This window comes from Macaca fascicularis, chromosome 14 (assembly GCF_037993035.2).
Source record: "Macaca fascicularis isolate 582-1 chromosome 14, T2T-MFA8v1.1".
In the NCBI taxonomy this organism is placed as follows: domain Eukaryota; kingdom Metazoa; phylum Chordata; class Mammalia; order Primates; family Cercopithecidae; genus Macaca; species Macaca fascicularis.
The window spans coordinates 50,333,331-50,405,419 of record NC_088388.1 but is presented as its reverse complement, the minus strand read 5'-3'; the positions used below and the strand labels follow the sequence as shown (position 1 = coordinate 50,405,419).

Sequence of the window (72,089 nt, the reverse complement as noted above, 5' to 3'; positions counted from 1 at the left end):
CTTCCTGCGTCTTCTAATTTGGAATGGCAGTGATTGACTGTGAGGATGATGTTCACGACAGCTGGGGAGCACTCATCTACAATCATGTTTGCTGCTATAGATCACCCCCAAATGAATAAGTCACATGAATCTCACCCAAACAGAAAGGTCCTAGGTACCAGGGCCTCTTCTGATTCCAGGGGTCAGGGGCCAGTGGGCATCTGAGATATCGATTACCCCAAACAGAAAACCTGAAATGGACTGGTGGCCCTTCAGCATCTTCCAACATCAGAATATGCAAAACCACTTCCTCTTGCTGGGAGTGCTGGGCCATCACTCTAAGCCTTTCGGGCTGCCGTATCCCTGTACAAACCCTGAAAAACTGCATCTACCAGACCTAAGTCTTATAATCCAAATGGAAAATTCTATGCACATCAGGTGGACAGTGACACATGCCAAAGGGAACATCTCCAGCCACTCTCTCTGTTGAGAAACATCTGGTTTAAAAGAGCTTTTATCATTCAAAACTGAGAATGTAGAAAACAAGAATAACAGAAAATCCCTATTCAAAATTATATACACCATAAAGAAGAATAGCATCATTCTGGGTGGGCAGAGGGAAAGCAGAAACAGAAGTAAATGGTTTACTCTTTCTGCTTTAGGTTCTTAATAAAATTAAATATGATAAAACACAAGACTGAGAAACTAATGAAGCTGATCAAGACAATGGCAAAACAGAGAGGAAACTGAATTAGATAAACAATGCCAAAAATTCCATGGCAAAATGTAAATTGTATTAGAAGCCTTCAAGAACAAAATAGGCACTGTAGAACATTTAATCAGTAATACAGAGGACAAATTTGAGAATCTCCACTGAAATGTGAAGCAGTATGATAAAGAGATTAAAACAATAAACTGTAAGTTGATAGATGTGGAGGGCAGAGAATTAAAGTCTAATGTATAGATGTCTGAACTTCTAAAAAAGGGACCAGAAAAAAATGAGTCTGATGCAATTATATAAGACACAAAACTTAAAAAATAATTCTCAATTTTCAAATAGAAAATAACTCAACAAAAGTGGATTTGTTCTATTGAAAATTTGAATTTTAAGCACAAATAAAATATCCTGCATGTATTCATGTAGAAGACAAATAAGATTAGACTTTCTATTAATAAAATGGCCTGGCCACATTCTTCTCCACCACAGAACTAAGCATCAGGTGGTTGTGATGTTATGAAGGACAACATGTCATGAGCCAGAAATTCTATATCCAGCTAAATTGTCATTCACTACAGGTGAAACAGAAATATATTCTTAGACATTCATTTTTTATTAAACCTAATGGTCTTCCATTTTCGTTTGCTTACTGTCTAAAATGAATACTGTGTAAAATGTCTTCACGCATTTTAACTTGTCATTAAAATTTTTGATCATAAATGATAGTAGTTGTAAAGAATGAAGAAAGTAAATATTGACTTTTTTAAAAAAGTCAACTTTAAAAACTTTCAAAAGTCAACTTTATTAAATTATAACGTATATAGAGTAAAATTCCCTTTTTTAGATATAGTCTAATGGGTTTTGAGAAACGTGCAGACATGTAATCAACACCTCAATCAAAATATAGAATACTTGTATTATCCTAAAAAGTTCCATCATGTACTTTGTAATCAACTTTGCTTTCCACTTCAGTCCCTGACAACCAATGATCTAATTTCTGTTTTTATAGTTTGCCTTTTCCACATTGGCATATAGATGGAACGACATAATATATGTTTTCTTTAGTGGCTGGTTTCTTCCACTCAGCATAACACATTTGAGATTCATTTATAGTTGTTACGTGTATCAGGAGTTTGTTCTTTTTTATTGCTGAATAATATTCATTGTATGAATACATCACCATTTGTTTATTCACCAGTTGAGAACACTGGGATTGTTTCTAGTCTTTGATGATTACAGATAAAGTTGTTATGAACTTTCATATAAAGGTCTTTGGATGAACATATGTTTTCATTTCTCTTGGGTAAATATTAAGGAGAGGAATGGTAGGCCATATGAATATTTTTTAAATGAACTTTTTTCTAACTTTTTAAAATGCACTTAATGAAATGTAAAACACATAGAGATTTGCTACTTACTGTAGTCTAAAATGAAGTAATAAACAAGCTTTTCTTTAACTATTAGAACTTCATTGTTTACTTTATATAGTCAATGTCCTCCCAGAATGATATTCTAGTGAAATATATTTGTATATTTGGGAATCTTCTATTGATTCACCTTTCATCCTTCTCTGTAACCAAAATATGTGCATAAGTATAAATTTATTTATTTTTATTTCCTGAAAGCATATTACTTTAAGGGCTAAATGATTTATTCTGATTGACTTATTATTACAATTATTATTAGTGTGCATGTGATCCAAACAACATACATATATTTAAATATTTGAAAAATTATTGAACATAAAAAGTACTTGTATTGGAAAAATATCTTAACAAGATGGGCAGAAGGTGGTGAGTCTTATTTAAATGAGCTTCTCTGATACCAGATAGTTAAAATCATCTATATGTTTCATGCCTAGGAAGCTTTTATATTATGAAGCAATGTATCCTAAAAAGACATTGAATGTGTGAGAAGTATGGCTAAAGATAATTGTGAAAGGGTCAATGGCAAGGAAGTTCCACAAAGAGGTGAATCCTCAAGCAAGTAAGTTATATTTAAAAGCGCATATGGAATTTGAAGATGTGGAAAATAAGTATGTGCAAACTACCTATCCCCACAGGCCCCTTGAAAAGTCGATGTTTCTTGAAGTACACATAATCTACTCTGAAGATCTCTGCTTTAGACAACTGTGTAAAATGTGTAAAAGGTTACTCAAAACAAAGTATTACAAATGAAAAATATTTTCTGTAAATTTATTTTACAGAAACAAATTTAAACCTAGAATCAAGCCTATGGTATTGCTATAAAACCAAATTTATATGTCATTAGCCCTGATAAATTTAGACACATAATATAGAAATGAGGTAATAATGAACTAAGTTTGAAACATAGCTCTTAACCAAACACTGTAATAGGAAGAGAGAAGGACAAGAAGAAATAGAAATGTGAAATGTTGTTGTCTTTATAAAGGAAACTAACAAACATGAGTTTATTATTAATGTTGATAATTGGTGAAACGGTTTTTTCTTAACATTAAGGTAACCATTATCTCTATGTTTTAAATCAATAAAATAACTGTTAGCCCAAATACTACAACATAAAAGCAAGCACAAGAAAACCTCAGGAAATATATATATATTTTTAAATTTATAATATTTATTAAAAATAAAAAATTCAAAAAATATAAAAGCCTTTTATTTCTCATATTTGCATTTCACATGTAAAATTAGGACATCTATAATCTCTTTAATTTTTATTTGATATGTACTTTCCCTGTAATAATTGATACTCTCATGCAATAATTCATACGTGTCCAATTTCTTTTTCATTTTCTTTCAAATTCAGGAGGTATATTCATATCTCTTGATAAAATTTTATGCGCATCACACTTTCAGAGTTAACGTTGTTCATTTATTAGAATTCAGAACTCTCAACTGAAAATGAGATAAGCAAAGAGTAAATTTTGAAAATATTATTGATGAATTTGGTTCCATTTTAGGCCAGGAAAGTAACATTACAATAAATTCTGGTTTCACTATAAATAAAACATTTAAACGTAAAACAATGTTGTGAGTTTAATATAGCTATTTTCCTGTTTTTCAATATTTTTCAGACATTTTAATATTCTGGAAAAATTAACCCTTCAAAATACATACAAACATATACTATTGGGGACATATATTTCCTTTTGTCTCAGTCTCTAATATAGCTCAACATGGCATTATAAGAAACTTGTTTTTACTTGAAAGTTGTAAATTTAGTTCATTGTGAATTTTTTTTATTATTGTTATACTTTAAGTCCTATGGCACATGTGCACAATGTGCAGGTTTGTTACATAGGTATACATGTGCCATGTTGGTTTGTTGCACCCATCAACTGATCCTTTACATTAGGTATTTCTCCTAATACTATCTCTGCCCCAGCCTCCCGCCCCACAACAGGCCCCAGTGTCTGATGTTCCCCTCCCTTTGTCCATGTGTTCTCATTGTTCAACTCCTACTTATGAGTGAGAACATGTGATGTTTGGTTTTCTGTCCTTGTGGTATTTTGCTGAGAATGATGGTTTCCAGCTTCATCCCCGTCCCTGCAAAGGACATATTTTTAAATGATAGAAACACATCAGTTATTTTTAGAAATGCAAATTGCTCAAATATTATACTGAGTGACAATCTCAAATTGTTAAAATATGGGTTCACAGTTTTTTTAGGTTCACAGATATTTTATATTATTTGTAGATATTGTAAATGGGATTGCTTTCTTTTTTTCTTTTTCTTTTTCTTTTTTTTTTTTTTTTTGAGACAGAGTCTTACTCTATCTCCAGGCTGGAGTGCAGTGGCACGATTTCAACCTCTGCCTCCTGGGTTCAAGAGATTCTCCTGCCTCAGCCTCCCAAGTAGCTGGGATTACAGGCATGCGCCACCATGCCCAGTTGTATTTTTAGTAGAGAAGGGGTTTCACCATGTTGGCCAGGATGGTCTCGATCTCTTGACCTTGTAATCCGCCCACCTCAGCCTCCCAAAGTGCTGGGATTACCGGCGTGAGCCACCATGCCTGGCCTGCTTTCTTGAGTTCTGTTTCAGATTATTCACTGTTGGCATGTACAAGTGTTACTGATTTTTGTTTGTTGGTTTTGTATCCTAAAACTTTACTGAATTCATTTGTCAGTTCAAATAGTTTTGTGGTGGGGTCTTTAGGTGTTTCTAAATATAAGATTATGCCATCTGAGAATAAGGCTAATTTGACTTCTACTTTTCCAATTGTGATGCCCTTTATTTCTTTCTCTTGTCTAATTGTTGTGGCCAAGACTTCCAGTATTGGGTTGAATGGAAGTGGTAAAAGTGGGAAGTGGGTATTCTTGTCTTGTTCCAGACGTTAGAGAAAAGGTCTTCAACTTTTTCCTGTTCAGTGCAATGTTAGCTATGGGTTTGTCATATATAGCCTTTATTATTTTGAAGCATGCTCCTTTTATACACAGTTTGATAAGGACTTTTGTCATAAAGCGATATTGAATTTTATTGAATGCTTTGTTTGGCATCTATTAAAATAATTTGAAATAATTGACTCAAAGTAAATCAAAACATTGGTCAAATGAAATACAAGTTAAGCAAAAGCAAGTAAAAGAAAATCAGAGATTATTTTTAAGAATGAAAATAACTCAAGAAAAATGAGAATGATATAAAAAAGGTATATTTTTATTTATATAGATTTTAAGATATAACAGAGTTATAACCATTAACCAAGTTTAAAGTTATACAAAAAAAATTTAAGATATAAGGAGAATTGAATATTTACCAAAATTGATGTAAACTGGATAACACATTAAGATTTAAACTACCATTTTGATAGTTACAATAAAACTTCTGCTATTTTTGGAAAAATATAAATCAACTTGTAATTTATTCAATAGTCAAAGATATGAACAAAAAATAACTGAGGACAAAAATTTTAAATGTTGTCAAAGTTTTAGCTTCAAAAAAACCACTGGACCAATATGATTCTTATAGTTGTCTTTCTAATTGACAAATAAATTATTGCAATACATTATTGTAGAATGCAGAAAATAGTGACAAGTTTCAAATTGATTTTATTATCAGTTTCAAAGTCAAAAACTTCAAATATAAAGAAATACAGCATGGGTGGGTGCAGTGACTCATACATGTAATCCAAGTACTTTAGAAGGCTGAAGTGGGTGGATCATTTGAGGTCAGGAGTTCAAAACCAGCCTGGCTTTAGTAGAGGCAAAACCCTGCCTCCACTAAAAATACAAAAATTACCTGGGCATGGTGACAGGCACCTGTAGTCTCAGCTACTCAGGAGGCTGAGGCAGGAGAATTGCTTGAACCCAGGAGGTGGAGGTTGCAGTGCGCTGAGGTCGTGCTACTGCATGCCATCCTGGGTGATAGAATGAGACTCTGTCTCAGGAAGGAAGGAAGGAAGGAAGGAAGAAAGGAAGGAAGGAAGGAGAGAGAAAGAAAGAAAGGAAGGAAAAGAAAAACATATGGCAGAAAGGAAGTAAAATTAATATTGTTGAACTTACCCTAGTCAGGCACTGTTTGAAGCCCTTTAAATGTAAGAAAGATAGGAAGAAAAAAGTATGTAGGCTGGGTGTGGTGGCACATGCCTGTAATTTCAGCACTTTGGGAGGCTGAGGCAGGAGGATCATGATATTGGGAGTTCGAGACCAGCCTGACACAACATGATGAAACTTCGTCTCTACTACAAAAAAAAAAAAAAGAAAAAACACAAAAATTAGCTAGGCATGGTGGTGTATGCCTGTAATCCCAACTACTCAGGAGCCTGAGTCAGGAGAATCACTTGAACCTGGGAGGTGAAGGTTACAGTGAGCCAAGATTGCACCACTGTACTCCAGCCTTGGTAACAGAGTGAGACTCTGTCTCAAAAAAAAAAAAAAATTGTAGACAGGCAGATTTCAAGAAAAGAAAGAGAAGAGGATAACAGCAAATATCTGATCATATCAAATATCGAATAACTGATATCATAATAAATATCATAAATTTGATCATAAATAAATGATCAAATAAAATATATGCCAATCTAATCCAGCAACATATTTTAAGGCACATTGCATTAAGACTAAGAAAAATCTATTATAAAAATGCAAGGATGGTTCAATAGCCATTCTCAACTTTTAAATTCTCTATACTAGAGATAGAAGAATTTATCCTTAAAATGACAAAAGATATTTTCTCAAACAGGTACATAGAAAACTTTGATAATGCAGAAGCAATTATGCTCAAAATGAAGACAAGAATCCCCATTATTTTTATTATTTTTGAATATATTTATTCAGGCTCCCACCAAACAGTGCACAATTCAAAAAAAATCACTGTGTAATGATTGAGAAAAAAAGATATACTTAAAAAATTGTTTTATATTAAATATATTCATCTTCTTGGTAATCACTTGCTAATCTATTTGAGCTAGTTATTTAGTATTGTTAAAGGTTTAAAACATAAAAATCAATACTTTCCCTCCATATCAACAATAAATAATAACAAAAAATAAAAGATTCCATTCTCTAAAGCAAGAATATACCAATAATACAAGAAAACATATATACATTGAGCAAGAAATGCATAAATCTTTTATTAAGAAGATAATATGGATTTCTACTTACAGCAAGTTAGCAAGCCAAGATTCTTAAAATCCTTTCTGTTACATTCAAAAATGCTGGGTAAAATATATGGGGAAATGTAAATTTTTAGTTAACCTAGCAAAAAAGAAAATTCCCAGGAGCCAAATAAGGCAAAGAAACTGAAAATCAGAGCAGTAAGTCAGTGAGATGATGCTGTTGCTGCACTGCATTAATTCATGTTATGGATCCTCTAAGCCATGGATTTGGCTTCTAATATCCTTCCAATCCCAGACAATGAAGAATTTATACCTGGGTGAGGGGATATTGAGAGAGTGAGAATCCTACATAAAGCAGAGACTGTTGAAGGGATATCTCCCTCAGTATAAGAGGCAGATTAGGAAAAAATAAAACAAAGGAGCCCATTGAGAGGCCAAGAAAACCCGTTCCTGAAAGATCTCTAGACGAAGAAAAAAGTTCCCTTGAGATACCTAAATACTGACTTTGCTCCACGAGCAGGCTTGGGGTTGAAATACCCATGAAGCCTGTAACCAAAATAATGAGAAATTATTCCCCATCCAAGATATCTCTGTGACGTTTGGGAAAAGTAAATTCAAAACCTCTCTGAAAAAACACTACCACAATCAGACTGCATGGCATTATTACCAAGACCATTGAAGATGAACTCACAATTCAAAACACCCCCCCCCCCACACACACACACATACACACAGAGTTCACTGTGAGTTGTGGTCGGCAGAAACAACAGAAAGATTAAAGCCCCGAGACATTCAAATAAAACAGTCTGAAAAAGAAATATGCCTAAAAGGGATAGAGATATAAGTGCTGATCCCCCCAATAATAATAAGATATTAAGAAGAAAAACTAGGTTTTCTTTTAAAAAAGTATCCATTATAACTAAAAGACATGCAAAATATAATCTGACATTTATAGACACTCCTGGTGAAAAGATGAAGAAGAAACTTCTGGAAGATGGAAACTAAATGTAGAAGAAAGGAGTGGGCTGCCTAAAGAAATAATTTCTCTTGCTTAAATGAAAATTTACCAAGTGGAGGTGAAAAAAAATCTGAATAGAGAATTCCATCAAGTCGTTAAATGAGAAGAATCACTGTAAAAGTGTCAGTTTCCTCAAATCAATGTTTAACTACATTCCAATTTTTCAAAACTTAGCTGTATTTAAAAATGTGAATGCCTATCTCTTTTACATTTTCAAGTATATGATTGTTTTCCACTAGTATACCTATGGCATTCATGAGGTTTTCAGGAAGATGATTACATGGTGTCATCAGTATTCTTACATTAAGCATCCAAAGAGTGAATATTTGGCTTTAGACATGGAACAAGAAAGTAGAGTACAGAACTTATAAAGACAAAAAGATTTATAACTTCCTTGATCTCTTCCATTAGTATATACAGTTGGTACTCCATAGCCATGAGTTCTGCATCCATGGATTCAACCAACCATAAATTGAAAATATTCAATTCCACAAAAATTTTAAAAAGCAAAATTTGAATTTGTCACATGCTGAGTACTAAGTTGAATCCATGCAAATGGAGTGATCTGTGTACTTTATTAGTACGCAGTAGTCTAGAGATGATTTAAATATATGGAAGGATGTGAGTAGGTTATATGGAAATACTATGCTGTTTTCTATAAGGGACTTGAGCATCTGCAGATTTGGGTATCATAGACATTCTAGATCACAGAATTTTATCCAGAAAAGATCTAGACCTGACAGAGAGAAAGAAAGAAAGACTTCCTCTTCCATTCTGGATGCTTTGTAATAAAGAAGAAAGAGGAAAAAAGTGCATGTTTCTTATTTCCCTGTGCACCTCCTGCAGTGCTCGACCTCAGAGTGGAAAAAGGGGATATAGAAGCAGAAGCATCCAGATTTGTTCCTGAGAGCATCATCACATGCAGTACTTTTCTCTAGGTGTCCTTAGAAGGTGCACCTTCTAGGATACTTTTGGAAAAGACCTTCATGAGACAACTTCCAACGTCGTGTAGGATGACAGTGCAGCAGCATCAATGGAGGTAGGTGGTAGATAATTACAGGCAGTGCTGCTGCTCCCTATGTCCCGCTTGTGGAATGCAGGGGGCTTGGAAATTCTCACACACCCTGGTGAGGGGGTTCAGAAGGGAGAAGAGCAACCATGGATTGGCAGAAGAGTATGCCTATCTAAAGATGCAAATAGGAATTTCAAGGAAAAGGCTGGATAATTTTGACTTCTTTTTTTCCCCTGTAGCTAGCTAGTTTTCCCATTTCATTTGAGATTTATTTGTCTAATGTTCTACTTTTATTTCCTGACTGGTTTTGTCAGAAAAAGTTATCTTTTAGAAAAAAAATTATTATTTGATTTTCTTTGTCTTCTCAGTATTTTTTTTGTTTCTATAATTATTATTTCCAACCTTCTTATTTTTTTTAATTTATACTGTTATTATTTTCCCCAATTTTTTATTTTAATGCTTATCTCATTTATTTTTATTCACTTTTGCTTTTTCATAAGTGGATTTAAAACTACAAAGTTTCCTCTAATGACTGCTTTATCTGTGTTTCACAAATGCCATTCTGTTCTAACCACACTGTTAAATTTCCTTAATTTTGGGGGTATGTGAGATTATATATGTGTATGTTCATTACATAAATATAAATTATACTTTCTTGGTTTTTTTAAAAAATATATTTATTATTGGTCTGTTCAGGATTTCTACTTCTTCCTGGTTCAATATTGGGAGGTTGTATGTTTTCAGGAATTTAACCGTTTCTCTATCTCTAGGTTTTCTAGTTTGTGAGTGTATAGTTGTTCATAGCAGTCTCTGATGATCTTTTGTGCTTCTGTGGTATTTGTTATAATGTCTCCTTTTAAATTTTGATTATGTTTATTTGAGTCAACTGCCTTCTTTAATTTTTGATTATATTTATTTGGGTCTTCTCTCTTCTTAGTCTAGCAAGTGGATTATCAATTTTGTTTATCTTTTCAAAGAATAAGCTTTTAGTTTCTTGATCCTTTGAATTTTTGGTCTCAATTTCATTTAGTTCTAACTTGATCTTTGTTTATTTTTGTCTGTGAGCTTTGGGTTTGGTTTATTCTTTTTTGCTAGTTCCTTGAGATGCAGTGTTAAGTTGTTAATCTGTGATTTTTAAAGAACATTTGATGTAGATATTCAGTGTTGTAAACTTTCCTCTTAGCACTGCTCTTGTAGTATTCCAGAGGTTTCAGTTTGTTGTGTTTCCATTTTCATTCGTTTAAAAAATTTTAAAAATTTCCATCTCGATTTCATTCATAAGATAACTTAGAATCATGTTGTTTCATTTTTACATATTTGTATAGTTTTATGAGTTCCTTTTGGTATTGACTTCTAGTTTTATTCCATTGTGGCTTGAGAAGATATTTGATATCATTTTGACTTTTTAAAATTCATTGAAACTTATTTTATGACCTAACATATCATATATATTGGAGCATGAGGAGAAGATTGTATATTCTGTGGTTGTTGCATAGAATGTTCTGCAAATGTCTGTTAGTGCTTCTTTGTTGATATTCTGTCTAGTGATGTGAGTGGGGTGTTGAAGTCCTCCACTATTATTTTATTGCTCTTTGTTTCTTTAGGTCTAGAAATATTTATTTTATGAATCTGGGTACTCCTGGGTTGGATGCATTTATATTTAGAATTGTTGTATCCTCTTGTCGAATTGATCCTTTATCATTATATAAAGTCATTCTTTTCCTTTTTTTTACTGCTTTTGATTTAAAACCGGTTTTATATAAGTATAGTTACTCCTGTTCACTTCTGGTTTCCATTTGCATGGAATATCTTTTTCACGCCTTTACCTCCAGTCTGTGTGTCTTCACCAGCAAGGTGAGTTTCTTGTAAGTAGGACATAGTTGGATCCAATCTGCCAACCTATATCTTTTAAGTGGAGCATTTAATCCATTTATGTTCAAAGTTAATATTGATATGTGAAGTTTTGTTCTTGTCATAATATTAATGGTTTTCTAGTTGCTTTGTAAATTATTTGGAGGGTGTGTGTGTGTGTGTGTCTGTCTGTCTGTCTTTGTAGTTTGGTGGAGTTCTGTCATGTTGCCAGTTGATTTCTTTCTCTTTTTGTGTAACTGTTTCATAAGGCTTATGAGTTTTGTACTTTCATGTATATTTATAACGGAGAATATTGACCTTTTGTTTCCATGTTTAGAATTCCTTTGAGCATTTCTTTTAGAACTGGTCTACTGGTGCTGAATTCCCTGAGCATTTGCTTGTCTGGGAAATATTTAATTTCTCCTTCATTTATGAATCTTATTTTAGCAGGTATAAAATTTATAGTTGACAGTTTTTGTCTTTAAGCACTCTTAAAATTGATTTCAATCTTTCTGGCTTGAAGTTTTCTGCTGAGAAGTTCACTGTTAGTCAGATAGGTGACTAGACACCTTTGCTGATTTTAGCATTTTTTCTTTCATTTTGACTTTAGACAGTCTGACAACTGCAGGTCGTGGTGAAGTTGGTCTGGCAATATATGTTTCTGGTCTTTGTTGGGCCTCTTATATCCAGATATCTAAATATCTTGCTAGACTAGTGAAACTGTTTTGTCAATTATTTCCTTAAATAGGTTTTCTATTAAATAGATTTTCTAAACATTTTGCTTTTTATTCTCCTTTTGGAATACTAATAATGTATAAGTTCGGTCACTTTATGTAGTCCCATACTTCTAGAAGGCTTTGTTCATTTTTAAAATTCTCTTAAAAATTTTTTCTGGGAATGGATTAATTCAAAAACCCTGTTTCAACTTCTGAGAGTCTCTCTTCTGCTTAATGTAGTCTATTGTTGAAATTTCCTTCCTTCCTTCCTTCCTTCCTTCCTTCCTTCCTTTTTTTTTTTTTTCCTAGACAAGGTCTCATTCTGTCACCCAGGCTGAGTGCATGATCACAGCCCACTGCAGCCTCAGTCTCCGAGGCACAAACACTCCTCCTGCCTCAGACTCCTGAATAGCTGAGACTACAGGCAGGCACCACCACGCTCAGCTAATTTTTGATATTTTTTTGTAGAGATGGCATCTCACTATGTTGCCCAGACTGGTCTTGAACTCCTGGCCACAAACAGTTCCCCCACCTTGGCCTCCCAAAGTCCTGGCATTATAGATGTGAGCCACCATGCCCAGCCAAAACTTTCAACTGTGTTTTGTAATTTTTTTCAATGAATTTTTTATTTCCAGACGTTCTATATTTAAAAGATATCCATCTCTGTTACAATTTTCTCTTCTATCTTGAATTTGTATTCTGTTTTGTTTTATTTTATCGGTTTTCAGATTTCTTTTAGATCTCAATGAACATCTTTAAAATCAATATTTTGAATTCTTTATCTGTCATTTCAAAAATTTCTTTTTGGTTAGCATCTATTGCTATGGAATTAATATGATGCTTTGGAAATGTCATAACACCCTGCTTTCTCATACTTTCAGTATTATTACACCGATTTCTTAGCATCTGTAGAAACAGTCACTTCTTGTTTTTCAATGTACTTTCATTGGGGTGAAACTTTTTCTTTTCTCTTGAGGATATGACTATGATGTATATTGAGTAGGGCCATTTGGCTTTGCTTTCGAGTGTGTTCAGTAGTGAAGACTTTACGATTTTCTTGGTTATAAATAGCCTTAGTATGGTGGCTTTCTCAAATGTCAGTTGTAGTAGCAGTGTACTGGGTGAATGAGTGGGCTTACAGCCAGCTGAGTATGCAGGGTGGCATGGGCAACATTGGTAGCAGAGGTTACGAGAAGCTCGTCTCCTTCTCCAGTGCTGTGCACTCGTGTCAGCAAATGTTGTGATGGGCTGTATGGATTGACTTCAGGACTAGTAGGTGGCACTTGCAGGTGAGAGTCAGGTGCAGTGGGTGGTGGTAGAATTTATGCATAACCTTTGTTAACCAGGAGAAGTACTTGGTGTCCCAGGTGATGGGTTGGGCCATGGAATTCTCTGTGGTCTGGGTCCCACACTCTGCCTCTAAGTTTGGTGGGGCAAAGCCAGGTGGGGCTGGGCTGGGTAAGACTGCACTCAGGCTCCCCAAGGGTGGCTGTTAAGTGCTGGCCCCAGCAGTGGTCAGTTGGTATTCCTCAGGCCCCCAGAGAAATGCTCCAGAAAGCAGTAGAGCAACTGCTGCTGTGCCAAAGATGCAAGATGGGGAAAGAGGGGTAGCTTCAGTTCCACAGACCAGCATGCCATAATGAGATCCACTTCATCCTTATGTTCTGGACCTGGCAGGGCTCTCTCCCATGGCATGACCTCGGTAGCAAGTCAGGACAGTTAGTTATGTCACAAGCAGTTTGCCTTCAGTCTCTGAAACTGTTTTAGCCCATAAAACTTGCTATCCAGGCCAAAACCATGCCTCTCAGGCAGATCTTCCCCTGTTCTGGTCCCACGGAGTGGGGGTACTCAATTCCAGTGCCTGTGGCTGTGGCCAATGTCATACTTGTCTCTCAGTTCTGACTGAGGGGGTCCCTTTCTTCACTCTAGATCAGCTCGCCAATTCCTGGCCCAAGTCTGTCCAAACCAGTGACTGCAGCCCCTGCTAGCTGGAAAGTTCTTGCATAGCTCTCTATGAGCTAGAATCAGGAGTGGTCTCCTGCTATTGGTATCCAGGTCTGGAAGCATGCATAGGACACTTCCAGTGGTATTTCTTCACGGTCTCCTGACTACTTCTCAAGTTACATCCACAGCTTGGTGGGATCAAGGAACTCCCCTGTGGCCAGGATTGCCTGGCTCCCCAGTGGGAATGTGAATTGTAGAGACACTGACTCCCCCTCCCATGCACTGGAGATTCACTCACGGTTTTCTGCCAAACCCCGCCACATGGGCTGCTGCCTGCTTTCTTTTTCCTGGTATGTGAAGTTTTCTTTTGCTTTTATGGTGAACTCTCATGTTCCTTCTTGCATAGAAGTTCACAGTGTGACTCTCTGTACACTTTTGCTAATTCCGAGTGGGTGAGGCATGCTGGCAAAGCCTCTATTCTGCCATCTGGTAGTTGTGATATTTAATATTATAGTTTCTTGATCTGTTATTTCCTTTACTGTCTATAAGATTCTTCTTTATCCATTCAGATGTTTTAAAAATTAATTTCTAATTTTTCCTAATAGACATTAATATTAATATTGCTATCCTGTATTTCTTTTGGTTTATTTTTGAATATTCTGACCTGTAGTCAGGTGCATTATTAATTGTGCTACTGGTCTGTCCTCATCTTTTGGTTTATTTTTGTGTGGCGTATCTTTTCCCAATCTTTCTGTGTCTTTTTATTTTAAATACTTGTCTTCTTTTCTCAGTTCAATCTGAGGCCCTGTTCTTATTTTAAAAATAGATTCTATTTCTGTTAACATCCTTTATTTCTTTATCTATCTTGCTGATCTTTGCTCTATTATCTTTAAAATACTTATAATAGGTATTTCAAGTTATTGTTTGCTAACTTCAACATCTAAATACACTCTGTGTCTTTTCTCTTATTTATTAAGCTATTAAACTTATTTTCACAATTTTTATTTGTCTCATAATCTTTGCCTGTTTCATATTTTTTTATATGCTGGACTTCTGTATAAAATATCCTAGTGATTAGTATGGATGTTATTTTGCACTAGTGGGGATTTATACCTTTTTCTCTCTGGCAGACAAGATAAGGGGAAGTTCACATCAATGTAATTAGTTATTGTGCTGCGTTGATCTGAGTTTTGGCTTATGTGAGTCATTCTACCTTTGGTTTCTTGTAGATAAACTGGTGGCAAGTTTTAGGCTTCTCTAATTACCAATCTGTCATGTCAGCTATAAAGCTATCAGAAAGCTCTCCGGTTCCTCTATTCCCTGGTACCACCTCTCTATGAAGCAGCAATCAACCCTCAGCCTGTGCCTAGGCTCAGAAAATGCCCTTGGGGAAAGAACAGGTAGTAACCTCAGCTCATCCTAGGAAGGGTTCTTTCCTCTTTGAAATTTTGGTTCATCTAATCATCTAATTCTACAGCTATAAATATGATTTAAAAATATATATATATACATTTTTTTCTAGCTGTTGCAGCATGAGGGATGGCTTGTTAAAAACTAATGTATCCTTCCAGGAAATAGAAACCATGTATCTGATTTATGATTAGTGGTTTTAATTATGTATGTTTATTGTAACCACTGACTATTTCTGCCACTGTATATTTTCTATTTACCACATTATGTTTCTTTGTATTTTTTCCGCTTTCCTTTTCTTCCATTCACTGCATTTAATTTTCTTCTCCTGCCTAAAGATTATATTTTATTTATTCTGTCTCTCTCTCTACACACATGCACACACACGCACACACACACACACACACACACAGTGGTGTGCTCTCACCTCAATTGTGGCTATCTTTGTTTGCATACCTGCCATATTAATATTATCACCAAGATTGGGCTTTAAGACAAGGAGCTAGTAGCTCCTCATTAATCGAAGGAAACTTCAATTAATCTCTGTAAGCCACTATTTCTGTAACTGAACATTGGAAGTATTTACATATTTTATTTATGTATTAATTATATATATAATGTATTTATATATTATTTATATTTAAAGTACTGGAATATAGAAATGAATAAAGAAATCAGAATTCCTCTCATCATAAAGCTTATCTACGTGAGTTAAACCTGAAATTAAATTCTGCCTTAATTACAAAAATTATTTCATATATTTAGATGAAAAATATGATTAGTATTTCATATAGGCTATAGTGCAGGTCATGTTGTATGGATTAGACCATCACCCCTTCACCTTGATCTACCAGAGAATCACCTTTTCAGTTCCTTTCCAAAGGTGCTTCGTGGCTCTTTGTAGCATGGAGCCTCTGGTTGATTTGACAAACTGGTGGGAGGAAAGCACTGTCTGGACCTTTTCTATCATCTCCCTTATGAGGTAGATATTATTATCATCTGTTGCTATAGATGAGAAAAATATGTTTCATTGACATTAGGTAACTTGCCCAAGGTCACAGCAAATAAATACAAACCTAGAATCTGAAAGTCTTGGCTTTTGTCGTTATATCTTAAAAGCAAAAGCTTCGTGTGACTTGGAATTTGAACGGTTTTTGTTCCTCTTGACTTACCTTGTGATTTATGATCTTCTTTCTACCAATATTCAGTCTTCAAACTGGCTAGATTTCATATAGGACAAGATAAAAAATGGTCACAACCTTTTCTTGCCCTGTCTCCATGCTTCTAAGTCAATAATACCTTTATGTATCTGTAAACGAAGCAATTCCTTCATCCCCCAAATAACATTGATGTTTTCTACCTCAGCATCCTATTCCAGATGGAGAGCCGTGTTGGCATTTGAAACAGAGAGACTCAGAGAAAGGACTCATAGATATTTTTATAATTCTGACAGGTCTTCCACGCCTTTCCTTTTGCTTTATCATTTCCCCCTAATGGAACTGATTTTAAGATTCAGAGCTGTTACTCCCACAGATACCCTTTAGATCTCCGCAAGCCTTAACACACAGTTAGTGCTTGATAAATGTTTATTGGGTACAGTCTAGTTGAAGTACTTCAGTCTAGTTGAAGTACCAGAATTATCTTGTGATCTATCTTGGATCTATCTCTTTGTTCAGCTCTGTGTAATTCAATTATTCTTTGATGAGCACCTAATATTGAAGTCTAAGTACTGCACACAACATACGTATATAAAGATGAGTAAGACTTGGTCTCTGGTCCCAGATCTATAGTCCTGTGAGAGAAGGATGGGGAATTTGAAGGAATGGACATAGGAAAGGCTTAATGAGGTGTAGTGGCTTTGTAAAGTGCCAACTTAGCTAGGCTGTTACACTCCCTAGAATTTCTTTTCCTTTATATTTCCAGTTAGGGTGGGCTGTGGAGAGATTCTTGTGGGCAGCAGCCATCTTGTAGCTCTCACACATTACCACTCATCTCCTGGCTTCCCTGCTTAGTGTGAGCGACAGACTGGCCTGCCATTGCTCCACCTTCCCCTGGATCCTTCATCAGCTTCTCTGACTCCCGGTCCAGTGTGCATATTTAGCTCCTTGATGAGGGACCCTGGCTTCTGCAGGATACCCACCCTAACAAGGTAAGAGATTGCAAAACTGCTACAGGTTTTGGTCTGTCCTCAGCACCAGCTCATGCTGTGGGTTCTGGTTTATTCTTTCTCTCCCTGATTTTGCATCATCTTCCCTCCCTAATCCTGTCTGCCCTGCAGTTTTCACACTCCAGGATCAGAGTAAAGACAACAGCCTTACAGAGACTGATTAGTGACCTCCAGGAGGTTCTGCTTCTCTGAGTGAACTCTGACTTAGGCAAACAGTTGGAGGAAGAGTTGTCAGAGGGGCACAGAGGACAAACAGGAACCTCCTGGCCAATTTTCTGCCCGAAGAAAATTTCTGCCACAGAAAATTCTGTATCCCTATCTCAATGAAGATTCTGAAGTAATAAGATTTCAATAGGATCCCTCTAATATTTTACCACCTTGATTTCTAACTTTATTTAGTTGTGGAATGCTTTCTTTAAATAAAATTTTCTGTAGGTACTCAATACAAAAGGCCAGTTGCAGGTGGTTGAATTGTGTCTTCCAAAAAGATATGTTTATGTTCTAACTTTCAGTACCTGTAAATGCAGCCTTATTTGGAAATAGGGTCCTTGCAGATGTAATCAACAGAAGGTAAGGTCATTTTGGATTAGGGTGGGCCCTAAATCCAACAACTCATATCTGCATAAGAGAAAAACGAAGGAGATTTGGACACAGAGACAGAGACATACGGGATAAGAAGCCAGGTGAAGAGAGAGGCAGGCACTGGAGGGATGGATCTGTAAGCCAAGGAAAGCCAAAGGTTGCCAGCAACCACCAGAAGCTGGAAGAGAGGCCTGGAACAGATTCTCCCTCAGAGCCTCTGGAACTAACCCAGTTGACACCTTATTTCAAACATCCGGCCTCCAGAACTGTGAGAGTACATTTCTATAGTTTTAAACCATCCAGACTGTGGTACTTTTTGTTAGAGCAGGCCTAGGAAATTAAAACACAGGTCAAAGCTGAGCTGAATTGGAGTAGAGCCCCATCAGCTCACTCTCATCTCCTCCCCAAACCCAGACAGCTACTGAGATGCTGCTGGGAACTCAGGGGCTTCTCAGGAAAAACTGGAAAAATCCTTGTCAGAGTTTTCTGTTTCAACAGTCCCCAAGGGCCCATCATGGTGGCAGAACCTTATAGCCCTGATCTTCCAATCCCTACAACATTCTGCAAGTTGAGTCTTTATTTCTATAGAGTGGGATGGTATCTGGGCAGCCACATGTCAAGGGCAGGTCTGACAATCCCAGAGTTAATCAACCCTCTGAGGACCCCAGCCTGGCTGCTCCCCAAGCCTGGTGAGCACCCCAAAGGTGTGATTATCTGATGGTTCTTGCACAACCAGCACCAGAGCCTTTTGCTTAATTAATCACAGAAATTCTCCTGTCTAACTTCAGACAACAAAATAATGAGCAGGCCTGTGAGAGGTTCAAAGACTGTCGGAAAAACAAGCGCTCCCTGAGGAAAGGGCCCATTGGAACAGGGAGGTCAGAAAAATCACTGGGATCTACTAGAACTGCTGCTTGCATTTTTTTGCATGCCCCTTTTAATATAAATATAATGATAGTGTAAATGTGTGTATATAGGAGATTAACAGATATACCATTTGGATTTTAGAACCAGAAAATGTTGAGTTTTGAGAAGGACCTTAGAGATCCTCTGGGCTAACTAGCTCTTTTTGCAGATGAAGAAAAATGATGCCCATGGAGGTTAAGTGACTTGCACAGGGCCATGTGGCTGGAGCATGACAGCGCCATCCTAGTACCCAGATCCCTTATGTCTAAATCTGTAAATGTGAGGATAGAGCACACTGGAAATAGAGGCTGCTTAGAAGTTACAGAGAAAAACAAAAGCAAAATCAGAGGATAGAGTTTAGATAACAGCTAACAGGAGTTACATGTCAAATTATAGCACAGAGCATGTCAGAGGGGGGAGGTAATGAGAACGCATCAGCAAAGTCAGGGGGTGGAGGTCAGGTGAGAGCTTGTAGAATAGTCAGAGAGTGGAGGCCAAATTAGTCCTCTTGACAGTTTATGGTTTTAGCATTAGACTTTGGGTGTTATAAGTTTAGATGAGAAAAGATCTGTTTTTAAGGAGCCTGAGACAGTTCAGGAGTTAAGAAGAATACACCTTGAACACCAGAAAGAGCTGGATCAGTACTGGAGGTGTAAATGCTAAGGGGGTACAGAGGGCCAAGCGGGGGCTTCCAAGCTGCAGTTTAAAGGATCAGAGTCTGATAAGGCAGGAGTTGTTGGGGCATGTGAAATCTGGGGCATGGATGTATCAGGGACAGGGAGCAATCTGAGCAAGGTGTGATGGAGCAAAATCTTGATGAGGTAGAAAGACTGGGGAATTCAGATTGACTGGAGCAGGAGGGATGTAAAGGGAGGACCAAGTAGGTAGTGCCAATTGAGGAGGTCCTTACTGGGGGTTCAGACTCCAGGAGTTCAGAAGGAAGCAGGAAGCCACAGAGCGGGACCACCATGCATCATTTTCAGGTTGTGTCTTGCACATGGATACCGTGTCTATGATGCCATCATTCACATCATACCCATAATTTTGATGAGTACCTGGGGAGGAAACAGAAATACCAGACCTCTCTGCTGAATCCTGGAGCAGCAATGAGGAACTCCTTCCCATGTAAACCCACACTGGCTCTCAAAGCCATGAGCACATTTACTTAGCACTCACCTGTGTCCAAGGCTGCACTCATCCTAGCCATTTTCTGGACACCCCTTGAGGTTGTTTCTCAATCCTTCTCATGTTGGAGGCCTGATCTGTTCCCCCCACTCTGCCATGTAGGACTGCCTGGAGAGTTAAAGGTGCACATGAACCACTATTTTGTTTTTCTAACTTGAGGAAGAATGCCTTTGCCAATAACATTGTTGTGCATAGTTCTACTTTTGGAGCAGTAGCCTGGCAGCCGTATGCAGGATGAGTTAGAGGCGGCAAGACTCAAGGTAGTGAGCTGAGTGGGATGGTGGTAGCAATTTCAGGAGGCTGCTGGTAAGGCCAGAGCATCTGAGGTGCTAAAGTGTAAGGGGAACGCCATCTTAAGGTACAACCACAGACTTCCTACCAGGCAAGATTCTGTCACCCAGACTCCCTGCGTGATCTCAGCTTATACATCCCATTGCACACTGCACCAACAGAATAACTCCCTGGACATACACCTCATCTCTGTGAGGTTTTAAGGTTTTGGGGGAAAATGGCTTTTCAAAAAGCTTAGGCATAGTGTCCAATCCACATACTATTTTAATTGTTAATCATAAAATATTCAGAAGAAGGGTGATCGACCCCTTCAGAAATGTGTAGCATGCGAAGTCAAGATGTGAAGTAAGACCTATCTTTTCTTCCCTGAGGAGGAACTGGGGGCTATGGATGACAGTCACTGGGCACAGACGGTCACAGGCAGAGTCTGCATTTGGAGAGACAGGTGTTCCCAGCAGCCAGCTAGTTGGTAGGCCAGCAGAAACCTCATTGAAGCATATGAGAAGCAGTTGCCAGCAAATGTGTTTATAGGTAAGAAACCCATGCTCTTCCAAAAGCTGGCAAGGACATACCGATCCACCGAAAGATAGCACCCATGCTGTGGGATGCACCACAAAGATGGGAAGGACCAGGGAACAACTAGTTTAGGCTGAGGGCTGTTGGTCAGCAGTGCTGGGACCTCCAAATTTTGTCACTGGCCCAAAAGACCAGAGGACTCCGTTTTCTCTTGGTTCAGCCTCTGGTTAGCTGTATATCTTCCATTCTCTTTGGATTTTCAGCTCCCACCAAAGGAGGGCCTGAAATGGCATTAGGTGACAGCTCTGAAAAGCTGTGATGTTTCATTTCTAAATATAAGGTAATCCCTAAACGCTATGAATACTATGCTTTTTCTTAGTATGTCTGTATTTAAACAGTCTTTGTAGGTAGATTTTGTCTTGCATCTTTATCACTCTTTGTTACTCCAACTGCTGTGCTCTTGTGACCTAGATCCAGCAGTTAGCAATGGAATTGGATGGCCAGGGCCTTTGGGAGGATGAGTCACTTCATTTAAACTGTGTTGGTGATGCAAATAACCTTCTGAAGTTCTCACTCTGGCTGCCTATTAGAATCACCTGGGAAATTTGAAAACACCATGATGGCAGGGTCCCAGCCCACTCTTGCTTTAATTGACCAGGCTGGGGCTCAGGATTTTTTGTTTTGTTTTGTTTTCCCAGACTTCTCAGGTGACTAGAATGTGCAGCCAAAGATTGAAGCTGATGTCACAGATCACTGGATGGCCGGTCATCACATCTGATATGTCCATTCCACTTCGCTGGTGCCAGCCATTTATGCCCTCTTTTGAGTCATCTATCGTGCTCAGTAGGCGAGGCTGTGGTGATCACCTGGCAATCTCTCCTGTGCATCTAGGCAGGAGGATTGATGGCCCACACAACTGGTGATTGCCATCCCTGAGTGGAGAAAGGATCTGGGGAAGGGGTCTTATATTTTGGATCAGACAAGGTAGTAAAATTATTGCAATATACCAACTGCAGGTCCTTTCACAAATTTGTGGGGCCCTCATGGCCTCAATGCCAGATATTTTTATACTTTCATAGCACAACCTCATGACACTTAGCACAGTGATGAAATTTTAAAATTTACTTGTAGGATTATTTGATTATTATTGACTACAAGATCCATGAAAGGAATGATGCTTTGCTCACCATGGCATGTCCAGTGCCTAGGGACTCAAGAAACAGACAAATAAGTGAACACAAGGAAGGCATCGGGGCAGGCCCTGACTTATTGGCATTTGAGGGTCCCTTGGAGGGTCAGCTGTAGATCGGGGATAGGCCTTGTGCCTCCTGTGTCTGAGGCCCTGTGGGGACGTAATAGAGGGAAGCTGGGCCTCCACTCTCTTCTGGCTTGTCGAGGCTCCACTGAGAGCATGTTATAGTGGCTGCTCTCCCAGATATATCAGAGATGAGATAGATGATGGGAAGAGGAGGTTATTGGCTGTGTATCTGAGTTTGCACTGGTCTCAGGAAACCTTGATATCTGCCAACACTTTAAGGTAGCCTTTTCTGAAGGCAAAATTGGGCTGAGGCACAAACCTAGGAGATGCCTTGTCCCTGCGGCCTGTCTCCATACACTTCATCAGGAGCCATCTTTCCCAGAAAAGAATAATAGGGGCCACTGTTCTTCCCACTCCCAGGCCCCAAAGTAGCCTTCAGTGGAAAGAAAGCCCTGGGTCATGAGGTTGCAGCACTGTGGGCCAGGGAAGAAAGAAAATGGTTTCCAAAGCAGAAATCAGTTACCAGACTCTCAGAAAGTTTTTAGTGGCTTCTTTCTCATTTCTACCCAGGAACATGGGAGGAAGGGGGCTGAGTTTACATGGGCAAAGTAATACATACAGAAATGGTTCCAAGGGAGGCACAGAGAGAAGGCCTATGAAGTGATAATGGCTGTTTCATCACAGGGTGGCAAAGCCTGGCTCTGGGCCTGTGTCTCTGTCAGGGTCTTGGAGGTTATATTATTCATATGGCTGTCCTTTTGGTACCTAGAAGGCATCCCATACTTGTCTGGGAGAGTCCTGGACACCTCACTTCTCTGTGGACCTCTGCAAAATAACTGATTTTATTGAAGATTCTTTTAAAAAATATTTATTATGAATTGTATTCATATAAAAAACGCATAGGGGCACAAAATTTATAAATAATAAAATATACACTGAATATTTTTGTTGATTTTTATCAAAACCTATAAACAACATAGTATTTTTACGCTGCTAAAACAAGTTACTTGTCAAAAGTCCAGATGAGTTTTAGTTGTGTGACAAAGGCAGGCAGTGAGGTCATGTAATTTGATGTCTTATAATAGGGGTTCCCAAATTACAGGCCACAGATCAATCGTGAGAAAAGGATACCACAATGAGTTAGGGAAATGAATTAACTAGCACTGGGCAATGTTTTACACCCAACTAAGGGCAAGCACTACTTTGCAGTGGGAGAGCTAGCAGCACAGTTCCTGCTGGGCCTTTCCACAGCAATGTTTACTTGCATGGAGCTGGGGAAACCAATGGTGGGGACAGGGTGCATGTAAGAGCAGCATTAATGAGCAAGTCAGCCAAGCAGCTAAGTCCAGGCAGGAGGGAAGATGGAGCATGGGGATAAGAGGCATTGCCATAGGGAACTAGTAGAAGGTATGTTTAGTGGGCAGATGGCAGGGTGTGAGCAGAGAGGGGAATTTCCGTTTCAGGATTTTACATGGAGTTGTTTTAAAAGATAAGAAGGTACTACTCAATTAGCAAATAACAGTGAGTGGTTCTTCCTTTTTTCCAGAAAAGTGAGTCTTCTTAGAGAAGAGGAGCTTGGAACATATACTGTTTTATGGACAAAAACAAAGCAGTAAAGGTGTATCAGGAATCTGGGAGTAGAATGGGGTAGGGGCAGGGCTGAAAATGGGAGCAAGTAGCCGGGTCAGCAGGTGGGAACATGATGGACAACACAAAATAAAAAAGAAAGAAGCAGTCCAGACCCTGGCAAGTAGTTCAGAACTAAGGTGGACAGTGCAGTGCTGGAATGTAGGTGGTGGTTCAAAGTAATGCATAGGACCAGGCAGAGGTAAGAGAAGAGGTTGCTTCTTGAGGAACCTGCACATCTACTAGTTCAGTCTTTTGGGGAGCTTAGCATGTCCAAGATAGCAGGACCCCTTCTTCCCATCCACTCTGGCTTGGTAGAGTTTGGAAAGGCAGAGATGGAATCACATTTGCTGTATGGAAACCACTGGAGCAAGCAGAAGAGATGGAGAATCCTGATGTGACTATGGTACAACTGGGTAACAATCTCTCCATTTCCTGTGACGCTCAGTCCTCAGCTTGGGCACATGCCTTTTGTCTCACTTGGATCTATCTCACCCCACTGTTAGTCTGTCTGTCTGTATTTCTGCCTGTCAGATTCCCTTCCTTCCATTTTTGCCCTCTTTGCCAAACATAAAACACCAATGACCAAGGTCAGACGCCTCTCCTCTCCAACAGAGCTCCAAGTGGACACCTTGCATCCATGATTAAACACTAATGCATCTAGAGAAATGAGAAAGAAACTGTCATTTATTGATCTAGGTCCTTCAAACATATCCTTGTCTAGCTGAATACTCATCAAAGTCCTAAATAATGGACATTATTATTTCATGATTAGTGGTAGACCCTATGGTAAGGGATTTACGTGCCTTACATTTATTCGCCATAACATCACCAGGAGATAGGCACAATTATTACATCAATTCTACAGAGGAAACTTAAGCTTAGAAATGTTAAGCAACTTGCTTAAAGTTACACAACACTAAATTAAAGCACAGCCTTTCAGACTCCATAGTTAATCTTCCATAGTTCAGACAGTTTACATGTTGATCTGTGATTACATAGCTAATAACTGAGATTCAAACCTAGATCTGAACCCAAGGGCCTTACTCTTCCAAGAGACAAGGGGATGCCCCTTCTCTCGTATCGGCATCTTCCAGTGGGAGAAGAAGGGACGAGGGTGAAGAGGAGTCATTATCATTAGGGACCTCATCCCTGTCTCAGGAATGGGCTGCTGAGGAGTCTCACGTTGGCAGGCTCTGAGTCTGTGAGTCCTCAGGGATCAGATCCTAACTGCTCTGAGCAACCACTTCTTAGGTTCTCCCCTACACTATCATGCCTGTTCCTGCGTCTGACCAAGCCTGCATGTTCTGCATTTAGTCCTGCTAGTCCTCATTCTCTCCCCATGACCCATTTGCTTGCCATTGTGTTTTTGTGATCTTTGTTTTCTACATCCCCCTGCCCTCTTGCCACAATTGGTACCACCTCACTACAATCTACTTTTGCCTGCCTTCTACAGAGGCTCTCTTTGTTTTGACCTTACCATATGTGTCTCCTGCTGTGCGTTTCTTTAGGAAAAAGAAAAAAACGCTTAATTGATATTTAAAAATTGAAACTTGGAGAGGAGGGTGGAGATAGATAATTTACCTAGTGCTGCATATTCAAAAATGAGCACATAATTACTGTTTTAAAGTAAGGTGTCAGGAAGCAAGATTGATTTAAACCTGACATCTGTTTACACACAGTGAGTGTCATCACATGCATATGTAAGGTCAGAAGATCAATGTTCTGTCACCATGACAGCTTATCTTAGTTATGGAAATGTGGCTCCATGTGCTTCTGCAAGGGGCCAGCAAGACACCTTCCAAATGGCTGACAGCTCATATGCTCTGTCTCTTAACCAACCACCATTGTCCATACTATCCTAAGCACAAGCAATAAAACAGACAGTTTGAGGTTGCGGGATAGAGTATGGCAGGGAGGTTAAAAGCATGGGCTTTGTAATAAGAAATCTGATTCTGGGCCGGGCACGGTGGCTCATGCCGGTAATCCCAGGGCTTTGGGAGGCTGAGGCAGGAGTATCACGAGGTCAAGAGATTGAGACCATCCTGGCCAACATGGTGGAACCCTGTCTCTACTGAAAATACAAAAACTAGCTGGGTGTGGTGGTGTGTAGCTGTAGTCCCAGCTACTCAGGAGGCTGAGGCAGGAGAATCACTTGAACCTAGGAGGTGGAGGTTGCAGTGAGCCGAGATCACGCCACTACACTCCAGTCTGGTGACAGAACAAGACTCCATCTCAAAAAAAAAAAAAAAAAAAAAAAGAAGAAAGAAATGTGATTCTGATCCTATCTCTTATCTCTGCTACTTCCTAGCCAGCAAGTCATATAGACGTTCTAAGCCTCAAATTCCTTACCCATAGAGCAGAGATGATAACAATTCATTACAGGGAACTGTCAGATTAAAGTGATGTGTATTCAGAGCACTAGTCTTGGGCCAGACTGGAATAGATGCTCAATAAATGATGGTTATTTTTATTATTAATATCACACAGGATCCTGATTTCAACACACTTGGGATCTTTTCAAGGAAGGAAGATTCACTTAATAAACAATCCAGGTGGATTTCAGGTGAACTTCATAGGCTGTTGAGTTCAGAGGAAGAAAGATCAACTTTCTGGTAGGATGTAGAAAGATGTTATGAATGAGGGGGGACTTGAACAGGCCCCCCAGTATGTTTCTGTGTAGGAAAAGTTAAAACTCATGGGAAGTGGCCCTCCATGTAAGACATTTGCCTAGAATGCCTTTACCAAATGTGTTCTCCATGCAAATTCTCACCCTTGTAAGCGAGTACTCCTTTAAGGAGTCTTCCTTGTATCCCTCAATCAGTCCTCATTGAGTCTCTTTATTCTCATAACATGACCGTTACTCCATTTAAGCACTCATTGGTTTCTACTGTTTTGCAATTGATTTGTTCTTTTTCCTGTGGATGTTTTGTTTTTGTCTTTTCCTTTCTTAAAGAGTTATGTTTTAACATCAAAGTCATTCATGCACATATTTTAGAAAGCCAAATATATCTGCATGGAATGTTATAGAAAACAGCATTTTCATATACCCTCATATCCTTTTGCCCTCTTCAGAGGCAAACCTTTTACCTCTTTTAGCTGATCATGTGGGCATTGACTTCCCTTTCTCTATAAACATGGCTGTATTGCTTCCTCTTGATTTGTTGGCTTTGTCATCATCCTTTGATTTCTTCCTGTGCTATGTGAACAATGAGGTTTAGATTTATTTTATCTCCAGCACCCCCACTAAACACACATGCATACTTCCTGCCCTCCCCATCTTTCCAATATAATTTGTCATAACGTTGGTTTTATCAATATTTGATATTTAAATTATTATGACTGTGTGTGATGGTTGATTTTATATGCCAACTTATCTAGGCAATGGCATCCAGATATTTGGTCAAACATCAGGCTAGATGTCACCATAAAGGTATATTTTAGATGAGATTAGCATTCAAATCAGCAGACTTTGAGTAATTCAGATAACCCCCCATAATATGGGTAGGCCCCATCCAATAAGTTAAAGGTCTTTACAGAAAAAGACTGACCTCGCCTTAAGAGGAAATTCTTCCTCCAGATTGCCTTCAGACTTGAGTTGCAACCTTAATTTTCCTTGGGTCTTCAGTCTGCTGGCCTGTCCTGCAGATTTTGGACTTGCTACTCCCCACACTTGTGTGAGCCTATTCCTTAGAATACATCTTCCTCTCTATGCATCTTATTGGCTCACTTTCTCTGGAGAACCCTGACTCATGTACTATGCAAATAGTATCCACAGCTGAGCTATGAAAATGAACAATTACTTTTTCTTTTTCTGCCCATTCTTCTTTTTCCTAGAGGTAATAGTTGTCTTATTTTGTTGTTGATATTTGCTCAGTTTTCTATTTACTCATCACTAATTCAATCCCAATCTCGACTGATTGTCTAAATCTCCTTTCGAGACTGGCAGATGCATGAAGTATTCTCTCGATTGCATCCTCCTAAAGTAGTTTCCAATAATGAGGCTGGCTTCAATGGCAACTTGTGCAATCTCACAGGACCCTGTCCTTGGTTTAATGCTCAATTGTTGCCATCTTTAAATTCTTCATTTTTTTTTTAACAAGGAACCCCTCATTTTCATTTGGCATTGTGCCCTGCAAATTACGTGGTTGCTTCGGTCTACCAGAGCTTTCTGATTAGCTCTAATCTAGAAAGATGCGTAAGAGTCATCTTGGTATTATTTAGGTATCTCCCTTTACCAGTCATAGAGATTACCTTTTTACCCCTCTGCTATGTTGCTTCTCCTGTCCCCCCGTCAATATAAGGTTTCCTAAAAGTAAGTCCATGTTTTATTCATTTTTATTTCTCAAACACACCTAGCACAGTGCCTCAGGCATAGTGGTATATGTGTGTGTGTGTGTGTGTGTGTGTGTGTGTGTGTGTGTGTGTATATATATATATAAAATATATATATAAAATCAAGGTGAACTATTTAAATAGACAGAACAGGAGGAGGGATGTGGCCATACTTTCTGGGAAAAAGAAACAGCATGAAGAAATCGAGGTGGAAATGCATTTTTGTTGGGTTGGAAGCGGTGAGAGAAGCTACATGACTATGTCAGAAAAAGACGTATTGAAACCAATGGGAAATGATGTTAAAATTATGTGGGAGTCAAATCGTAGAGAGGCTTGAATGCCAGACTAGGAGTTTTCTACAGACTTGTAGGCCTCCAAGGGCTTATTTCCCCATCTAATGACATCTGATATGTATAGTTAGAGCAACACCAGCTGGGTAGAATTTCACACTTCCCTTTTCTTGGCACTGAAATACGTGAATGGAGTTGGATGGGCTAGGGAGAGAGCCTAGCAACTGAAAAAAATGGAGCTTATAAGAGAGTGTTTCCTGTGAATTAAAAAACCCAGCCTATACAGAAGCAGAAGTAAAACCACTAGAACCCTGGAAGATAGCCAGGGAGGTATGGAGAATGCTAAACATAGGCAGAACAACCCCAAACTGGCAGCCCAGTTATCACTAAATTCACACGATTAAAGGCCAGCAATCATTAGCACCTCATATGTATCTATGATACTTATGGCATCAGCACTAATAAAATTGAGCTTGCCTTCTGGAAGTTTTCACACTGCAATGAATGTTTCTGGTAAATATGAAGATTAGTGGGTAATGGGGACCTCTTGCTGTTTGAACCTCAGTCACAGCTTGTGTGATACGGAATCCTTGAGCTCTATTGACATGCATGAAGAAACAAAAGCACCTTTCCAAATCACTGGTAATATTGTTCCAAAGTGCATATTAGCATTCTAAAAGAAAAATGTTTACGAGGTCTTGAAAAAACTTAAATGATACCCAACAGAAATGCATATATTTTCCATACCAAAAGATATATGGAAATATGTTCATTATGCTACTCTTCATAATAGCCAAAAGCTGGAAACAACCCAAAAGCATATCAACAGTAGAAATTGTAAATAAATGTGTGACATTATTTATACAATGGGATAGGTGCAGCTGTGTAAATGAATAAACAATAACAACATGCAATAACATGAGTGAATTTCATAAACATAATGTTGGGCAACAGAGACTGAAGTGTGCATACTATATGGTTTCCCTTATATAAAGTTCAAAAACAGGCAGAACTATTTTATGGTCTTACAAGGTTAGAAGCATAGCTGCAAAGGACCAGAGAGAAGCCTTCTAGAATGCTGCTAACGTTCTATTTCTTCATCTGGGTACTTGTTACTTTTGTATGTCCATTGTGCAATAATGCCCTTTATTTTATTTATTTATTTATTTATTTAGAGATGGATTCTTGGTCTGTCACCCAGGCTGGAGTGCAATTGCTCAATCTCGGCTCACTGCAACCTCCACATCCTGGGTTCAAGTGATCCTCGTGCCTCAGCCTCCCAAGTAGCTGGGACTACAGGTGCATGCCACCATGCCCGGCTAATTTTTGTATTTTTTAGTAGAGACAAGGTTTCACCATGTTAGCCAGGTTGGTCTCGAACTCCTGACTGCATGTGATCTGCCCTCCTTGGCCTCCCAAAGTGCTGGGATTATAGGCATGAGCCACCACACCTGGCCAATAATGCACTTTAGATAAAGAGACACAAATCAACTGAAAGTTAAAGAATGGGAAAAGATATACTTTGCAAAGAATAAGCATGGCAAGGCCAATTTTAATGTCAGCTGTATTAGTATCAAATAAGGTAGACTTTAAGATAGATATAATATCAGAGATAAAGGGATATTTCATTATGATAAAATAATTCATCAAGAAAGAGTAACAGTCTTACATGGATATGTACTGGATGACATTGCTTCGAAATACATGAAGACTAATAGAACTAAAGGAAAAAGTAGTCAAACACACATCTTTGGAGATTTTTTAAAATACCCTTCTTTCAGTAATTGATGTAACAAGTGGAAAAAATGTAAGTAAAGATATCTTATCCAACCTGATCTAATTGATTTGTAAAGGGACCACACTCAACAAGTGCAGAATATAGTTTTTTTTGAATGTCTGTGGAACCTTTACCAAGATAGACATGCTAGGCCATAAAACAAAATTTTTTAATTTCAAAAGAATGTAATCTTGTGGGATATGTTTTATAACCATACAATAACAATTTAGAATTCAATAACAATAAGATATCTAGAAAATCCACAAATATTTGGAAATTAAGCCACTTCTAAATAAACTATGAGTCAAGCAAGACATCACAAGGGAAATTGAAAAATACTTTAAAACAAATGATTACAAAACCACAACGGGTTAAAATTTGTGAAGTGCAGATAAAGCAGTGCTTAGGTAAATTTATAGCTTTAAGTGCTTACATTAGGAATATAGAAAGCTTTAAAATCAATGATAAAGAATGAAATAAATTAAATTCAAAATTATGGATGAATATTATACAAATAAAAACATAAATCAATGACAAAAATGCAAAGAAAGAATAGTAAAACATGAAAGCCAAAAGTTAGTCTGATAAAAATATTAATAAAAATGATAAACCCTAAAAAGACTGATCAACAAATAATACAAATTACAAATATTGATAATAAAAGAGGACATATTGCTATCATGTTACAGACCTTAGTAGTAAAACAAAGTCTATATCATAAACAATTTTATGCTGATAAATTCAATAACGTGGAGTTCTCAAGGAACTCAAATTACTGAAAAACACTACTTATGTAAACTGACACAAGAAGAACATTTGAATAGCATTTTATTTATTTAAAAAGTAGAATTTGTAATTAAACAGCAATAACAACAAAACCTTCCTACAAAGAAAACTCTAGGACAGATCAGATCATACAGACTCTCCTTCTTTTCCCATCTGGCCCCACAACTGGAAATGCCTGAAATGGCTATTCCATAAGCCCAGCTCCCTAAGTGAACGTAATGGGCAGAGCATCCTCCCCGTTATCACCCACCCCAATGACTTTCTTGAAATGAACATGCAGCACTGTGATTTGGGGTTGATTACATAGCATACCTAGCCCATCCTGACTGATACAACATCCGTGCTTAATTTGGTGAGATTATCTTGATTGGTCAAAATAAGTCAGGGGCTAAGAGAAACTAGATTGACCCTGCTCTAGTTAAACCAAAACAAAAGTCACAGCTGAAAGGTCAATTGTGTTGTCTTCATGGCTTAAGTATAGTTCCTAGTTGGCTTTAAGTTTTCCATGATTGGTTTAATTGTGAAAATGGAATGTTAGAGCCCAAACCCTTAGAAATAGGTCACTTCAAATCAGGAGATGGATAGGTGTGAATCAGAGAAAGGACTATGACTACAGTAATTTCTTTATTTCTCATATGGTGGGCTAATACATAAGGTTTCATTTTTAAGTTTGCTAGATCAAGCAATATGATTTAAAAGGCAATATAAAATTATGAAGTTAACCACTAGCAGAATAAGGAAGACTTCATAGAATCATCAAATTGAAGGTCGTGGAGGAGGAAAGAACAGAAGTATAACCATAAAACAAAACAATATAGAAAAAGATTAAAAGAAGGAAAAGTAGAAGCAGCAGAAAAGAAAGGAGGAATTGGCCAGAAAGCATTAAACACAAAAATTAAAATGACTCAGAAAAGTAAGATGAAATATATTCATTGTGATAAATATAAAAATGAAAACATAATCTATTGAACTGTAAGGCTCTCAGATGGAGTAATTAAATTCAAGCATGTACTTCCCTCAAAATAATTCATAAAACAATGGTTCAGAAAATTTAGAAACATTTTCATTGTATTCTAGCATGTTGGGGAAGCCACTGGGGGACTTTAAAAAGGAAAATAGTATCAAATAGTTATATTTCAAAAGATCATGCAAAAGCAAACAATCTAATAAGAAGATCACGTGGACTGCTGTGTAGAAAGGGGATTGAAGTGGATGAGGAGCCAGTTAAAAGGCTGCTTCAGTAGCTTGAGGAAAGCATGATGTTGGCTTGGACTACGATGGTACTGATGGAGATAAAGTAAAGTGAATAGATTGGGAGATATTCTGGAGGTAAAGCTAACAGGATTTTTAAATGGATTGCCTAAAGTGTAGACTGGGAAAGGAATGGGTCTGAGGAAAGAGTATAGGGAGAGCAAAATAAAAAGGAAGAAAAAAATAACAAAATCAAAACTGTTGACTTTGCTATTTTATTTTAGTAAAATTAAGTTTTCTATTGGTTACCCAAGTAAAGACGTCAAGTAAGCAATTGGAAATTGTTCTTTTTAATTCTGCACCTGACTCTCATAATCATGAATTAAATCACGTGTCCACTTCTAAATCAATTACAGTGGCTGAAATGTTGGAATACACCATGTGATTCTTTTAGGTCATAGGTTCTTGCCTGCTCAATTCCATCCAAACTCCATGGATGGAGCTTGAGTATGGAGTTGTTTCTTCTAAGGAATTTGAAAGTATTATTAGTAGAAGATGAGTAGATATTGAGCAGAAAAAATAATGGATATTCCCTGCAGAAGATTATTTTTTTAAAATGAAGAGGGGCGGGTATGGTGGCTCACGTCTGTAATCCCAGCACTTTGGGAGGTCCGGGTGGGTAGCAAATTTGAGGCCAGGAGTTCGAGAACAGCCTGGCCAATATGGTGAAACCCTATCTCTATTAAAAATACAAAAATTTCCCGGCCTGGTGACTCACGCCTGCAATCGCAGCTACTTGGGAGGCTGAGACACAAGACTCACTTGAGCCCAGGAGGCGGAGGTTGCAGTGAGCTGAGATCATGCCATTCCACTCTAGCCTGGGTGACAGAGCGAGACTCCGTCTCAAAAAAAAAAAAAAAATAAAATAAATAAATAAATAAAAATAAAAAAAATAAAAAGTATAATCTACAACAAAAATGTACACTACTATGAATTTTCATATACTTAATAACAGAATCATCAACATATATAAAGCAAATAATCAGTCAGAAAATACAATAAGAATATAGAAACAACACAAGTAAAACATTTTAACAAACCTCTGTTAAATATTCAATTTAATTTAATTTAAACTTAACTTTAAATATTTCATACGATTTTTGTTAGTGACAGAGTAGATGCCCAGACATAGATAGCTAAAAATGTACAAAAGCAGGCATCTTTGGGGTTATGCATGATTGCACTCAGGAGAATAGGGGCAGGCAAAAGAATCTTGGAGTCTCAAAAGCTGATTTGTAGGAAATTTCTAAACACTGGGAAATGATCAGAGGTTGGGATAAAAGCCTTTGAATCTGAAATATTTTCTCAATTTCTGGGTGTTAACATATTAGCACTTCTCTTAAAGGCAACTTAGATGATGTATGCATTTGTAGGTAGTGCCACAATTTCAGCTAAGCAGACAAGTCTATAATCAGATGGACTTGGAATAAATCACAGAACATGTCTCAGCTGTCATTTTCTTATCTGGAAGTGAAATTAAAGTCATCTACTTCACAGGGTCATTGTGAAGAATTAATAAAACATATAGAGCATTAATTCAGTGAGTAGCATATACTAAACTCAACCAATGCCACTTACCCAACCACTGGAAGCTAGGTTTAGTTTTAACTTTAGCTCGAGCTTGTAAAAAAAAAAAAGACTTTTGAAGCTCAACCACCTACATTCAAATCCTGGCTTTGCTGTGTGACCTTAGAGAAGTCACTTTCTCTCTCTCTTATTCAGTTTCGCCACTGGCAAAAGGAGATAAAATAGTATCTGCCTTATGTGTTTGACTTGAGGCTTAACATCTAAACTTTTTAGAATAGTTTCAGGCATGTGAAGCTCCAAATAAGGGTCAGCAATTGTTTTTGTGGCTGTTATTTACTACTTTCCAGAGTTCTGTTACGAAGGGCCTCAGAAGCAAAAGGCAGAATTGCAGTGTGAAGCCAGGAATTAATTACTGGGCTTTCCAGTGAGCACAAGTGCCAAGTGAGGCCAGAATTAGAAAGAAGTGAGAGCTGAGGATTTGGAAGGAGAGCAGGAGGTGAGTTAATAGGACTCAAAACTGGACAGGAGAACAGTAATTACATAAGATCCTGGTGTGCAGTTAGTGCCTATATAATAATGTGTGTAAGAAACTATCTGTCATAGGTCGTACACTGTGCATTTTCTATCCATTATATAATTCAATCCTCCCAATAACCCTGACAGCCAGGTATTATTATTTCAATTTATAATGAGAAAATGAGCTTTAAAGGGGTTAAAAAGTCAATTACTTAGGCCAAGTAGTTTTTATGTGGAGGACTGAGATTGAGGTATAGAACCAATTCTCAAGCCAATAACCATCCCTCCCCACTAGCCTGCTTCCCTCAGTATTGAGAGCCAAGCATTATGTGTATTATCCCTTCCCTTATCAGGAGAGTGGCCAGGGCTTAACTTGAAATGAAGCAGCACAGAATCTAGTTATGGCCACAGACATATGAATGACTTGGATTCTTCTGATAAGATAAAGCATTTCTTAGCAATTACCCACTGTGTGTAATCTTCCCTTCAGAAGAGACTTTTCTCTCTGTGCCCACCTCCAAGGTGCAGGCCATAGCAGCTCCTAGAGGAAATTCTAACCTGACTCTATCTCTCATCTTTTCCACTCCCTCAACCTGACTTATCTTAAGAGTTCAGTTCGAAAGCCTTGGTGTTTTAGACCTAAGTTCCTTCATCTTTTGCAAGACCACGCTGCAAAGATAACTACTCTTGTTTACCATCGACTGTAATTCCCCTTTTGTCCCAACCATTATCCACTCCCTTCATGAATAACTACATTTGGAACAGGAAAAGTTGTGATTATTGCTACAGTTTGTGAACAACTCTGGCATTGTCTAATTTCTTGATGGGTAGTCTTCATCTTAGATTGTTGTTTATCTAGGTTTCACTGTGGCCTTTAATTTCACACAGGTTTATAGGAGGAGAGTAGGCAAAACAAATCAAATTAGGGCCAGGGCCTTTAGTCTGGTTCTCCTGACTGGAGACTCCTGATTGTCCAAGAGTTGAAAGCTCTCTGGTCTCCAGTGTCCTAGCAACAGTGACAGCAGATGACCCTTTGCTACTTTCTTATAGAGTTTTCTTATACAAACCCCTGTCATTATACCAGTCGATTCGTTCCCATAGTCATTCTTATTCTTTCCTTCCCTCTCTTCTTTTATCTCCCTTCACTATCTAGGGCTCAGTCAACATCCCTAAAAAAGCCACTATGTAATTCATAAGACCAAATTCATGTTAAGATTCACTTCTCAGTGTATAGTTGCCAATTTAGGTTTTCTAAGAGAAAGAACAGAAATTATTTAAGAATTACCCGGCTTTGTTGAGACCTGGACAATTAGTTTCTTGAATGTTGCAGAACCATTTAAAGCATCCACTGCTTATCTGCAGAATTAAAAGGCCTTGGCTATTATTTCTTGTTTAACAAACGTTGACCACACTCAGGCTGCGAAGCTCCATACAAAAGATGTACAGGCCTGAAAATTTAAAAAAAAAAAAAAACTGATTAAATTTTAACCAGCTGCTGGGCAGATAGTTTGCCTGAGGCACATTTGTCAGTTTCAAAGGGTCTTTTTATTAATTTTGCATTTTGTATTTTGTTAGTGGAAAGAGCTCCCTCTTTGGGGACTGCCAAAAGCTATAGGCTGCGAATCTTCAAGCAGCCCAAGGACGCTTCTGAGAATGCCAAGTAGATTTGGATTCCCGAGCACTCCCCATTACATGAGCTTTATGGGTCCTAAAAATATATTAACTTTAGGGGTGAGCTATTTGAATTAACTTTACAGGATTCATGCTGACTCTGCTTTGGTTAATGTGAATCCTGCTATTTGTCAGTAAGACTATGAATGACCTTGCTGTGTGAACTTAAGCAATTTACTTGACGTCTCTGAGAATCAGGTTTCTGGTCTATAATATAATAGAATGGGGAGTTTATCTTTATGATCCCTGCAGCACTGAATTAGCTGGTTTGTGACTGGTTTGGAAGTTCTGACACGGTAAAACGCTCATGTGTTTTTCTTTTGCGTAAGTGGCATACGGCAACTAAGTCAGTTATAAGCTATCATATTAATGATAGTGGTGATAATTATATTCTTAATAGCTAGAAATGTTATTTAAAATTTTGTATGTCAGGTTCTGTGTTAAGCACTTTACATTTATTTTAATATTTATTTTTTCAGAGGAAACCTCTGAAGCAGGAGCTATCATTATTCCCATATTACAGATGAGGCAGCTGAGAGTATAGAAGATGAAGAAATTTACCCAAAATTGAATAGTAAGTGGTTGAGCCTGGATTTGAAAATAAATCGGCTTAATGCAGTCTGTTTTCTTCTTTTGGAAGTAAGGATCAGTTTCTGTTTCTAAGCTGGAAATGTGCTCTGATTTCATACAAAGATTTCCAGATTCCAAGTGTGGCTGGGATGGGGCTTGGTGAAAATACTTATGCCAAACTCAGTGGTGTCCTGAAAGGTTCACACAGGCCTCTCTTGGCTTAGGCAGCTCCAGGCTGGAGGCGGCCGCCTGCAGCGTAGAGACAATTTGTGAAGAGGAGACAGAACTCAGGGGTTAAATGGAAAATACAAACCTCTTCTGTGATGCTGGGAATTTCATAAGATCCACTCAGGCATCTTCAAACAGCATTAAATACAAAGTAAAAAAGTCTACCCTCAGGCTAGAATTTGTAGACGACTTACCTGAAGGAGAATATAGCTAAATTTCTGCCTGAAGACAAAGAATCAGGGCTTACATTTACAAAGTGGAAGGAAAAAGCAATGTATACACACATACACACACATACACACACACACACACACACACACACACACACAGACACGCATATGGGTTTTTTTCCGAATGTATATTTCGTTTTTGTATTACAACTTTATATATATATTTTAGACATAAATATATCATTTCACCAGTGAGACTTTTTATGCCAAATCAATAAGCTGGCAGACTGACTTTTGCATTATTTAATGTCCTTACCTATTGGGAGGGACAGGTACTATCAGCCTCTATGTGCTCAAATTTCTTTGGTCTTTAAATTTCTGCAAAGGATTCACCTTGAAAGCAAATTCTCTGGGGTATGTTGCTCTCCCTCAAGTTTGGCTTTTTTCTTGCTGCTCAAGTGGCTTGGGTTCTTCAACCAAGATGACTTATCCTATTGATTTTTAAAAGGGGGAGGAGCAAACTGCACAAAATGTGTGATACTTGGAGTGGAGGAATGGGACATGTCCCAAGAGGCTTCTGTGATTCTTTTTGAGTTAACCCTCCTGTATTCCTGCACTCGTAATTGGCCTGCTCCTTGGTATACTATACTTAGCAAGATGGAATGGTGCTTGGACTGGTCGAGGAACCCTAAAGAACTTTCTCACCAGAGTTAGTTAAATAAAAGATGCATACACTTGTAATAGCATTTAAAAGTTATTTTACTTGATAACTACTCATAGACTTAAAAAAATAAGTTAGAAGAGGAAATTTGAAATATATTGGACACACAGTTTATCATTAAATATGGGAATTTCTGGGTCAGAAAAATGACATATTCTCCTGTTTAGGATGCATGCAGTTTTTAAAGAATTTTTAAAAAGTGAATATCTATTGGTGATAAGTTTGTGATAAGTTTTAACATAAGGAACTTTGTTTTATCTACATTTTAAAGTACATTTTTGCAGATTACAAAACTTCAGTTCACAGTTATTTTTATTTAGCACTTTGAAGATACTCCTTTGAAGATTTCTTTTCAAGCATCCATTATTATAGTGAAGAGGTTTTATAGTCAAGGTGATGGTTAATTTTATTTAACAAATTGACTAGGCCACAGGATACCCAGGCAGTAGGTAGAACATTATTTGGAGTGTGTCTGTGAGGGTGTTTTGGGATAAGATTACCCTTTAAATTGGAAGACTGAATAAAGCTTTGGCCTTCCTAATGTGGGTGGCCTTTATCTAATTTAGTGAAGGCTGAACAGAAAGGCTGGCACTCCCCCAAGTAAGAGACGATTCTTCCTGCTTGACTGTTTCCAAACTAGAACATCAGCTTTTTTCTGCCTTTGGACTCAAACTGAAACTTGGACTCTTGCTGGGTCTCAAGCCTGCTGACTGTGAACTGGAACTTACACCATTGACTCTCCTGGGTCTCCAGTTTGCTGACTTATTCTGCAGATCTTGAGACTTGTCAATCTCTGTAATCATGTAAGTCAATTCCTTATAATAAATTTCTTTCTCTCTGTATATACATCTTACCGGTTCTGTTTCTCAGGAGAACCCAGAGTAATATGGTCAGTTTGTCATTTTTTGGTAAACGAACTGTCTTCCCCCTAATCCCCCTTCCTGGCTGATTTTGACAACCTTTGTTGTTTGTCTTTGGTGCTCCACTTTACCTAGTATAGATTTTATGTGTCTTGGTTAGTAAATGTGCTTTTTGCTTTTATAGATTTATGTCTTTCTTCTTAACCACTTTTAAAATGTTTATTTTCCACTATTTTCTCTATTCTGTCTGAGACTCTGATTAAATATATATTAGATCTTCTCATTCTATCCACCTGTCTTAGTTCATTCGGGCTACTGTAACAAAATACCACATATGGGATGAATTATAAACAACAGAAATTTATTTCTCAGAGTTCCAAGATTAAGGCATCAACAAATTCAGTGTCTGGTGAGGGTCTATCTCTTGGTTCATAAAATGATGCCTTTTTGCTATGTTCTTTCATGGTGGAAAGGGCAAGGTAGTTCTCTGGGGCCTTTTTTATAAGGGCACTAATCCCTTTCCTGGGACCTCTATCCTCATGATCTCATCACCTCCCAATGGTTTCACCTCCTAATACTATCATATTAATAACTAGTTTTTAACATATACATTTAGGGAGACATAATCAGACCATAGCACAAAATCAGACCATGTTTATTATCTTCTAATGTTTTTAATCTTCTTGTTCTTTGGGCTACAATCTGGATAGCTGTTTCAGATATATCTTCCAGTTTGTTAATTCTCTCTTCAGCCATAGCTATTATTTATCATATCCAATGAATTTTTTAAAATTTATTTTCAATCACTACACTTTTCATTTTATTTTGTACCTTTTCTAATCTGCCTATTTTGTAGTGTTTAGTTGCTTGCTTTTTATATTTAAAAAGTTTCACATATAGTTGTTATATATTTTATCTGTTAAGTGCAGTATCTAACATTCTTGACTGACTTAGCCTAGGTTGTCCAGAAACCAGAAGTTATATGTGACTGTTTTTTAGTAAGTACAATCCTAGAGAGCAGAAGTGAGAGCAAAGGTAGGTGAGGTTAAGAAGGAGAGAAAATCTAAATGAAGATGTACTGTTAGCTGGCTGCTACTAAATTCAATGGATTATTCCTAATATAGGTTTATGCTAAGCAATGACCCCTCAAGAAGCCATATAAAATATTTCCCAGGATCATCCATCTAGGGGAAGAAAGAATTTGTCTATTGATTCCCTCTCTCCCATTGGTTAGTTTTGCCCATAGGGCATTGGCTTCCCTACACTTCTGGTTTCCACATGTGTAGACACTGAGCAGGGTCTCTCCATGTCTCATACCTTAGCATCATCAAGGAAGCCCTGGAACAGGAGGCAAGAAGCATTCAGAGAAGCATGCAATACAAGCATGAGGTGAGACACTTCCAGGCTGCATCTGCGTAAAGTTGGTCAGAGTCCACACAGAGTTGGTCATGAGAGTAGTGACCAGAGTGTGAGCCAAATTGGGTAAAGCATATCATAACTGGTATGTAAGATATGTCCAATACTGTGTCCAAATGTGGTATTTGTTATTTTTGCTGATTCTTACTCATGATGGTTTATTTCCTTGTATGATTAATGATCTTTTATTATAAACTCTTAGTTGATTGATTTTAAATTTCTGGAATTCTATGTGACCTAAATCAAAGATGCTTTCTTCCAGATAATAATTATATTGGTATCTGCCAGGAGCCAAAGGGTGCTACTTACCTGGGACTGTTTCAGATTTTCTTCTGGATTTCTTACTTAACATCAGTGTTTAAGGGTAAACAACTACACCCTTCAGCTGGCCCAAGTTTTAGTCACCAGAATACAGTGCTAATATTGGCATTTAGTTGAAAGTTTGCCTTCCATATTTGCTTACAGGTCACACTCATCTTTTTTATCTTTCTTTGCTTTTGACAGAGAGGGTGGGTGCTTATTGAGTTTCTGGGAGCCCAGCAATGCATTCAAAATTATGTTTTACAAGCATATAGTTGGTGTGCAGTGGGAGAGCACTTCTAAATGTCTTAGTCTGGAACTTAGCACTTCTAAGTTCCAAACTCCTGGAAGCAAAGGCCACTCTTTCTATTCTTTTTCAAAAAGGAACAAGATGAGAATTACAGCCAAAAGAAAACTTCAGGAGATGCAACATAGCATTGATCTCATTCTAGATACATATTCAAAGGCTGTGGATGTGTTCTCATATCTTCCAGTAGGGACATGCTGGACCATTTCTTCTACTTTCAACCTATTGAACCATTTCTCCTGCTCCCTTGGAGAGGCTAAGTTCAGGCTGTCCTTGGAAAGGAAAAGATCAAACCAATTCATCTAATTTTCCTAGAAGCTGTGGTCTAGTGCCTGCTGGGGCATTAGCCATGCTTGACACCTCTTCTTTACAGGCTTGGCTCTGGAGCAGGCGTTTTTCCAAGACAGTGCTGACCACAGATGTGAGTGACACAGGCAGACAAGTGTGAGACATGAAAAATACAGGCTTTAGCAGCATGACCAGGTGTGTTAGGAGACATCTGGCCACTGAATCTCAGGGGGCTGGCCTCTTCCTGCTGGAAATGGAGTGGAGGGGGCACAGGCCTCAGAGGGAGAGCAGAAACCCTGTGGAGATAAAATGGGGAGGCTATTAGACCCAGGAGATAGAAGTGGGACCTCTGTAACACTCCAAACACTCAAAAGAGCACTAAACTGGAGGAGACTGAGGCATGACAGCTTGGCTGAGAATGTAAGTGAAATATGAAGTTCTGGACAAGAAGCAGGTTTTGTGCAAATGACTTAAGAATGCAGAAAAGAGTAGGACCACACAGAATGTTGGAGCTAGAGAAGTTTAAGTGTCATCTAATGTAGTGCTTCCAGCCCAGGACTCCTACCTCTGGTGGCATGAGAAGCTTTTGTCTAGTCCAAGGGCATGCCTTTATATATCACTTAACCCCTGAAGAGAAAGTTACTTCATTTTCAGATCTATTTCAATTCTCCTGTTTACCAAGAATGCCGTTTTAACTTTTTAACAAAAAATAAAGCATTCGGAAGGCAAAAATGCCCAGTTAGAACTTAATGACCGTGGTTTGCTTTCATTGAATTAATTTTTTTGGTTTTTTTTTAGGTTCATCAAGTGATAGAAAGTTTCCTTTTACAGTAAATTTAAATTAGCAAAAAATTTGAGTCAATTTAAGAAAAAGTATTAAATAAAAAATAATATGGGCCAGGTGTGGTGGCCCACACTTGTAATCCCAGCATTTTGAGAGACCCAGGTAGGCGTATCACCTGAGGTCCAGGAGTTCCAGACCAGCCTGGCCAACACAGTGGCCAGTGAAATCCCGTCTCTACTTAAAATACAAAAATTAGCTGGGCATGGTGGTGCATGCTTATAATCCCAGCTACTCAGGCAGCTGAGGCACAAGAATTGCTTGAACCTGGGAGGCAAAATTTACAGTGAGTGAAGATCATGCCACTGCACTCCAGCCTGGGTGACAGAGTGAGACTCTGTCTCAAAATAATAATAATTATAATAATAACAACAACAATATAGATGACAGTTAGATGTGGCACAAACACGAAGGTAATACAAGTATGATCAAGCATTAGGAAACACTGATCTGATACAATCTTCTGATTGTATGGCTCAGGCCAGGAGAAATGGAGAGGAGATTATCTTCTCAAGGTCACATGTCCCATTAGTATCATAACAGGAAACACAGCCCAAGTCTCCCGATACCCAATCCACAGTTCTGTCCACCATCCCAGGCTGTGTCCCTAAACTTAGCAACAAAATGAAACAGAGTGCCTGCCTCTCATGGTAGAGGCTGAGCCTAAAGTAAAAGGCCATCGTGCCCTGAGTTAAATGCCGACTTAGAGAGGATGACAAGACATTTGGAGATGTTAAGCAATACTATTTGTTTTCTGCTGTCAGTTTACTCTTTCTTTCCCCTTTTCTCCTGTCTTATTTAATCAAGGAGGCTGTTTCTTAGGTGTTCATTTCTGTAAGAAGGGGATGTGACTGTCTTTAGTTTTAAATGACAATGCTTTTAGGAGAAAGCAGAGGACTATGGGTATTGCAAAATGTTAGATAATCTGAGGGAAAAGATTCTCCTTCTCACCCACACACAACTAGGAATGCTTCTCCTGTTCTTGGGAGTGTTAAAAAATGTGGAGGGAAAAGCTACATGTGTAAAGATGAGGATGGGTCCTGGAGAAGGAGGTTCTAGACTGACTCCTAGGCCGAACACCTGGCAAGCTAAGAATTCTGGGTGAGTTTATGGAATCTGAGAGCAGAGGGTCCCTGCTTCTCTGACAGAGTTACAGGGAAGCAACAAGGTCACAGAAATGGAGCGGCTGCTTGGTGCACCCAGAGGGAGAAGGATGAGGAGAGACTCAGACAGTCCTGAATAGCATGGCACCAAAGTAAAGGAGGGATTAGCCAATGAAGAGACCACGCAGGTGGGAATGGGGAATGGTTTGGCAGTGACCGGCAAGGAGAGAGAGCAGAGGCCCAAATGAGATGAGGAGACTTTTGAATAACTGTTAGACTATAGAAAAAGGAGTTACATTTTCCACACCTGATTTGGTGGATTGAAATTCACGTTAGATTTTAAAAAGTAGGAATAAGAGTGTGGGTGCACTCAGAGTGCAGAGCAATTTAATAGCTGAATCTATGAAATTGCATTTGGATCAAATCTTAGAGGGTGAATAGGCAGAAGGGCTGGGAAAGGAATAGATGTGCAATAAACCAGGGCTTTATTTTTGGTAAAGCAAAGAAACAAGTCTCCTAAACGAGGTGCAAACAAAATGCAGTAGGAGTTCAAAGGGAGGGGATTCTTACTGGAAAGATGAGGACACTTTCCCAGGGAATGTGTCATGTCACCCAGACTAGGACAGGTAAGTAGAGAAACCTCTCTGATTTTCAGTTCAGCCTCTGAGGAGGAAGATGACTTAGTGTTCAGGTTGCATAAATGATCCTGAGGTAATGGCCTAATGCTCCCCAGCTTCTATCCCATTTTGTGGTCTGGGAAGAGAATGGATGATTCTGGACTTTGATCTGGGGATAGATTATGAAACCATGATGTATAAGGACTTTCGAGTTCTACAAGCCAGGGCTCAAATCAGTGATCTCCCTGGGCCTCAGTTTTGTCATCCAAAGAATGGGAATGGTAAACTTACTTCATATGATTGTAGGGAAAATAGTAGATAATAGTAGACGTAAAGCTTGGGACATGGTGTCTGGTGTAGAGCAAGGTCCCAATAGCAATTGTTTTCCCCCGCTTTCCTCTGTGAGGAGAGAGACTGTTTTTTCTCATTTTTGTATCCCTCACTGTACCTAATATCATACCTTGTATGCTGAAAGGGCAATGAAGAATTTCTTGTTTTGACTTGCTCTGATTTAAAGAACATGTATAATTCAAAAACAAGCTAATAAAATCAGCATTGGTTGTATCACCAGCTGTTAGATGAACAGATCAGAGAAAGTTTTCCATTAACCAGTGCAGTTTTTCTTTCTTTGGCTGTCAGTCAGCACAAAGGTAATCCCAGGAATCAAGGCACTGAAAAGTGAATTTCTGGCTGTACTGATCACAGCAGCCCTGACATCATACAGCCACTGCTTTCCATAATCAATGCCAGAGCTTAGTTTATTCACCTTATGAGTCCCTTGTGAAATTCCAAATCCGGTACCTGGATGGTAACATTTCCCCTAATTGATGCATGTTTGCTCTGGGAAAAACATCCTGTTTGATTAATTTTGGGTTTGATTTTCCTCCTCCTGGTGCTATGATTTTCATGGACAGAGTCATTCTTTTGATGCTTTGCATGTGTTGGAGGGAGATAGATCTATGGGCAGTGAGCTGGGTCCCAGTGCTAGCTTCCTGACTTTGGGAAACTTTTCTATAGGAAAAGACCCAGAAATGACAGCCCTGGTATGTATTGATGCAACATTTTCACCTAGTGTTAGGAAAGGAAGGAGAGTAACAATGAGCTCTAGACAGTGGGTTAGATAAATTATATGCACAATTATGTAATCATTATGAGTTCTATTTGTAAGATGAGAAAACTGAGGCTCAGAGAAATAAAAATCACAAACTCAGTAAAGAGTAGAGCATTTGTTCAAGTTCCCTGTTCTTTCATCTCCATTATACTTTTAAAAAGTTAAACTAGAATAGATTCATAAGAAAGTAGACTTATTTTTTTTTAAAGTGTCCATAATTCTACCATCACCACTCACAGCATGTATCTTCTTGCTGTCTTGTCCCATTTGCATGTTTGTTTGGTACGACTGAAGTCATACAGTTCAAAGTATTACTTAGCAAGTCCTTAAATAAATATTTCTTAGAAATAGCTTTACCGGAGTTCTTACAAATAAAAATTTCATCTCCATTTATTGAACCCAAGACAATAGTAAAGGAATCCCTGGAAGATCCAGATGGAGACCTGCCTCTTGGGTTTTAGCAGACCTTGGGAGGAAGAGGGTTTGCTTAATGATGACTACAGGATACAGAGTATCCCCTCGCAGTGTAGCTATCCTGTCATGTGTCTTTCTGTTGAGGATTCCCAAATGGTAACTCCTTTTTGGACCTCTTCTCTAGATTTCTTGAGTAACCTATTGAGTGCTATTTTCCTTTGTATGTTTATATCTCAGCAAGAATATCCAGCCTCTTTTTGAAGAGTTTCCCCCTTTATCTATGGTATACCAGAAAGCCCTGTGATTGTGGGAAAACAACTTAAAACTTACTTAGCCTCAGTTTCCCTGTTCTAGACTAAAGGGCTAACAGCACCTATCTTAGAGAAGGTTCAGGAGAACTCAGTGAGATAATGTGGGCATTGTGCCTACAGCAATATTCAAATGTGCTGCGTAGAGAAGATTAAATGCTCACTTTGGGTTTCCTAACAACTCAGGAAGCCCTAGAATACAAAGATCCCCATAGAAGCCAGGGGATGGGCCAGGTGCAGTGGCTCACACCTGTAATCTCAGCACTTTGGGAGGCCAAGGCAGACAGATCACCTGAGGTCAGGGGTTTGAGACCAGCCTGGCCAACATGGTGAAACCCCGTCTCTACTAAAAACACAAAAATTAGCTGGGCATAGTGGTGGGTGCCTATAGTCCCAGCTACTCAGGAGGCTGAGAAAGGACAATTGCTTGAACCCAGGAGTCGGAGGTTACCGTGAGCCAAAAAAAAAAAAAAAAAAAAAGTCAGGGAATGAAGAGATAATAGGTGTCTTATCCCACAGAACAGCTGTTTTTATTTTGAAGGTGGGAGGAAAGAGATATAGTGGAATCTCAGAAGATAGGTGCTTCAAATGCAGCACTGAGAGTAGTTCTTGAGGACTTGGAGTAGGACACCCAGGACTGGTTCTGCTGAGGCTAGGAAGCTGGGGTAAGACAAATAGATGGTCTTTTAACTTCCTGCTGCTGGGTACATGGAATTTGGCTATGAGTGTACAGTAGAGAAGTGTTATGATGTGACAAAGCAGCTGGTCTTAAGAAACTGCAACAAGGGCCAGAAAATAACCATATCACACCAAGGAATCCCCAGACCCAGCTCTGGTAGAGGGAGAGAGTCTTGGGTATTTATCCAGCAGGCCCTTGGCTTTGTCCAGCTTCGGAATGTGCTAGATAATGTTGATGTTTCAGAAAGATCCAGCTTGGTGCTTTTGGATCCCATTGCCCCAGTTCTTGCTCCTGCTGTGGTGCTCTTAGAGCTGTCATACTTCTCTGGCCACAGTGAGATTGCTTATAGGGTAAATAAATTAAACTCATCCAAGTTATCCAAGAGCTTAAGAAAAGGAGAAATAACCAGGATTGAGATTATTTGGAACACTTACACTTATTTGAAATAAGCATAAGAATAAGAAGTCCTGAAATTGAAGATAATACTCCTATCTACCTAAACCTAAACCTGCAGATTAGCAAGGTGTGTGAGGTGAAAGAGTGTGTAGAGAGCTCTGTAACTTCATCTTGAATGACGACTGGAGCTTAAGTGGGGAGGGAAAGTTGGGGAGGAAGGGCTATGAACTCTGCCTGCGAGGAGCTCACATTGCAATTTAAAAAGTCAATGTTAGAGTTAGAACATATCCTGATTTGTCCAGGCAGTCCCAATTTGTGCTTCTTATCTCTGTGTACTTATTATTGGTGAGCTCTACTTTTAAAACTTTCTTGATTCAACAAATAAGTTAATGGTTACCCAGCTGTTGTCATTAAGATGGCATTGACAAATACCTATTTTGAAGGAATAGGTATTCAAAGTATTTTGAACACATATTCTGAAATGCTGTAAGCATTTTGAATAAAAAAATCATGCTTCTATGTAGGAAACTTCAGGATTCCTGGGAGAGGAGTTGGCAGCATCTCAGGGAATGAGATAGCCCAGTGGTCAGGGCTTGTGTGGCATTTAACCACAAAGGACTTGACCTTGTCTGATACAAGCTCGTGCAGTTGATGCCCAGTACTGCTAGTGCTAGATCCTTGTGATGAAGGACCTGACCCATAAGAACTCTGGCTTCCTGTGTGTTGGAGCCCTATTAATTCCACTGATAGTGTAGGAGACTGGCATATGTTGCTCTGCAGATACTCAGCTTAATGCCTTATTCTTCATGGCTCAAACAAGTTAGCTAGAATATTGCAGTATGGGCTGGGGGTTGGTGGTAGTAATAAGAGGTGGGAGAAGGGATGTGTTTACAGCCTTGCTATTACTGGGTTAAACTGGGCCAGCAGACCTGTTCAAAGCTTGTGGGATTTGGATCATTGATTTGTCTGGGACACTGAGGACAGTCAGGGCTCCCGTTTATTAGGGACAGAGGAGATAGCACAGTAAGCATTGTTTCACTTAATGCAAATCGAAAGTACCCAGGGGGGAAGTAAATATATTCTATGGAACTAGAAAGGTCATGTCATGTTTTCTGAGAAGAAGGAGGGAGAGGGGAAGCAATAAGTCACATCTCTGCAAGGCAGGTCTGAGGAAGCATAGAGGGATAACGGATAATGGAAGAACCAAGCCCATTGTTGCTTTCCCTAATGCTCTTTGAAGTCAGTCAACTGGCCTATCAATCAATTGACCAATCAATCCATCACTAAGCACACACTGAGGACCTACTATGGGCCAGCCTCTAGGACAAGTAGAGAAGATATCCAAGCCACAGTTGCTCTCATCAATGAGCTCATTCTTCAGTTGTGAATATGAATAGGCTATGCCAGCCCTTGTCTTCCTCCACTGTTATTAACTACAGACTCAATCATGTGCAATCCCTGACCCAAATTCTACTGGTCAGGCATACAAAAAAAGGCCCAGCTCCCTCAATGGGCAGGGAAAGAAATTAATTGTGCATTAATTGTGCAAAGAAGTTAATTGTACATCCAACAGCATGACATCTGTTGTTCTTGGGGCTTACTCCAGACCATTATTTTCCTTTTAATTGAAGGGGACTCCCAATCCCTGCTCAGAGGACAGCTCAACCTCAGCTTCCATTCCAGCTTGACAGTACCTGTAGAGGCAATGTGATTTACAGGACAATGTATAGGCTTTGGAGTCTAGTAGTCCTGGTTTGAATCCTACCCCTGCCACTTTTTTGTGTGTTGATTCAGTCACATAACCCTTTGCTACAAAAAAGAGATTATGATGTCCAGTTTAAAGATATTGTGATGAATTAATGAAGTACTTGGCTGTACAACCTAATACAGAGAAGAGATTAAACTGATGGTAGCTATTAGCACTGTTGTTATTACTGGTAGTAGTAGTATTAGTAGTAGATGCCAAAATCGTTGTAGTTGTTTTTCCCACAAGGAATGAATTCCCGCTATAGTGAATAAGGTCTGTTCCCAGGCCCATGGTTTTCCTGGCTGCTTCTCGTTATAGTCAGGTATGTCTTCATTGGCCATGACTTGATATCTTCTTACAAAGGGACCAATCAGAACATTAATGGTGCTCCTATTTGGGCATCAATTCTGGCCCTAATCAATCCTGAATTTACTGTTCTCCATGGACATTTTGTTCAAGGCTCACCTGGATAACCCAACAAAGGACTGATCTCACAGTTGACATGGTTTTTCTAAAAGAGTCCCACCTGGTTCTGGATTCTGCCCTCACTTACCTGTCCCTGCTGCCAAGACCCTTCTCTTCTTCATGGCAAAGTCTATGTAGTTTAGGACAAACAATTTCAGGAAATCATGTCAACTACCAGGGCAGTGGCATATATGGTTGGTTTATGGCTGCTTTTGGAATAAACCTGGAGAGAAGCAGAATTCCCAAGGACTAGGGGTGGCTAAGTGGAGGTTTGGAATAGTAATTCAAGCCAGGGTCCTGATGTGAGCAATGGCATGGAAACACAGCCACATATTTGGCCACAGTGTGGTCAGAGTATAGAGAAATAGAGAGGGTCTAGCTAAAAGGTCTTGAAGATCAAACAAGAATGTTTGGATTTACTCCTTGACAAAGGAAGGATGTTAACTTTGAAAATCCATGGAATTTTCCAACACAGAGATGCTCTTAAATAATTTATCTTATAAGAATAGACTATCCCTGTAGCTTGCTCTGAGCCAATTAGCTGGCTAGAGCACTTGCCTCATCTCCCCTGTCCTGTATGCTGTTTATTTCCTTTGGTCCCCATCATGCCTGGTCAGCACTCTTCCTCTCTGCCATTTTCGCTCAACTTCTCTTGAATTTCTTCACTCTTTTTCCCCATAAAATCCATCCTCTACAAGAATAATCTCTCTATACATGCATAGACACCTATTTCATTTCTGTCCTCTTCTTCAGTATGAACCATAGTATTATGAAATATATATATTTGGTCTTTGTCATCATTTCCTGACATGCAGCTTCTAAAACACTTGTAGATGGGGATGACAAGATAATCTTTTATTTTAATATTTGGTCTTTGACCCCCAGTTCCTGACACGGACTTCCTAAGACTTTTGTAATGTCCTGAGTGGTACAAGTGTCTTTTGTTCTAAAGAGACCACTCTTGGTGGGCTCCTGGATAGCCTCAGGATAAAGGCTGGTTGCTAGAGGAATCAACTATATAATTAGAGAGTTGGAAATTTTAGCTCCACCCACGAGAGAGCGGAGAGGGGCTGAAGGTTGAGTTGATCACCAATGATCAATGAGTCAATCAATCATGCCTATGCAATGAAGCATCCCTAAAAACCCAAAAGGGCTGGGTTTAGGGAGCTTCCAGACAGCTGAACACTTGGAGGTTCCTGAAGGATGGGGTGCTCAGAGAGAGCATGGGAACTTCAGACCCCTTCCAACATACCTTGCCATATGCATCTCTTCCATCTGGCTGTTCCTTATCATAAATGAGTCCTATGAGCCACCAAAGCAAATTAATTGAAACCGAGGAAGGGATTGTGGAAACCCCTGATTTATAGGCCATTGGTCAGAAGCATGGTGACCACCTACTAGTTGTGACTGGCATCTGAAGTGAGGGACAGTCTTGTGAGACTGAGCCCTGAACCTGTGTGTTCTGAGGCTTTCCTCAGGTAGATAGTATCAGAATCAAATTGAATCAGAGGACATCCAGCTAGTGTCTGCTGGAGAATTGCTTGCTTGGCATATGGAGAAACACTCCTGCACATCTTGTTGAGTTGTGTGAGAATGAAGAGTAGGGAAAATACGTTGATTTTGTTTTTTCCTATTGCAAGATAAACTTTTACAGTAAGTTTTTCTCCTGTTTCTATGAATCAGAGAAGTCAGACATAGTTGATGAAAATTCAATATTATCTTTGCTTTTCTGTAGAGAAATGCAACTTTTCTTGATTGAATTCTCAGGTTTATATTATGTCCACATCATGTTCTCAGTGAGTAAGGAAATTTTGTTTTGATTATTTTAGAAAAGATTTCATTCAACTTTACAAATATATTCATTTTTCAACATGAGAAACTGGAAAATTAGATGGGCTGTAATTTTGATAAAATTATGTTGGCCCCACTAAGGATTTTTGAACCACAAGTCCTGGATCCTCATCCTTCAACTTAACTCTAGACAAAAATAAGCTTGAATTCGCTTCTGAAGTGACCATAACTTCTGAATGCTAAATCAGGATATGAATTCTAAAAGAAAAGACATTGTTTTACTTTTTTTTAGTTATTGTTATTAAATATCAAATTATATTTAATTAAATACTTTATAATATTTCTTTAACAAAATATATTAATTTCTATATGAAATTGAAGACCTCCTGGGAAATTCTTCCTCAAGGTTACTGGACTTTGCCAATACTTCTGAACACTTGTTATTCTTTTCCTGACTATGCCCTGTTAAAATCCTTTGAAGCTTTTTTCCTGGTCTCCTTCTATCCTCATGCCACTCTTAAACTGTAATAGGGTTTTACCCTTTGTAGCTGCAGGTTTCATGTTTACAGATTCAACAAACTAAGAATTAAAAAAATTCAGGCAAAAAATTATAAGAAATAACAATACAACAATAAAAAACAACAAATAAAAAACACCACAGTATAATGCCTATTTACATAGCATTTACACTGTATTCAGTATCATAAGTAATCTAGAGATGATTTAAAGTATACAGGAGGATGCACATGGGTGCTGTGCAAATAGGGCACTATTTGATATAAGGGACTTAAGCAAATACTGGCCACTGGGTACTAGTGTTGCCACCCCTGGGTGCAGTCACCATGAATGTCTGGTATCTGCTTGGGGCTGCTGGGAAGGTACCCTGGAACCAATCTCCCATGGATACCAAGGGATGACCATACAATGTTGACATGTGGCTTCAATTACCAGCTATTTACTGATAAAAGCCTCATTTATCTTTTTTTCATAATTTTCCTGCATCCTAACACCTTTCTACTGGAGGGCCATTCCATAGTGCAATTCTTTATCATGATAAGATACAACTTTCTATTTCTGCAGGAGAAGCTGAATGGGAACAGTACAGGGTGCTGCACTGTGCAACTCCAGGGGATACATTCTCATCATAATTTGTATGAATAGCTGTGCATTGCATAATTCTAGGAAGCACCAGCTTTACTGTGGTCTCTTATTAGATGACCACTGTGAAGCTCCTAGACATGCTATTTATGTGCACTCTAAATTTGAGCAACTCTGTGGCTCTGAGCAGATACATCATCTCACTGTTTCCTGGCAGTTAGGATTTGGGTGTGTGACTTAAACTTGGCCAATCACATGCTCTTACTTAATACTTTAAATCTCAAAAAACGAATGCAAAGATGCAAGGCAGTGATGAACAAGGCATTACATGGTGGCTGTACCCAGTGGCCAGTAGCAGAAACAGAGTCCAGTGGCAGTGTCGTCTAGCAGTGGTGGTAACAGAGGCAGGTGTGCCAGTGGTGGTATCTTAACAAGACTGATACTGAAGCATCTGGGCTGTGACTCCTGCTGCTGGTCTCCTCAACTACCTGCCTATTGAGCAAGACCCATTCTAAAGCCTTTCTTTGGATTCTACGGCCTATCTGGTATGCTTTCAATGAATTGCTTTCCTGCTTAAATCAAATATAATTGGATTGCAATTGAGAAACTCATCACAGAAATTTGTAACAGAAAGACTCGTATGTGGGTATATTTGTTTTCTGTTGCTGCACAACAAATTCCTACAAACTTAGTAAAGATTCCAGCAACACATATTTATTACCTCTCAGTTTCTGTAGATCAAAATTCTGTGAGCATAGGTTAGCTGGGTTGCTTCACGGTCTCATTAGGCTGCAATCCAGGTGTTGGCCAGGATTTTACATCTATATATATCCATATATAATAATTATAATATATATATATATCTTAAAGAGTCACAGGGAAGATAACCAAATTCAAGATTATTCTTATAGGTTGTGGAGTTCTATCAATTGAATATGGATCAGTTCTTGTGTCACAGTTAAGGCACTAATCAGGAAGAGTTGAGGCTCTAAAAGTTGGAGGGGGGATATGTGGGAGGATTCAGAAAACTTGGAATTTCCCTTGATATCCATTTGTCTCTGTCTCCCCCTAGCCCACTAGGCATCCTTTTATCCTTGTCTGATGAGACTATTTTATCTCTACTTTTAGATCTTGAAAGAGGAATCAAATTGTCCTCTTGGACTACATCTTTGGTTGTAGAAACGTAACTAAAGTTAGCTTTTCATATAGTTCCAGGGTCCAATTACAAATCAAACCTCATAAAGAAGATTTACCCTACAAAGAAATTAAAGTGCAAGAGATCTTCTCATAATGAATCTGTCTCCCATTTTCCTCACTTCCCCTGACTTATTAAGATTTTAAAATATAACAACGCCTGGTGGTGGTGAGAATGTGAGTGAACAGGCTTTTTCATATACAGGGAAGGGGTGTTTAAATTTGCATAAACTTTCTTGATAATTTGGTAAAATACATCAGACAACTTAAAAATGTTTATACCCTTTGAATTAGTAATTCCATTTCTAAAAATAAATCCTAAGGATATAATAATGCAAATGTGTAGAGATTTAGCTACAATAATTTTCATCATAATATTAAAATAGCAGAAAATTAGAAAACCTAAATTTCCAACAGAAAGAGATTAGTTGAATAAATTTTGCTATATCTATGCAATGGAAATTCTTTACAGCTATTAAAACATTATGTTATGGAAGAATATTTAGTGGTAGGGAAAGATGTTCATTATACTTTTAAGGTAATTCAACAGGTTATAATATAATATGCATGGTATTATTTCTTATATTTGTTTGTGTGTCTGTACATGTGGATGAGACATAAAGAAGCTTGAACATATTCACACCAAAATGTTCACAGTGGTTATTCTCAAGAAAGATATTATGAGTAATTTGTATTTTCTGCTTTTCTTTTTTTATGTTAATTTGTAATCTTTCCAGGGAAAAATTGCAGCTACCCAAAGTCTCATTCTTCCGGAGAGATGATCAACCTGTTCTTACTCTTATAGAAGAATGGTGGAAAGAGAGCCTTTGTGATTATTTTATCTAAGATGCTTATTTCACAAATGAGGAAATAGAGTTTCACAGAGGGATTCCTACAGCAAGTCAGGATGTATGGAAGAAGTAAATTCCAAAACCCCTGTGATTTAACTGGAGTTTCCTTCTCTCAAAGATGTCTCCTGAAATAACAAAAGGACTAATAGAGAATTTTGGCTTGTTGCTTTCAAAGTATGCTTTTAGAATGTAGCTGTCAGAAGAGATACTTCAGGAACTGTGAGGGTGGGCATAGGGGTAGGTGAGGAAACACTGTCCACTTTGATTACCTAAACTGAGCTGCATCAAAAGCAGTTCTGCTTGCCATGTTTTATTATTTTGTTTTGTTTTCATATCGGACATAGTGTTCTTTTCCTTCCCTTAGTTAATATGATCCCCAACTGGTATCAGTCAGGATTCATTTGTTGGAAGTATTGGTAAATCTAACTTAAAATGGCTTATAAAATAGGAATTTATTTGCTTTTATAGTTATGAAGTCAAATGGGGGCAAGCTTCAGAGATGGTTCAATCAGATCATCAATTTGGTTTCTCTAGTGTATTCTAAGCTCTTTTCTTCTCCATTTATTGTTTTCTTCCTCTGCCTGGCTTTCCTTATGATTAATTTTTAGTTATATACAGGGAGCAACAAGGCATATTCCCCCTCCCCATTCCCCAGAAAACCATCAAATTGAATTCCTCATATTTGCTCTGATAAGAATATCCCAGAGCCAATCACTGTAGTTACTGAAATATTATGCTTAGTCATTACTGTGTCAAAGGGTGGGTGAGGGTACCTTGATTGGCTTAGACCAGTCTACTGCCACAGGCCGAATTCACCCTGCTGCCTGTTTTTGTAAATAAAGTTTTGTGGGGTTTTTTTGTTTGTTTGTTTGTTTGTTTGTTTTTTGAGACGGAGTCTCGCTCTGTCACCCAGGCTGGAGTGCAGTGGCCAGATCTCAGCTCACTGCAAGGTCCGCCTCCCGGGTTCATGCCATTCTTCTGCCTCAGCCTCCCGAGTAGCTGGGACTACAGGCGCCCGCCACCTCGCCCGGCTAGTTTTTTGTATTTTTTAGTAGAGACGGGGTTTCACCGTGTTAGCCAGGATGGTCTCCATCTCCTGACCTTGTGATCCACCTGTCTCGGCCTCCAAAAGTGCTGGGATTACAGGTTTGAGCCACTGCGCCCGGCCGTAAATAAAGTTTTATTAGAACACACCCAGAGTCTTTTGATTTACTCATTGCCTATGGCTGCTTTCATGGTACAACAGAGTTGAGTAGTTGCAACCATCTGGCTCACAAAGCCTAAAATATTTACTCCCTGGCCCTTTTTGGAAAAGTTTGCTGATCCTTGGTCCAGGCTTCTCCCCTAGTAGTCAATCCTACCCAAACCTTAAAGTTGCTGCAGAACAGGAAGAACGGATGTAGTAAGGAAAACTCCTCTCTACACTCTACAATCCATTAGAAAAATTCGTTTTCTGACAGTCCAATTCAGACGAATCCTTCAAGTCCACCTGGTACTGCCTTTTCTCACTACCATAGAGAGGGCTGTGTTCCAAAGACCTCTCTCACTCTGTAATCCTAGTTGACGTTAATTTACCACCAGCAAGTCCCTGCCCTACTTTACCTCCATCCCATCCCTTAGCACAGGGTTATCCTTTTCTCTGGGGTTTCTGCTATACTGTGTTGCTCTGCTCAAGTGCCAAGAAATCCTTGCTGAAAATAAGGCAAACACAGCTGGGGTTTCCCAGTCTTCCCTTTGTGCAGGGTGGCTCCATGGACACCCAACTACCCTAACTGTTCCAGTTGAGTTTTCTCTGCCAAGTTTACATCCACTTTCTTGCCAATGCTTTCATCACATTCGAATACTGTTTTCTTCCCCAAAATCAATGTGTTTGTTCTCTTTGTTAGGTAACTTAGGATAATGACTAACATTGGTTGTATACTAGGCTAAGATATATATGCGTTATCTCTTAATCTTCACAAAACTCTAAGAGGTAAGTTTTATTTATAGACACCCATTTTAGAGGTAAAGAAATCAAGGCCTAGCTAGGTTCAGTACTTTTTTCTGTAGTCATCATTTAGTAAGAAATGGAACAGATTTGAACCCAGGTCTGACTGAATCCAGACTGCCAAGTACTTAACTTCTATACCATATGCCTCTTCTTGTTTCTATCACAAAAGCAACTATCTCCAAGATATTTATCTGAATTCTGTCTAGTTTTTTCCCATTTTTTCAGTTCCTCAAGGAACCTTGTAAACTAGATTCACAACCATCCCATCCTCTCCAGTTTGGTTCTGATATTGTCTTCTCAACAAGGTTCAAGAGTTTTCAGGTGAGTAGGTTAATCTTCTCCTTCTTCTTCTTTTTTTTTGTTTGTTTGTTTGTTTGTTTGTTTTAGCTAGAACTAGAATATGCCCTTGGAGACCTTAATTTATATACAACCAAATGAAGGAGAAACAGTTGACTAGAAGTAGACTTAGGGCAATTAAACAACAGGTCCCTAGTGTCTTTCCTTGCTCACATCCCATATTCCCATCTTCTAGCAGGAGAGTTTCCCATTCCAGTGGGTCCTTTGTAGGAGTCCAGCATTCAGCACACAGGCTGAGACAATTCAGCCACAGCTTCTCCTTACCCTTAAACCAGTGGTTTACATAAAACCTAGGAAAATGAAGCTCAGAGAAGATAAATCTTGCTTCATGTGCTGTGTGCTAGTGATAGAACAGGAAAGCAGGATCACATGATGATTAAAAGCTTGGGTATTGAGGTCAGATGCATAAATGAATTCCAGTTTTGCCACTCTGGCTATGGAAACTGGCAAGGTACCTCAATTCTCTAGGTCTCACTTTCTATATCTTTAAAGCGGGGATTGTAGTAATACCTACCATGTGGGGTTACTGGGGAGACCTAGTCAGGTAAAGCACATAGTCTTTCACATAAATGCCAGACAGGTAATAAGTGCTTATTAAATGCCAGCTACAATTAGATCCCAAGTGTCCTCCCCTGCCATGGATGTCTCTTTCCACTTCATGGGCACTGTCATTGGTTGAGGTCATCCACACTTCTCATTTTCCTCCTTAGGCTCACCATGGGGTACACCCTTGTACACCCCCTAGTGTCTCCTTAAGTTTTCTGGCCTTGCCTCTGAGCTCAATCTGGGATTCTGATGACACCAGTTGCCCAGCATGGCTTCCATTAACTGTAAGCATTTGTCCTCTCCTCCTTCAGAAACACTTTGTGCCCTGGAAAATGAATGTCAAAACACCAGACCTGTTGCAAAGGGCTTTTTTCCCCCTCACTTAAGAGTCCTCAGAGGTCAAAAGAAAATAGATTTAAATGTTTCCCAGTCAAATGCAGCCCTCACAGGGCTCTACAATGGACCGACGGTAGGAGCTTTTTACACCTTCCCCAGCCGCCAGCTGCAAATTGATCTAATATTGACTTCCCTGGGATTTGCCTCAAGTCATTGTAGTCAAGAAAGCAGAGTGCATCTTCCATTAGTTGTGTTTAGTGGTTAAGGCTACTTTTTTTTTCTTCCTTCGAAGGTGAAGGAAATAGGAGTTTCTCTTTGGAGAAGAGAACTGAGTGGAACATTCACTCTGCGTCTTTTTTCCCTGGGTTTGCGAGTTGTGATTGATGAAGTCAGCTTTCAATAAAGCCCGTAACTGAACGGACAAATATCTAAAAATAAGTTCAAAGAGAAATAGAGAGAAGAAAAGGCTTTGACCATAAATCATTCATAGGATTCCTCACATGAGCAGAATAGAAACAAGGCTGCCACATTCTCAGAATCACAGACTGCCACAGCCATGGACGAGAGCTCCTCTACAGACTTGGAGAGGAAGGGCCAGCTGGGCGGGTAGGTTTCAAGACTCCCAGGTTGGAATCTTGGCTTGTATCCACTGTACTGGCTTTACCACCCTGGAGACTATCAGCCTTACATGTACCACTTTTATTTTCTGAAGCTATTTTCCTCTCTGTAAATCAAACATTGATCTCCCTGCATTATCGGAAAAATTATTGAAAACACTGAAAACATAAATGGAAATGTGCCTGGAAAAAAGTGGCACCAGCACTTCATAGATTGACAGCAGATATGTGTTGAATCTAGATAAAGTATACTCTTTTTTTGGCAGTGGTAAGGGGATTATCTGACATTTTGAATTACAGTACCCCCCTGCCACCCACCCACCCTGCTTATCCATTGTTTTGCTCTATCATGGGTTTTAATTATCTGGAGTACAGTACAGTAAGGCATTTTGAGAGAGACCACATTCATGTAACTTTATCACAGTATATGGTTAGAATTGTTCTATTTTATCATTAGTTATTGCTGTTAATCTCCTACTGTGCTTAATTTATAAATTAAATTTTATCACAGCCATGTATGTATAGGGAAAAGAAACATAGTACATATAGAGTTTGGTAGTATCCAAGGTTTCAGCCATTCCCTGGGGGTCTTGAAACATTCCTCCCTTGGATAAGGGGGGTGACTATCTCTCCTCTCTGTTAAATTCATCTTCATTTCCCTTTTTTTCTTTGAGACAGAGTCTCACTTTGTCTCCCAGGCTGGAGTGCAGTGGCGTGATCTAGGCTCACTGCAGCCTCCACCCCCTGGGTTCAAGCGATTCTCCTGCCTCAGCCTCCTGAGTAGCTGGGACTACAGGTGCCTGCCACCACGCCCGGCTGATTTTTGTATTCTTAGTAGACACGGGGTTTCACCATGTTGGCCAAGATGGTCTTCATCTCCTGACCTCGTGGCCTGCCCACCTCAGCCTCCCAAAGTGCTGGGATTACAGGTGTGAGCCACTGTGCCCGGCCATTTTCCTAATTGGATTTGGAGCACTCACAGGTGTTTAGAACACTTGTAGATTGTTTGAGTCCACTGGGTTATTGACTCTTGTTTGTTCAGTGCCCACAGCTGACCGTATGTGTGTTGTGGTCTGTATATCTTTTAAGTGGTCATATACAACATGTACTGGCTAAAATATACCTTTTGACACTAGGATTTTCTTTTTCTATTCTTTTTTCTTTTCTTTCTTTCTATCTTTCTTCCCCCCCCCCCCTTTTTTTTTTTTTGACAATTTGAAGAGAACTGCACTGTCTCCCAGACTGTCTTGCTCTGTCACCTAGACTGGAGTGCAATGGCGCAACCATGGCTCACTGCAACCTCAACCTCCTGGGCTCAAGAGATTCTCCCACTTCAACCTACCTGTTAGCTGGGACTACAGGCATGCATCGCCATAGCTGACCTAATTTTTGCATTTTTTGTAGGGACAGGGTTTCACCATGTTGCCCAGGCTGGTCTGGAACTCCTGGGCTCAAGCAGTCCACTGACCTGGGCCTCCCTGAGTGCTGGGATTACAGGTGTAAGTCATAGCACCTGGCCCACACTAGGATTTTCTACAGTCCAGGTTTCCTTCCCAAAACTATGTAAGGTAAGTAGAGCAGATATCATTCTCACCTACATTTTTCAGGAATGAAACTTCAGATTTAGAAATTTTATTAACTTGTCTATGTCACAGAGTAATTGAATAGAAAAGCCAAAGACTAAAGCTTGAGTACCTTTACAGGGTTATTTCTACCATCAATGGATCAGGGAACAGCAGCTTATGTAAAAACTATCACTGGCCCATGATCTGTAGCTCTACTCTGCATGTAATTGCCAATGGACAAGTCAAGAGAAATATTGATTGTCAAAATGCAATGTATTTGTAAACAGGCAGGTTAATTAGGTTAATGGAATTTAATGTGGGGATGGCATTTTACAGTTTCTAAAATGCTTTCATATGCACTATCTCACTTGATCTTAGAAACAGGCCTGAGGGTAAGCTTACGGTTACTATTTTGCCAATGTACTGTTGGAAAAAATGAGACTTGGAGTAGTACAATGACTTACCCAAAAGCACATGGACAAAAACTGTTGGAAGCTATGTTCACACCTGTTCTATCAATTCTTTCATATTTCTGTTAAACTAAACTCCATCTAGTAGTGTACAGGTAAGATATTTTTAGTAATAATCATCAATGAGATTATGTATTTAATAAATTTTCATGTGCCAAACCCAGCGCTGGGTGAAGTGTGATTAAATTATTAATTAAATAAGTCAATACACTAAATATGTAAATTGCATTAATTAACTAAAAAATAGACTGCTAGCTATTATTGTAAAAATGAGATGAATAACAACTAATTCTTTCCTTCAATTCCCGGGTCTTACGTGTTTGTTTCTTTTTTAGTAGCATCTGTTGGTTCCTTGATGGTTTTCTTCCCACATGTGCCTAAAGGTGCTAACACTCATCCACTCTGAAAACCCATCCAGGTCAGCTTCCTCCACCTCTGCTTCTAACCCTCCCACTTCCCTGAGATTCCCCTGGAGTTGTTTAGCTGCTCAGTCCCTTCATAATGATGGCTTGACTTTGATTTTACTATCTCCTTCAGATATTGACCTGACTGCCCCTCTTGGCTCTGTGTCCTAGGTGCCTGGCTCTATGGCCAAGATGCTCAACCTCTCCAAACTTCAGTTTTCCTCATCTCTGCACTGGGAGTAATAATAGTACCTACTTGGTAGGGTTCTAAAGAGGATTAAATGGGGTAATGAATGTAAAGTTCCTAGAGTAAATACCCAGTAAATGCTAGCCGTTTGTATTTCTATTATAGCCTTTCTATAAGTGATATCTCTCCTCCATATTTTCCTGAGTTGCTAGAGCCAGGCTGGGTGTGGCATATACCCCTGGCTATCTAAGAGGTGATCTGCACAGGATGTATGTGGACTATCAGCAGGTACACTTTCTGAATGAACTCATGTGTTGTGGAATTGCTCACATATTGATTAAGTCCTCGCCTTTTAACCTCTTGTTTTAAAAGCCCACAGAATCAACTCTGGGTGCTGATGCTCATAGCTCCTAGACCAGGTCTCACCTTCCCCTTCCACATTGAAGAGGTTTCCTAGGGACCTTTTTGCTTAGGGCTTTCAATCCAGGATCTCAGGGGACAGCCAGCCCCTTATAAATGTACAGGGTACATCCTACCTTTGAAAGGCTTTTGGGAGTGCAAGGGGCAGGGAAGTGGGGAGTGGACAGCTTTGCTTCCTTATATGGATTGCTTTTTGTTACACACCCGAGTTTATAAGGAAATGCAATTGAAGCTGCCATTATGTTTTAAAAAATCAAGACACTCAGTGATAAAACATAGAACATATAATTAACTTTATTGAGCAGAACAAAGCATTTTATAAAAACTCACTCAGACTGAATTAATATAAGGATACTTAGCATAATGTGTATAGTTTAAATTACCGCCTACTAATCATCAAGCAGTTGAGTGGTAAAGTTGTTAGACTTTCAATTTGCAAACAAGTAGAAGGAAAGGCCTATTTTTACTTTCCGATGATTAGATAGAGCATACATTTGTCCAATCTCAGTGTGTGTGGGTTCACTTCAGAGAGATAGGGTTCTGTTCTAAGTCTTGATATCTTAGGCTGGTGACATTGTTCTGCGTGCTGTGTTTCATGCCCAGTGTGTGATAATGGGCAATCTGGCTTCCTGTCTCGTTCAGCCACTATCTCCCCATACCTAAGATCCCCTAAACCCTACCTGCAACCAAATTCTCCTTCACATCTACATCCTGTTACTAATTCTTATCCCAAATGAAAGATACATAAAGAGCTGTAATCTAAGCCTAACAACTTAGATTCAGCTTCAGGTTATGCTTTCTACTTACTGACATGTCTCTTTATGCTGTCAGTCCATTCTCCTGGACTTCCACATATTTCCGATTCCAGGTGCACCATCATAAAAAATTCTACCTGCTTGATTTTCACTTCCATCTTTTTCATATGAAAGTTTCTAAATTCAGGTAAAACACAACAAGGGATGAGAGGGTTATATTTATCCATCTGAGCAGCCTGTCCTATTGGGGAGAAAATAAAAAAGATTTGGAAACAAGAGGGTAGTCTCAGCTTAAGCACAGAGGCATTTGTTCATCTTATACTGAAAAGTCCAAAGGTAGATATTGCTGAGCTTCAGGTGGGTCCATATGGCATCACTGGGCTTCTACTTCTCTTCACCTCTCCTCTCTGCTGTAATGATTCCATTCTTAGATAGGCTTTTCTTTCGTAGATGGTTGAAACTCCTCTTCACCTTATTTCCTCTCACTATAAGTGTCTCATTGGATCTAATTGGTTCTCATCTACCTATCTATGAACCATGGCTAGGCATTCACAATGTATTGTTTAGCTTAGGCCAATCAGGATTACATCTGGGCCTCAGTGCTCTTATCTATATAATAGGCATCAGACTAGATCAAATTTGTCAAACTCTTATTCAGGAATCTACTGAGTCTGCACAACCCCTTTAGGGACTACCAGTGTGAGAGGGATATGGTCCTGGCTTTTAGGAAGAGGTGGGTCAAGGCTGTCTCTCCTTTATCACTGCTTCAATCAGATCAGATCTTATTTCTTCTGTTTTTAATGCTGAGCTTTCTGATGAATAGATCAGTTAGCTTCTGTTGCATAACAAAATGTGCCAAAGCATAGTGGTTTAAAACAGTCATTGTTTACTGAGTGTGTAATTCTGTGGGTCAGCAATTTGGGCTGGGCTCAGCTTCACCTTGTCTCAGCTGGAATCACTCATGAGACCAAGGGTAGCTGGCTGGTCGATTTATGATAGCCTTGACCAGGCTGCCTGGGATGATTGGACCTCCATCTACATGATCTATAGCAGGTCAGCCTGGGCTCATTCACATGGCCATCTTAGGGTTCCAAAGATCCTGCAGGAAAACAGGATAAGCTGCAATGGGCAAGTGCTTTCCAAGCCTCTGCTTGCATCAGTTTTGGCAATATTTCATTGACCAAAACAAGTAACAGGGCTAAACTGAGATTTAAAAGATGAAGAGAAAATCTTTATCTCTTGACAGAAAAAGCTGTAACAACACAGTATACAGGCATGCATAAAGGACTGGAAGAATTTGGGGCCATTTTTTGCAATCTACCAAGATAAACTTGAACATTTGAAGAAAGGGTGTTATATTTTTAAAAGTTAGAGAACTCCGACCAGAGGGTCTCTAAGAATTTTCCTGATTGACTGTCTCTAAATTTGATTACTCTTGTAATTTTGTACCTTACTACTTGTCCAGTATTCCCACCCTTCACCTCTGCCTTTCTTGGAATATCTGTCACAGCTTGATGACCCAATAAATGAAAGCCAATTAGTCTGGTCCAGGTCTGTGACCTGATTCAGTGTGAGCCTCCAATTCATGCATACAGTAGGAAACATGTTAATTTATAACTTGCCCCACTTTAAAAGTTTTAATCTTAACTTGAGCCACATTTTATGTTTTTTTTAAACTGAAGTCTTTGATGTATAGGCAAGAGCTTCGCATCTTAAATAAATAACAGGTCAGATTCATATTTAGAGACATGAACCAGGAGCAGTACAGTTTTTATTACTAAGAATACTTTGTGCTGGTTTCCAAATTAGCAACCCTCCCAAGAAGCCTGCGGGTTCCTCCTTTTCATGACAGATGAAGACTGTACATGAGTCTTCAATGTGTCCATTCATCTCTTAGCCTGGCAATCTATGGCTTAGCCACACTGAACTGTTTGGAGTTTCTGAATGCCCTATGCTTCTCCTTGTCTCTAAGCCTTTATTTATACTGTTTCCTCTGCCTGGAACACCTTCCAAATGCTTCACTAGGTCCCTTTCATCTGGATATTTTATTCATGTTCTTGAGGCCCTAGCCTCTATTACCTCCTCCCATAAGTTTTACTAACTTAACACTCTACTAAGCCAGAGTTAAAGGCCCTTTCTCTGTATAACCTTGACACCCTATACTTAACTAGTCAAAGCAACTGTAAATTGCCAAAGTACTGTATTATACTTGCCTCTTTTCTAGACTCTATTCCCCTCTAGTCTGTGAGCTTTGGGAGACAGGGACTCATCACAGGTATTGTGACAGGGCTTGACTTACAGCATATTGTCTATAGATATTTGCTGATTGAATTAAATATCTTTGCTTCACATATATTTCCCTTATTTTCAGAAGGGTGAGCCAACATATTATTTAATAATAACAGCTAATATGTATTGAGTACTTACTATTGTACATCTATATTATTTGCATTATCTCATTTAAACTGCCTAAAAATTCAATGAGGTAAGTATTGTTATTAACATTATTACTATTGTCCCTAATTTAGAGATGAGGACACTGAAGCACAGAGCAATTAACTTAGCTAAAGAAACATGTTTTTATCAGTTAGGATGCTTCTGGATGCAAGCATCAAAAACCCAAAGTAAAATAATTTTTTAAATATGGATGATTTATTTTCTCATATAAGAGTAAGTTCCCTCTAATGGTGGCTCCACAGAGCTGGGTAACTCAGCAGGTTAACAATTTTATCTAGAATCCAGGCTCTTTCCATCTTTTTGTTCTGCCTTCCTGTTTGTCAGACCCATCCTCAGACCAACTCATCTAATGATAATCAAAGTTCCAGGCTTCATATTCATGCAGAACCATATCCAGCAAAAGAAGAGGAGAAGAGAGATGACTCTTTATCAACAAGACAGCCTTTAACAGCAGTCACCCAGTGGAGTTTCACTTCTATCTCATTGGCCATACTGGATCACATGGTCACCTCTTAACCAATGCATGAAGGAAGAATGAGATTACATCTAAAGATTTATCGGGGAACCAAGGATAGAGCCACCAAGGAGAAGGTAAACAAAATAATGGCCTGTAGCAAAAAGTGAGGGTTGCAGTAGGAAGGACGAAGTTTTGGGTAAACAGCTCTTGATGTTTGCTAAAGTGTGCAAGCCAAATTTAAAAAGCAAGCAATCTGACTGCAGAATCAGCATTTCTATAAATTTTAGAATTAAGATATCAAGTTCTCTAAAAATTATGCAAGGCCTTAGTTGGTGTTGCATTGAATCTATAGATCAATCTGGGGAGAACTGACATTTTACAATACTGAATAGTATGTTTTATTGAGTGTTATGTTTATTTTTTTACTTAGGTCTTCTTTAATTTCTCTCAGCAATGTTTTATGAATTTCTGTGTATAGACTTTGCATATATTTTGTGAAATTTAATGCTGAATTGTGGTTTTTGGTGCTATTATAAATAATATTATTGGTTTTTTAAAATTTCAGTTTTAGCTACTTGTTGCTAAACTATAGAAATACCATTGATTTTTATATTTGAACAAATATCCTCTAACTTCACTAAAGTCACTTATTAGTTCAAATAATTTTTTGAAGATTCCTTGGGAGTTTCTACATAATCATATCATTACAAATAAGGACAGTTTTACTTCTTCTGTTCCAATCTGTATAACTTTTATATCTTTTTCTTTCCTGTTTCAGTGGCCAGAATCTCCAGTACATGGTAAATAAAAGTGATGAATGTTGACACCTTATCTTAGGAGGAAAGTATTCAGTTTTTAACCATTAAATATGATATTAGCTGTAGGTCATATAATGATTTCTATTTTTTTTTCAGTTTGAGAAAGGTCTATTCTGTTTCTTGTTTATTCAGAATTTTTATCACAAATAAAAAATTTTATCAAATGCTATTATTTATCTACTGAAATGATCTTACAAATTTTCTTTTGAATCTGTTGATATAGTAAGTTATATTGATTGGTTTTTGAATGCTGAACCAACCTTGCATTCCTGAGATTAACCACACTTAATGGGATTTGATTTGCTAATGTTTTGTCAAAGAATTATTGCTTTTCCATTTATGAGGGTTATTTTTCTACAGTTTTCTTATATCTCTGTCATGTTTTGGTATCAGAGTAATGCTGGCCTCATAAAATAAGTTGGAAAGTTTTATCTCCAATTCTACTTTTGGGGAGTTTGTGTAGAATTGATATAATTGGTATAATTTCTTCCTCAAAGATTTGCTGGAATTTGGCAGACAAGCTATCTCAACATACATAAGTAAAAAGTGTTTGTGGTAGGGCGGGATGGAGGGTGGTGGGAAGGATTTAGCTACACATATTTGTTTTTTAAAATTGTTATAGTCAGGTTATCTATTTTTTCTTAGCTGAGTTTTGGTAATTTGCACCTTTCAAGTAGTGTGTCCACTTGATCTGAATTTATTGACCTGAAGTTTTGTATAACATATCATTATTATCTTTTTGATATCTGTAGAATCTGTAGTTGTGTCTTTTTTTCCCCTAACACTGGTATCGCCTTCATCTCTCATGCTCTTTTTTTCCTGATTAATCAGCCAAGAGTTGTATCAATTTAATGATTTTTTCATAGAACTAGTCTGGTTTTATTGACTTTCTTTATAAATTTTCTGCTTTAGAGATTGATGATTTCTATTCTTACCTTTATTATATTCTTTCATGCATTGGGTTTTGCTCTTCTTTTACTAGCTTCTTGAGATTGAAACTTAGATTATTGATTTTCTTTCTTTCTCTCTTTCTTTTTTTTTTTTTTTTTTTTTCAGCTGGAGTTTTGCTCTTGCTGCCCAGGCTAGAGTGCAATCGCATGACCTTGGCTCACTGAAACCTCTGCCTCCCTGGTTCAAGTGATTCTCCTGCCTCAGCCTCTTGAGTAGCTGGGATTACAGGTATGTGCCACCATGCCAGCTAATTTTGTATTTTTAGTACAGATGGAGTTTCTCAACGTTGGTCACGCTGGTCTTGAACTCCCGACTTTAGGTTATCTACCCGCCTCAGCCTCCCAAAGTGCTGGGATTACAGGTGTGAGCCACCATGCCTGGCCTAGATTATTTATTTCTAATATAAATATTTAATGCTATTTATTTTCTGAACAAGAGATTGAAAAATATTTTCTGTAAAGAGCTAGATAGTAAATACTTCTAGACTTTGCAAGCTATAAATTGTTCCTGCGAAATAATGATCATTGTCATCCTCTTTAAATTCTACTTCTTGTTTTTTTATTTTTACAATTATTTAAAAATGGAAAAACTATTCTTAGCTTGAGGGCCATAGTTTACTGACCTCAGCTCTAAGTGATTCTTTAACTACAGACACAAACTTTGATACATTGTGTGTTTTCATTTTCATTCAATGCAAAGCATTTTCTAATTACTCCTGAGTTATCCTCTGTGACTCACATATTATTTAGAAATAGGTTGTTTAATTTCTAAATATTTCGGAATTATGAAAATATCTTCCTGTTATTTATCTCTAATTTATTTTTGTTTCTGTAAGACAGCATATTTAGTGTGATTTTAATTCTTTTAACTTTGTTAAGGTTTGTTTGATGGCCCTGAATATGGTCTGTTTTAGTGAATGTTCCTTTACATTTGAAAAGAATGTGTATTCTGCTCTTTTTGAATGTCACATTCTATATATAAATGTCAGTTATATCAGATTGGTTCATAGAATTGTTCAGGTTTTCTTTATTCTTACAGATTTTATGCCTACTGGTTCTATTTATTGCTGAGTGAGAGGTGTTGAAATTCCCCCGTATAATTTTGGCTTTGGACTTGTTTTTTTATCCTTCAGTCTTATCAGTCTTTCCTTCATATATTTTAAAACTCATTCAATGGATGCTGATTTAAGATTGTTATGTCTTCTTGATGAATTGATCCTTTTGTCATTATTTAATATCCCTCTCTATCGCTGGTAATATGCCTTATTTGAAGTCTACTTTTTCTTGCAGCCATAAAAAGGAATGAGATCATGTCTTTTGCAGGGACATGGATGAAGCTGGAAGCCATCATCCTCAGCAAACTAACACAGGAATAGAGAACCAAACATCGCATGTTCTCACTCATAAGCAGGAGTTGAACAATGAGAACACATGGACACAGAGAGGGAAACAAAACACACTGGGGTCTGTCAGTGGGGTGGGAGGCAAGGGGAGGGAGAGCATCAGGACAAATAGCTAATGAATGCAGGGCTTAAAATCTAGATTACGTGTTGATAGATGCAGCAAACCACCATGGCAAACATATATCTATGTAACAAACCTGCAGGTTCTGCACATGTATCCCAGAATTTAAAGCAAAATTTTTTTTTTAAAGTTGAAATTGTGATATTCGATTTTTTTAAAAAATCAGGAAACAAAGACTCATGCACATGTATGAGCAAAGACTGCAGCACTATTCACAATAACAAAGACTTGGAACCAACTCAAATGCCCATCGATGATAGACTGGATAAAGAAAATGTGGCACATATACACCATAAAATACTATGCAGCCATAAAAAAGGATGAGTTCATGTCCTTTGCAGGGACATGGATGAAGCTGATTATTCTCAGCAAACTAGCACAGGAACAGAAAACTAAACACTGCATGTTCTCATAAGTAGGAGTTGAACAATGAGAACACATGGACACAAGGAGGGGAACACCACACACTGGAGCCTGTCATGGGCTGGGGGGCTAGGGGAGGGATAGCATTAGGAGAAATAACTAATGTAGATGATGGGTTGATGGGTGCAGCAAACCACCATGGCACATGTATACCTATGTAAAAAACCTGCACATTCTGCACATGTATCCCAGAACTTAAAGTATAATAATAATAATAAAAATCAGGAAACAACTCTATGATGTCTACTTTAAATATTGAACTACAGATAGAGTAAAAGTAAAAGTGAAAGTATAGGAAAGGTATACCAGGCAAGCACTAATCAACAAAAGGTGGAATGACTTTATTATTAAAATCTTTAACCTATTGCAATCTAGCTTCAAATTATATCACTTTATATATACTGTAAGAAACCTTTAACATTGTATTTATAATTCCCTGCTACTATACTTTGTGCAATTAACATACATTTTAATTCTATATATGTATAAAACTCACAATGTATTTGTATTGTTTTTGCCTTTACAAGTCCATTATCTTTTAAGGACATTAAAAAAGAAAGCAAAGTTTATATTTACCCATATATTCAACATTTCTTAATTTCACTGTGAAGATCTGAATTTCCATCAGGTATTTTTTTTTCTCTCTAAAGAACTATCTCTAACAGTTCTTGTAGAAATGCTGGCAATATATTGTCTCGGTTTTTTGGATTTAAAAATGTTTTTATTTTGCTTTCATTTTTTAAGAATAGTCTCCCTGAGCTGACAGGTCTTTTGTTGTTATTTTTTTTTCTCCAGCACCTTAAAGATGTCTTCTGGTTCGTATGTAACTTGCAAGAGAAATCAGTTGTCATTCCTATCTTTGTTCCTTGTTTTTCTCTGATTACTTTTAAGAGTTTATCTTCATCAGTGGTTTATAGTCATTTGAATATAATATGCTTTGTCTATCTTTTTGTTGCTTCAGCTTTGATCCATTGAGCATCCTGCATGTATGGGTATGTAATTTTTTATCAAATTTAGACATTTGATAAAATTTGATAAATTTCTAACAAATTGGGAAACTTCAGTCATTATTTCTTCAAATATTTTTCCTTCCTTCTCTTTGCTGTCTTTCCTTATGGAAGTCCAGTTACATGTAAGTTAGGACACTTCATATTTTTCCCTAGTTCATTGAAGCTGTTTTTTTTGTTTGTTTGTTTGTTTGTTTGTTTTCCTATTTCCTTTTTTTAAAATCTCTTTGTGTGTGTGTGTGTGTGTGTGTGTGTGTGGTAGGATCACCAAAACTCTAGTCTCCTAGCTACTTTTAAGTATATAAAATATTATTGACTATAGTCACCATTATGTACAATAGATATTGTATATATTCCTCCCATCTAACTGAATTTTTTTTTCCTTTGACCAATGTTTCCCCAATGCCTTCAGCCTCTAGCCTCTGATAACCACCATTTTACTCTCTTTTTCTAAGAGTTTACCTTTTTTAGATGCCATATATAAGTGAGATTTTGTGGTCTTTGTCTTTCTGTGCCTGACTTATTTTACTTCACATAATGCACTGCAGGTTCATCCATGTTGTCACAAATGAAAAAAAAATTAATCTAAATAGCATTTCATTGTGTGTAGATACTACATTTTTTTAAATTCATTCAGCCACTGATGGACACTTAGATTGATTCCATATCTTGGCTATTGTGAATAATGCTTCAATGAACACGAGAGGGCAGGCATCTCTTCAACATACTGATTTCATGTCCTTTGGATATTTACTCAATAGTGGGATTGCTAGATTGTATGGTAATTTTAAATTTTAAATTTTCTGAGGAACTTTCATACTGTTTTCCATAATGGCTACACTAATTTACATTCCCAGCAACAGTGTGCCAAGATTCTTTGTCTCCACATTTTGGAAAACATTTGATGTTATCTTTGGTATTTTCTACAATAGCCATTCTAACAGATACGAGGTAACATCACATTGTGGGATTAACATTTATTTCCTTGATGATTAGTAATGTTGGGCACTTTCTTATATGAAAAAATTGGCCATTGATATGTCTTCTTTGGGGAAATATCTATTCAGGCCCTTTGCCCATTTTAAATTTTTATTTATTTTTTATACCAACAAGAATGAGCTTGAACTTTATTCGTTTTTAATTGGGATATTTGTTTTTTTATTATGGGCTTGTTTGAGCTCCTTACATATTTTGGATATTAACCCCTTATCAGATGTGTGATTTGTAAATATTTTCTTCCACTCCTAGGTTGTGTCTTCATTATGTTGATTGTTTCCTTTGCCATACAGCAGCTTTTTGGTTTGATGCAACCACATTTTGTTGCTATGCTTTTGGGGTCTTATTCATAAAATCATTGTCCAGACCAATGTCATGGAACTTTTCCCTCTTCCCGAGAGTCTTATTTTATTCTTTTACATGTAGATATCCAGTTTTCCCAGCACCATTTATTAAAGAGACCATCCTTTCTCCATTGTGTGTTCTTGGCATTCTTGTTGAAAATCAATTGACCAAAAATGAATGGGTTTATTTCTAGGTTCTCTGTTCTGTTCCATTGGTCTATGTGTCTTGTTTTATACCAGTACCATGCTGTTTTGATTACTATGGCTTTGTAGTCGATTTTGAAATCAGGTAGTGTGGGGTCTCCAGCTTTGTTCTTTTTGCTCAAGAATGCTTTGAGATCTTTTGTGGTTCCATACAAATTTTAGGATTCTTTTTATTTTTTATGAAAAATATCACTGGGATTTTGATAGAGATTGCATTGAATCTGTAGGCCGCTTTAGGTAGTATGGACATTTTAAAAACATAAGCTTTTCCAATCCATATACATGAGTTATCTTTCCCTTTTTTTGGTCTTTTTCTTTTTTTTTTTTTCCCCCCCCATCAATGGCTTATAGTTCTCAGTGTACAGATCTTTCACCTCTTTGGCTAAATTTATTTCCAGTTTTTTTGTAGGTACTATAAATCAAATTGTGTTCTTCATTTCTTTTTCAGATAGTTCATTATTAGTGTATAGAAATCCTACTGATTGTTGGCCAAGCACAGTGGTTCACACTTGTAATCCCAGCACTTTGGAAGGCCAAGGAGGGTGGATCACTTGAAGTCAGGAGTTTGAGACAAGCCTGGCCAACATGGTGAAACACCACCTCTATTTAAAAAAAAAAAAATTAGCAGGGCATGGTGGTGGGCACCTGTAATTCCAGCTACTTTGAAGGCTGAGGCAGGAGAATCACTTGAACACGGGAGGTGGAGGTTGCAGTGAGCCGAGATGGCGCCACTGCACTCCAGCGTGAGTGACAGGATGAAACTGTATCAAAAAAAAAAAAAAAAAAAAAATGCTACTGATTTTTGTATGTTCATTTTGTTTTGTGTCTTGCAAATTTATTAAATTTGTTTATTAGTTCCAACATTTTTTTAGTGGAGCCCTTAGAGTTTTCTATATACAAGATTGTGTCATCTGCGGAGATAATTTTACTTCTTTCTTTCCAATTTGTATACTTTTTATTTTGTTCTTTTGCCTAATTGCTCTGGCTAGGACTTCCTCATTCTATTTTCTGTCTGTGTTTTGTGTTGGAGAGTTTCTGTTGCTATGTCTTTGCACTCACTGACTTTGTCTTCTGCAGTATTTAATCTGCTGTTACTCCCAGTCAATATATTTTTCATCCCAAAATTATTATTATTATTATTATTATTTTTTTTTTTTTATTATTTTTTTTTTTTTTTTGAGACGGAGTCTCACGCTGTTGCCCAGGCTGGAGTGCAGTGGTGCGATCTCGGCTCACTGCAAGCTCCGCCTCCTGGGTTCACGCCATTCTCCTGCCTCAGCCTCCTGAGTAGCTAGGACTACAGGCGCCCGGCACCGCGCCCGGCTAATTTTTTGTATTTTTAGTAGAGACGGGGTTTCACTGTGGTCTCGATCTCCTGACCTTGTGATCCGCCCGCCTCGGCCTCCCAAAGTGCTGGGATTACAGGCTTGAGCCACCGCGCCCGGCATCCCAAAATTATTTTTTTCATCATTAGTTCCATTTGGCACTTTTATGTATTCCCCATTTCTCTTTTCTTCATGTTCATGTTTTAATTTACATATTTAAGCATATGAGTTAGATTGATAAGAACTGCCTTAAGGTTATTGTTTACTAATATCATCTCTTTTTTTCTTAGTTTGTGGGTCATATTTTTACATTTCTTGACATGCCTGATAGTCTTTGATTGATATCAGATATTGTGATTTTATATTTGGGGGTAATAGATTTTGTTGTATTTATTTAAAAGATGTTAGAATTTGTTTCGTCATACATCATAGTAAGTTGTAGATCAAGTTTGATCCTTTTAAAGCTTACACTGAAGCTTTGTTATTACAGGTCCACAGCAGCCTTTTAAGTCCAGAAAAGAGTTTTAGCCCAACTTCTAAGATGTGAATTATTCTGAAGATTTTTTTTTTTTTTTTTTTTTTTGAGACGGAGTCT

The 72,089-nt window shown here is 38.3% G+C and overlaps 2 long non-coding RNA genes across 2 annotated transcripts; both read left to right on the top strand.

Annotated features, from left to right (window-relative positions):
• Positions 1-38,225: 38,225 nt before the first annotated feature.
• LOC107127360 (uncharacterized) lies at positions 38,226-50,468 on the top strand. Its single transcript, XR_001485054.4, has 2 exons — positions 38,226-38,359; positions 39,739-50,468. It is a non-coding gene; the product is annotated as an uncharacterized lncRNA (long non-coding RNA).
• A 9,832-nt stretch (positions 50,469-60,300) lies between these two features.
• LOC135967052 (uncharacterized) lies at positions 60,301-67,851 on the top strand. The gene is made up of 4 exons (XR_010580877.2): positions 60,301-64,037; positions 64,682-64,703; positions 65,778-65,900; positions 66,962-67,851. It is a non-coding gene; the product is annotated as an uncharacterized lncRNA (long non-coding RNA).
• Positions 67,852-72,089: the final 4,238 nt, after the last annotated feature.